At 43.8% G+C, this 72,089-nt stretch overlaps 3 protein-coding genes, 1 non-coding gene and 1 pseudogene across 6 annotated transcripts; all 5 read right to left on the bottom strand.

Moving 5' to 3' along the window:
• Positions 1-1,500: 1,500 nt before the first annotated feature.
• trnar-ucu lies at positions 1,501-1,574 on the bottom strand. Its single transcript has one exon. It is a non-coding gene; the product is annotated as a tRNA-Arg (tRNA).
• A 3,861-nt stretch (positions 1,575-5,435) lies between these two features.
• LOC120020148 (succinate dehydrogenase cytochrome b560 subunit, mitochondrial-like) lies at positions 5,436-7,837 on the bottom strand. 3 transcript variants are annotated; one of them, XM_038963621.1, is made up of 6 exons: positions 7,803-7,837; positions 6,816-6,875; positions 6,573-6,674; positions 6,045-6,106; positions 5,790-5,953; positions 5,436-5,682 (listed from the first exon to the last, which is right to left on the bottom strand). In XM_038963621.1, exons 1-6 carry the CDS (start codon positions 7,820-7,822, stop codon positions 5,575-5,577), a joined length of 516 nt encoding a protein of 171 aa, XP_038819549.1. In that variant the 5' UTR covers positions 7,823-7,837; the 3' UTR covers positions 5,436-5,574. The 3 variants fall into 3 exon arrangements, with proteins under 3 accessions (XP_038819549.1, XP_038819550.1, XP_038819551.1); XM_038963622.1 differs by lacking the exon at positions 7,803-7,837 and adding an exon at positions 7,606-7,680; XM_038963623.1 differs by lacking the exon at positions 7,803-7,837 and adding an exon at positions 7,385-7,406.
• Positions 7,838-10,523: 2,686 nt separating this feature from the next.
• LOC120020104 (sodium/potassium-transporting ATPase subunit alpha-2-like) lies at positions 10,524-28,234 on the bottom strand. The gene is made up of 24 exons (XM_038963550.1): positions 28,223-28,234; positions 26,881-26,958; positions 26,565-26,624; positions 24,887-25,090; positions 23,284-23,397; positions 22,176-22,310; positions 21,900-22,017; positions 21,461-21,729; positions 20,499-20,697; positions 20,019-20,128; positions 18,829-18,963; positions 18,535-18,614; positions 18,266-18,375; positions 17,863-18,038; positions 17,317-17,453; positions 17,048-17,198; positions 16,556-16,724; positions 16,299-16,453; positions 13,951-14,074; positions 13,080-13,225; positions 12,602-12,732; positions 12,234-12,335; positions 11,468-11,559; positions 10,524-10,552 (listed from the first exon to the last, which is right to left on the bottom strand). Exons 1-24 carry the CDS (start codon positions 28,232-28,234, stop codon positions 10,524-10,526), a joined length of 3,036 nt encoding a protein of 1,011 aa, XP_038819478.1.
• Positions 28,235-32,348: 4,114 nt separating this feature from the next.
• Positions 32,349-40,626, bottom strand: LOC120020105 (myelin protein P0-like). The gene is made up of 6 exons (XM_038963551.1): positions 40,581-40,626; positions 38,603-38,769; positions 37,652-37,865; positions 37,328-37,457; positions 36,697-36,764; positions 32,349-32,416 (listed from the first exon to the last, which is right to left on the bottom strand). Exons 1-6 carry the CDS (start codon positions 40,624-40,626, stop codon positions 32,349-32,351), a joined length of 693 nt encoding a protein of 230 aa, XP_038819479.1.
• An 8,554-nt stretch (positions 40,627-49,180) lies between these two features.
• Positions 49,181-72,089, bottom strand: part of LOC120020507 — a 27,020-nt pseudogene continuing 4,111 nt past the window's right edge.

Below are 72,089 nucleotides of genomic sequence, written 5' to 3' on the forward strand. Positions count from 1 at the left end.
GCTATTCATATAGATTGTATGCCCAGTCATCTCATAGTATTGTTCTTAGCCTCTTATAGACAAATTAGAATTGTTCTTTCTTAATTGATTTCTTATTATTATATGTTTAGTCATAATAGTCTATAGGTAGAAGTGGTAGTAGGCATAGTCCCCATAGATAACTGATGTAGGCCTAGACCTAACACTTAAGAATCAATGTTTTACTCTGCTTTCTGAACTGGAGTTGGGGCCTTTTTGGCTGACAGCGCGAGGCGTGGTCTGTCTGAGTGGAATCAACACGCGCCAGGCCCGCCAGGTGGGTGTTCAGTGGAGGGGGGCGGTTCAACTCGCGAGGGGATTAAGGATTAGTTTTGCACGCGGATTAGTTCGTGTGTGTGTGGGGAGGCATGGGGTTAAAACATGGTGGATGGCGGCACGAAAAGCCCAATCACTACCATAGGCAACAAACAGGAGGCAGGAGGAAATCAATGTCAAACTGGGCAGGGGATCACCAAACTGACAGCTGTAGTAGCAGCAGGATTGTTTTTACAAATATAATGTCTCTTAAAATTCAACACATAGAGACACATATGCCTACTCATTGGAGCATTTTATGCATCCGTATAATTCAAACGCGGTGTTTTAATTAGTTGTTGGGGGACGGAAATTATAGTGTCTCTAAAAAGGCCCTGACAGGGCATGTGAGTGCAGGACAGCTCCAGGTGCTGAAAACAGAAGCACGAGGCAAAGAGTTGTCATTGCGCGCATTCCTATACGAGCGCCAGTTGCATAATCAACATACAATATCAACATGTCATTTGATCTATTTGTGATGATGGTGTAGGCCTAGAATACTTAATTTTGTGTAATTGAAACAAATGCACACAGGCACGTGCAATGAGTTTATGTTATATGGCTTAGGCCTAATATATGATTAAAAGTAGTTACATAATGTGACACTCATTATTGCCTATAATTACAATTATTATAATTTCCCACATACTGGCAGTCAGAGAGGGTATAGACTATTCTATATTCTCATGAATGACTTATGGATAGATGTGTGAATGAATTCAGATCACATGAATGAAAGGATAAGTGTGGGGGGGGGAATAATGCAAAGACAGGTGGGTGTCTGAGTTAAGATGTCAAGCTAGAGCTGTAGTCTTTCAGGGGAAAGTGTCTGATGAGGTAAGTCAATCCGTACCAAGCAGCGCATGCATTGCGTGCACATTCCCGACTACTGCTAAAGGATATCGCGGCACTGCGATGAGAACTGATAATAAAATACATGGCTTAGAGAAACCAACGCGCATCTGTTCTGGAAATGGCATGCTTAGTTTTATAAAAAACGATATTATTTTGCCACAGAATTTCCATTAGTTTATCTCCACATTGAGAGACAACATACACATCAGTATGGACACAATGTTGTAGTGAAATAAAAGGTATGCTTTAGGCTAATTTATACATTTACTAGGTTTATGTTTTCTAAAAAGCCACCTGGCTCCTGATACAACTCATCTCTGCCGGGACTCGAACCCGGAGCCTCTGGATTAGAAGTCCAGCGCGCTATTCCATTGCGCCACAGAGACTGAGTCTCACCAAATGATGAAAAAAGGGTTTATATTTCCCCCTACCGTATACAGCATCCTCATCACGCAGCATCAGGACCACTTGGCTGCTGTTCACCGACAGACCGGTAGAGGTCGCGCTAACAGCATCACTATGCAGCGCCAAAATGGCGATATCAGTCTCTGTGCGTTTCATCCAAACATCTTTCATTTCATGCATAATTACGCTGAGTAATTATTTGAAAAAATACAATATTAAGTGCATTTGTTACAATTCATGTAACTTGTAAATATCAGATACAAGCATCCGATAAAATGATGCTCTCATCATGGAGATTTCCCCCCTATCTCTCTTGGTGAATAGAGTCTATTACTCTTTCCTTGTGTCACCTCTTTTTCTCTAGACCACGCGCTCTCTGAGATCTAAAGGGCGCAGCGTAGCTTAAATGCTGACCAAACCGTGTGCCATCACGCGCAAGTTGATTTTGTCAAACCACACCAGAAGCGATCAGGACGTGCAGGTTGAAATATCAAAACAAACTCTGAACCAATTATATTCATTTGGGACAGGTCAAAAAGCATTAAACATTTACGGCAATTTATCTAGCTAGCTTGCTGTTGCTAGCTAATTTGTCCTTGTTTAAATATTGGGTTGTTACTCGTCATCTCCTCCTTACTTATTTTTCTTCTTTGGACTTTATATGGCAGCTTTACAACTGACAGGAGTGTGGACCTCATCTTTCAATCACCCATGTGGGTATATGCTCCTAAAAACCAATGAGGAGATGGCACGTGGGCATATGGTCCTAGAAACAGGAGGCGGCAGGTAGCCTAGTGGTTAGAGCGTTGGGCCAGTAACTAAAAGGTTGCTAGATTGAATCCCTGAACTGACAAGGTAAAAATCTGTTGATCTGTCGTCATTGTAAATAAGAATTTGTTCTTAACTGCCTTGTCTAGATAAATAATACAATGATGGGAGGGGCTGTACTTGCAGCATGTTGAGCATCACAAATAGAACCAATTTGTATTTTAGCGCCTGGCCGTGCATAATTCTTAACTGGAATCAAGTTGGAAACACCAAGACTCTTCCCAGAGCTGGCCACCCGGCCAAACTGAGCAACCAGGGGAGAAGAACCTTGATCAGGGAGGTGACCAAGAACCCAATGGTCACTCTGACAGAGCTCCAGTATTCCTCTGTGGAGATGGGAGAACCTTCCAGAAGGACAACCATCTCTGCAGCACTCCACCAATTAGGCCTTTATGGTAGATTGGCCAGACGGAAGCCATTCCCCCCTGTAGGCTGTCTCATCATTGTTCGTAATCAAGCCTACTACTGTTGTGTCATCTACAAACTTGATGATTGAGTTGGAGGCATGCGTGGCCACGCAGTCATGGGTGAACAGGGAGTACATGAGGGGCCTGAGCACGCACCCTTGTGGGGCCCCTGAGTTGAGGATCAGCGTAGTGGTGTTGTTTCCTACCTTCACCACCTGAGGGTGGCCTGTCAGGAAGTCCAGGACCCAGCTGCACAGGGCGGAGTTAAGACCCAGGGCCCAGAGCTTGATGATGAGCTTGGAGGGTACTATGGGGTTGAAGGCTGAGCTGTAGTCAATGAACAGCATTCTTACATAGGTATTCCTCTTGTCCAGATGGGATAGAGCAGTGGGCAGTGCGATGGCGATAGCATCGTTTGTGGATCTATTGGGGCGGTATGCAAACTGAAGTGGGTCTAGGGTGTCAGGTAAGGTGGAGGTAATATGATGCTACATACGTCTCGTGTCTGAGCCATTGACTTGCGACTCCACTTTGTCTCTGTACTGACGTTTTGCCTGTTTGATCGCCTTACTGTGGGCTCAACTGCACTCTTTGTATTCAACCATATTCCCAGTCACCATGCCGTGGTTAAATGCGGTGGCTCGTTCTTTTAGTTTTGTGTGAATGCTGCCATCTATCCACGGTTTTTGGTTTGGGTAGGCACTATATAGGAAATAGGGTGCCATTTGAGAGACAGACACACACATTAATAAGCAGCATGTTGAGACCCACCATTATATCGCAGCCTAGCATTCTCAATAGACAGCAACTGAACAAAAGCAAACAGGATCAGGTGCAGAGAGAGAGTGAGAGCACAGCTCCTGTGTGGCTCAGTAAGAGGTGTAGCCTCAGGCACATTGTAGTTTGTTCAGAAATCACAACTAGTTTCAGGCGGAGTGTACCCGCATCCAATAACTTGCAGGTGCTCATGAAATAAAGACAGATACATTTATGCACACTGATGAATGCTCCCGTAGTTTAATACGTTTCAAACACCAAATCGCGGGATTATTCAGCAAAGTTGCAGTTATCCAAATCAGTGGCAACCCGTCATTCAAGGCAGGTGGGGCAGAGCAAAAATAAATATATATATTTTTTCAAAATTGGGGGGGTGGTTTGCCTGTTTTGCACAATACGTGTCACATATCAGTTTGCAAACAATGTAAAAAAAAATATATATCATTGAGTGAGGCAGCTCAAAAATGCAGGTGTTTCAGCTTAGTTCAGTGCTTTCTTGTGGTGGTGAGGCGAGCGAGCAGAAAATAGGAGCATTGCGCCGTGATTGGCTCAGTGTTCTGTGGCCTGCTGGAGGTCATTTTGCAGGGCGCTGGCAGTGCACCTCCTTGCACAAAGGCGGAGGTAGCGGTCCTGCTGCTGGGTTGTTGCCCTCCTACGGCCTCCTCCACGTCTCCTGATGTACTGGCCTGTCTCCTGGTAGCGCCTCCATGCTCTGGACACTACGCTGACAGACACAGCAAACCTTTTTGCCACAGCTCGCATTGATGTGCCATCCTGGATGAACTGCACTACCTGAGCCACTTGTGTGGGTTGTAGACTCCGTCTCATGCTACCACTAGAGTGAGAGCACCGCCAGCATTCAAAAGTGACCAAAACATCAGCCAGGAAGCATAGGAACTGAGAAGTGGTCTGTGGTCACCACCTGCAGAATCACTCCTTTTTTGGGGGTGTCTTGCTAATTGCCTATAATTTCCACCTTTTGTCTATTCCATTTGCACAACAGCATGTGCAATTTATTGTCAGTGTTGCTTCCTAAGTGGACAGTTTGATTTCACAGAAATGTGATTGACTTGGAGTTACATTGTGTTGTTTAAGTGTTCCCTTTATTTTTTTGAGCAGTGTATATATACACACACGTTTCAGAAAACCATAACTCAGTCAGCTTTCATATCAACCTTCTGCCCTGGCTACAAAATGCTATTAATGGTGAGGTGTGACGTGGACACATAAAACAAAGTAATGGGACTCTGTCTCTTTCACTAGGCTGAGGATGATCCACACGCGCTGTGGCGGAGATACAGATATGGACTCGGATCGAGACAAAACTTGGGGCTTGAATAGATAGAGATTTGAGTTGAAACACCACACGCATAAGCTCTGACTTGCAAGTGGCATTAATGCTGATTTGAAGCTCTGAGTGATGTAAATGTGGATCTATTGCAGATAAATGGAAGACGTAAATGGAGACAAATGTAGGACATTACCATGTGAAGAGGCAACCTGTTTACTATATATATATATATATATATTGCACTATTTTTGACCAGAGCCATATGGGCCCTTTTGTCAAAAGTAATGGACTTCATAGGGAGCCATTTGAGAAGGTGATATTATTGTTCAGTTAGATAACAAACAGGGTGATATTATGGTCCTATTTCCAATATTTCAGTTTCATTTTCCCCATCACACAACAGTATCCTTTTCTAGCCTTGTGAAACCGGACTGATCTCGCCATAGGTAAGTAAAACAGAATGTGAGCTAAGTGAAACAAAACGTTAGTCTGAGACCAGGCTATGCCTTTCCATGATAAAAACAGAAAAAAAAAAAAAATAGGTTAGACATATTTATTTATTCATTCAATTACTGTGTTGGGGACACAAAGACCAGAACATTAAATAAAAAAAACATCCCTTGTGTCCGCCTCCTCTCTCTCTTCCTGCACTCCTTTTCTCTGCTCTCGTCATGCTGCTCACATGTATGCAATGGCAGCAATGGAGGTCAGTATTGACAGCACAATGACCACGTAGCCCGAGCGATACACCTCAGGAATCTTAAATCCCTTACCGCTATCCCAGAACTAACAGAGAGAGAGAGAGAGGGAAAGAAAAGGAGAATATATTAAGGAAAAACAAGGACCGACAGACAGTGTTGACTTGTGTTGTGCCCTGTGGACACAGTACTTACCAGATGGCGGATTCCGTTCAAGGTGTGGTAGGACACAGGGAAGGCAATGCCAAACTTGGCAAGGCTGAGCAGAGCAGGACCAACGGACAGGGAGTGGATCAGGTCAAGGTAGTATGGATAGTTACCTGGCAACACCAGTGCCAATAGAGCAAATGCTGAGATACCTGAGAGAGAGAAAGAACAATAAATATATGTTGAGGTCTGTGATCATGTGGGCCTTTCCATACACTGTACAAGGTTGTTATATTACATTACCTCCACTGAGTCCCACTCCTGTGCCTCTGTGTGTGATGGACATCATCATAGGCAATGACCACCTGCAAGACACAGGGTACCATGACAACATGGCCATCACACATACAGTATATAAACACGGCATTTGTAGTCCACACTGGATATAAACCCTATCAAGTTCAAGTTGGGGGGGCCTGAGTTATTACCGGCCATGTCATCTGACGTTTAATCTAATACACTGTGGCCTAGCTGGTCCAGCAAAAGTGATAAAGGATCAGTACATACATAAAGGAGTAAATTATCTTGTGAGGAATGGTTGTTTTGTGCTTTAAAAAAGGTACTTATGCTCCCCTGATCCATAAACCATGTCACAATACACTGAATCAAAGCTGTGTCTCTGGTCTTTCCATGGGACGAATCGCTGATGGCCTGGAGACTCAAACGGACTGTACAAACACAATCAAGCCACTCAGCACCAAATTCAACAGGGACAGCTATTACTGAGGTGCAGTGTGAGCTCCTTCATTATCACACATGTAGTCAACTTACTTATAGATGGTCAGATGTGGCGACATGGGTCGGTTCAACTTGTTGTTTTTAGCCCAATACGTGTTCATTTCCTCATTTGCTGTGGTTCCCATTGGAACAGCACTTAAGAGACGGAGAGAAAAACTGAATTTAGAACACATAAAGGCTATAGGACATGTACACATACAACGTTGTTCTTTTTCAACATAGAAAAATAACAGAGACACACGTGTACACGGACACACACTTGACACATCTACTCACTGTCTGTATAGACTGCCAAACTGAGGGCGGAACAAGCAAGTGCCCTTTCGGGTAAAGGTCCTGAGAGAGATGAAGCAAAACACATTTAGTAATGTTAGTAATAACAAGGTTAAAGGACGAGATTCGTTTCATTGAGCAGCTTCCTTCTTAATTCATTACAGCTTGTTTGATATTGGTGAGAAGGTTGCGCAATGGCTCAATTAATAATGCACAAGCAATCATAAACGGTGTGGTCAAAGTTCAACATTTCAAGGGTGTTAATGTTCAAAGACCCTAGAAGAGCAGAGGTTACTGCGCCTTTCTATACGAGGAAGAAATACTAGTACGCTAGCTGGCTAAGTAGCTAGTAGTAAAAGGGTTGAACTTCTATTTGGGTCACACGTGATGAGAGGAGTCCCTAGCTAACCTCACATCCAAGGTTGGGACAAGCTAGTTAGTTACGATACTTCACAAGCAGGCTAACGTTAGCTATCTAGATTGGCCGTTACATCCATGGGATTTGGACGCATGGCTTCCATACGAATGTAGAGCTCATTGTAGCGTTCATTAGATATCAAAATAACATGTACATCTCAAACCTGTCGTCACAGGAGGAGTTAACTATTTAACTTGTATGCGTAGCAAGCAACAATGTTATGACGGGGTGACGCAAGCTTTCTAGCTAAGTTAAACAATATACTTGAACATCGAATTATTCTAAATGAGTATTACACGTCTAACCAACAAACGAACGGAACACCCAAATACAATGTATCGAAGTTAGATACGGTACAGTTAGCTAGCTACTGACCTTAGAAGCAACGCCATTTTTTATTTGACAGCTGAAACAGGATATGGCGTGTCTAGATGTTATGCCGCATTCGAAACAACTAGTAACTCGGAAATCTCTGACTGACAACTCGGGGAAAAAAACGTTTTGAACGGTCATGCAATTCGGAATTCCTACTCGGGAATTCAGGCCTCTTTCTAGAGCTACGACTTTCCTACCTGAAGATCACTGACGTCATGATTTGATCTTGTATTTTCCGAGTAACCAGTTGTTTTGAACGAGGCACCAGTTCCGAGTTCCCAGGGGTTTTGAATGCAACATTATTATATTTTTCCTGACGCTACGGGGCGGTCAGCCACAACGTCATAATCCCCGCCTATTTCTACAAGGTATCTTCTTAAAATGTGATTTGAAACCTAAACCTAACCACACTGCTAACCTTATGCCTAACCCTAATCTTAAATTAAGACCGAAAAGTATCCAAAAACAATTAATCGATTTTTACAATATAGCCAATTTTGACTTTGGTAACTAGTGGAAACCCATGCACTATTTTCACTCCACTTGGATACTTTTTATTTATCCCTTATTTTACCAGGTAAAATGACTGAGAACACGTTCTCATTTACATCAATGACCTGGGGAATAGTTAATAGTTACAGGGGAGAGGAGGTTGGGATGAATGAGACAATTGGAAGCTGGGTATGATTAGGTGGCCATAATGGTATGAGGGACAGATTGGGAATTTAGCTGGGATTAACACTCCTGCTCTTACAATAAGTGCCATGGGATCGTTAGTGACCACAGAGAGTCAGGACACCCATTTTAACGTCCCATCCAAAAGACAGCACTTTACACCGGGCAATGTCCCCAATCACTGGGGCATTGGGATTTTTTTTTACCAGAGGAAATAGTGCCTCCTATTGGCCTTCCACCACAACTTCCTGCAGCATCTGGTCTCCCATCCAGGACCAACCCTGCTAAGGGTTGGCAAATCAACAGTGGGATGCAGAGTGGTATGCTATGACTGGAAGTGACTTTTTTGTAGCAGGTTAGGAGAATTTACGCAGTGATTAGGAGAATTAATGTAGCAGGTTAGGAGACTGACGTTAAGGTTAGGAAAAGGGTTAGTGTTAGGGGAAATGCTCTCATAACCTGCTACGAAAATCACTTCCGGTCGTAGCTGAATCGAAGTGGTGTGAAAAGTGTGTCCCCGGGGCTGCCATTTTGTACTGCCATTTTGAGAAGGTAATGTTGAAGGGTAGGCCTAATGTAACAATTATTTACAGTAAAACGGTTTAAAAGCTAGAATCTATCATTTACACAATAACAAAGCTGTCAGCCCACCTGAGTTTTGGAGAAGAAAAGCTGAGGAATGGCCGTGTTGAAATGTAACCACTCTCAAATTCATAGACCGTTGCAAGGACTGACCATCCATGATATCAAAATGATCGTTTTAACCATGTTTTGAGGCTATACAGTGTGTTTACATTGTGCACAAACATTGGAGTAAAACAATCTTATATTTTGGGTTCTGATGGGGTACGACAGTTGAATTAAGCTCATGAGGCATTTCTAAATTATATACTTCAAGAATCAACGGCTATACATTTAAAGGCAGAGGCTACGAATACGGAGTTTTCGACCCCACCCCGCCTCTGGAGACGTATTTCTCAAATCAGATCCGAATAACTTCTGCACACACACCTACATTTCTCTCCCTCTTCTGGACCCTCAACCAATTTGATCGATATGATGATTTAGATCTCGTATTTCTGAACATCTGCGATTTGAACGAACGTTCCAAAAATATATATGAAGGCTACAACCTTCTCTATCTGTTGTAACATATATTGCCGTAGCACAAGCATTGCATTGGGGCAAACAATTAGCGTTTTGTGTGACGATGTAATCATTATAGTTATGCAGCCATATAGCCAGCAGTCGTGGCTCCCGTTTAGCCAATGATGATGAAAAAATAACATTAACTCGCTATTGACTGCCTGTTTGTGTCTTGCTTGTTTGATATGCGGTGTAGGCTCAGTGGCGACCCGTCATTCAGGGCAGGTGTTCTGAGCCCCACCTGTTCAGCAAAGAAAATACAAAAATTCAAGCCCCTTAGGTGCTGCCAACGTTACATTAGAAGTGCACGCGTGATGGGGTAATACAAAAGCAAACAACAACTGCAGATTCACTTTATTTCATATCGAGATTTTCAGAGCAATTTATTTTTCACAACAATGTTATGATAACCCAAATGGCGCCCTATTCCATACTGCACTACTTTTGACCAGGGCCCATATGACTCTGGTGAAAGAACTGTATTATGTAGAGAATAGGGTCCCATTAGGGATGGGTAGCCTTCAGCCCTGATTATTATTTTTTTTATTGGTGAAGAAAAAAATATTCAGGGTGCATTAGTATGGTACAGGCATGTTGGAACATTTTGTTAGGTTGCCATTTGGGTTTTGGAAAATCATTCTAGTACAATAATTGTCATCTGGAAAACTCAGAAATGTCAAATCACAATTACAAGTCTATTTGCAGCAGAATTCTCTATGATAACCAGAATTTTGTACTGATAAACTGATCCATGCAATAATACACCAATTGCCTGGCAGACAAACAAACACACAAACACACACTAGCAGGATTTACAGTGGTAATTTAGGCTTATTTTAAAAACCCATTGTTAATCACTTTCAAAGACAAAATTCAATTTGAAAGGTATTTTTGTTGTGCACACAAAAGCTATGTTCTTTCCTTAGCTAGACCTTGCATACACAAATATACTCACTCATTCAGAGGGGTTGGGTTAAATGCAGAAGACACATTTCAGTTGAATGCATTCAGTTGTACAACTGATTAGATATCCCCTTTCCCCTTTCATTAACACAGACTGACAGAAATTCAAACTCACAATAATACTTTTCTGAATGTTAATAATAAGTCTCCTGTTCCACCCAACCTATAAAACAGAAAGAAAAAGAACAGTCAGACACGGATTATGACTATATTAGACAACGTCATTATGTCCCATTATCTCTTCATCTGTGTTTCAATATGAACAGGCCTTTTTAACTCAGTGACTCACTGATCCCCAGCACATCAATCTGATTATTAACATGACTAATTAACATGAGCGATTAACTGTCACGATAAATGAACTTTTTTGAATATTTTTGAATATCTCAGTGACAGACAACCAGCATCTTCTGTGTCACATATTCTGTCACGCTAAGTATTTTTGAATCAGTGGTGGAAAAATTACCCAATTGTCATACTTGAGTAAAAGATACCTTAATAAAAAATTATTCAAGCTAAAGTGAAAATCACCCAGTAAAATACTACTTTAGTAAAAGTCTCAAGGTATTTGGTTTTAAGTATACTTAAGTATACAAATTAAAAGTAATTGGTCAAATGTACTTAAATATCAAAAGATAAGGTATAAATCATTTCAAATTCCTTATATTAAGCAAACCAGACGGCACCATTTTCTTTTTTTATGTATTTACGGATAGCCAAGGGCACACTCAGACATCATTTACAAATGAAGCATGTGTGTTTCGTGAGTCTGCCAGATCAGCGGCAGTAGGGATGACCAGGGAGGTTCTCTTGATAAGTGCATGAATTGGACTATTTTCCTGTCCTGCTAAGCTTTCAAAATGTAACGAGTACTTTGAGTGCCAGGGAAATTGTATGGAGTAAAAAGTAGTTTAATTTCAATAGGAATGTAGTGAAGTAAAAGTAAAAGTTGCCAGAAATATAAATAGTAAAGCAAAGTACAGATACCCCCAAAAATGTAGTACTTTAAAGTATTTTTTACTTAAGTACTTTACACCACTGCTTTTTTATCACCTCTGTGTCACTCTATGTCACCCACCTCCAGGACACCTCCTGATGATGAGTTTGCGGATCTCATCATAGATGAAGATGAGGACACTGTAGGGGAGGGCACAGAACCACCAGGAGACCCTGAAGGAGCGGGAAAGAGCGAGAGAGAGAGAGAGTCAGCGAAACAAGGGAAAGGTGGTTGGTGTAGTTCATTGTAAAATCCAGCCTGGTCTCATAGACTAGACGTAACATAGTAAATGCAAATCCAGGACAATTTTAGCATTTTAGAAACTTTGCAACTACTTACTACTTTTTAGATACTTTGCAATTACTTAGCATGTTAGCTAACCCTTCCCAAAACCCTAACCTTAACCCTTTAACCTAACTCCTAACCTTAAAATTAACCTTAAACCGTTACCATAACACCTAGCTAACGTTAACCACCTAGCTAACATTAGCCACAAGAAATTGGAATTGGTAACATATTGTACAAATTGCAATTCATAACATATTGTAAGAAGTCCAGGTTGAAAATTCATGCAGATTCACCCTCCGAATTATTGGGGTGATACGAGGATGTGATGAGGGTGTAACTAAAACATTTGTGGGACATGTTTTGGAGGTGTTGAGGCTGGGGATTATAGCGTGGAGACGTGTGTGGTACATTGTAAAAATCCATGTCTGTGAGAAAGTGTGATATGAGAAAGGTACGTGAGGGACATAGTAGTTTTGGGGTAGAATGAAAAACGGGGGTGTTGGGTATAGGATGTCATTGTTTTTAGGGTAGGTTGGAGAATATGTTGTCTAGTACTGACTTCAAGGGGTACATGCGGAGGGCGATGTCCATTCCTGGGCAGTAGGACAGGAAGGCAGCCAGAGCAGTCTCAGCAAACAGGCCAAAGATCAGGATACGATTCCTGTTAAGGAAATGGGGATGGGAGAGGTGAATACAGGAAAGAGTACGACAAGAAAAGGGGACCACTTTTGAAACAATTACCATATCCATAGGCCTACTACTTATACAAAGTAAAACATCCTCTCTTTCATTGGGTATGTCCCAAATGGCACCCTACTACCTATAGAGTACACTACTTTTGACCAGAGCCACTTGGGCCCCGGTCAAAAGTAGTGCATTATACGGGGGGGTTAGGTTGTCATTTGAGATGCGTCCTTTTCCACTTACTTCATGCCCTGCTGGAAGACAGAGTTCCTCCTGGTCTTGCAGATAACCAGATCAGCCCATTGCACCACCACGATGCTCGCGAAGAACGAGGTATGACAGGTGAACTCAATTATCTTTCGCTGCTCATAGGTCTGCGAACAGAAACACGTCTTACACGTCTTAAACCTGTCGTAGTCAAGAAAAAGACAAACTCCAGCGCACAGGTCATTTTGATGCTTCCAACAATTTAGATCCATTCAATTGTTGGAAGCATCCAAATTACCGGGGTGCTGGAGTTTTTCCTTTTTCCACCGTGACCACAAATCTTTCTCCATGCACCTGGTAGTACGTCAAGTTGTGCAAGTTTATTTTTTTATTTTTTTAACTGTTGTAGTAACGTGTGGTGGCTCTGCGTAAAATATAGCTACCGGCTGCATGAACCTTTAACCATTCGCTTCAATCTGTATGTGTTATGTGTGTTAAACCCTCTCATTCTCACCCACTGCTGCCCATAGCTGTCTTCCACCTCGTTGTTAGCACGGTCATCCCAGTTCAGACGGATGCCAAGGAGGGTCCCTGGCCAGAAACCATTCTCAGCCAGGATCACAAAGTAGGTGAAGAAACCTGCTATGGCCTGGATCATACCTGGAGAGAGAGAGAGACAAGTCCATCAGCACAATATACACTGAGTGTACAAAACATGGCATAGACTGACCAGGTGAATCCAGGTGAAAGCTATGATCCTTTATTGATGTTACTTGTTAAATCCACCTCAATCAGCGTAGATGAAGGGGAGAAGACAGATTAACGAAGGATTTTTAAGCCTTGAGACAATTGAGATTGTGTATGTGTGCCATTCAGAGGGTGAATGGGCAAGACAAAAGGTTTAAGTGCCTTTGAACAGGGTATGGTAGTATGTGCCAGGCGCACCGGTTTGAGTGTATCAGGAACTGCAACGCTGCTGGGATTTTCACACTCAACAGTTTCCTGTGTGTATCAAGAATGGTCCACCACCCAAAGGACATCCAGCCAACTTGACACAACTGTGGGAAGCATTGGAGTCAACATGGGCCAGCATCCCTGTGGAATGCTTTCGCCACCTTGTAGAGTCCATGCCCTGACGAATTGAGGCTGTTCTCAGGGCAAAAGGGGGAGCAACTCGATATTAGGAAGGTGTTCCTAATGTTTTGTACACTCAGTGTAACTTTCAATAACTGCAATGAATAACAGAGGGTAAAAAGGCAATCTGCATGTCTCAAATTGCACCCTATTCACTATCTAGTGCACTAATTTTGACCAGGGCCCATGATAGGGTGCCATTTGGGACACAGACCCACGGATGAGCTTGCAAGTGGAGGAGGTATTCTGACCTATCTGTCCGTAGGCCATGCTGATCAGTCTGTCGTTCACCAGCTTGTCCGTCTTTGGGCACCGGGGCTGACGCTTCATTATGTCACTCTCAGCCGTCTCGTAGGCCAATGAGATAGCAGGAACCTGGACCCAGACAGAGAAGGGAGAGGAGAGAGGGAGAGAAAGAGACGGGGAGAGAGAGAGAGAGAGAGAGAGAGAGAGGAGTGTGAGAGAATGTATGACAGACAGAACAATGTGATAAAGCTACACCTAGTAAACAAGCCCACATTGACACGATTTTAGCCCAATGAGGGCTAAAATATTTGCCCCGTGAGGCTGCCCATAATGGGCCGATGCACCTTTGCTATTTAATAAGACTTTATTTATTTATAATTTATTTGTGACACTTTCAATTCAGTGCATAAAGTGCATAATTTACAAGCCTTACAGGTATTTAGGAAATGTGATACATTGCATCAGAAAGACAAGAAAAACTATTACGTTTCTCATATGTGACATATTTAAGTATTTTTACACATGTCATCATTGGCATTGTACAAGATCACCAATATTTGGGCATCACACAACAGAACCCTTAAACTGGAGTGACACTCAGTAACGGTTGCACCACAATAACTATGTGCAAACCACGCCCCCCAAATATTTGAATGAGCACCGCCTCTAGCTGGACTTGGTGTGGGCTAGCCCGTGCGGGACTTGGTATGGGCTAGTCCGTGCTGGACTTGGTGTGGGCTAGCCCGTGCTGGACTTGGTGTGGGCTAGCCCGTGCGGGACTTGGTGTGGGCTAGCCCGTGCGGGACTTGGTGTGGGCTAGCCCGTGCTGGACTTGGTGTGGGTTAGCCCGTGCTGGACTTGGTGTGGGTTAGCCCGTGCTGGACTTGGTGTGGGTTAGCCCGTGCTGGACTTGGTGTGGGTTAGCCCGTGCTGGACTTGGTGTGGGCTAGCCCGTGCTGGACTTGGTAACAGTAACATAACCAAGAAATCAAAGTGTCAACAACTAAAAGGTAAACAATAGGCCTATAGCAAATGCAGCATATGGCATTCATTTTTTCACATGTAAATAGCACTTTTCAGTAGTGGTCAAAGCATGCCATTCCATGAGCGCAGCATTGATTTTTCAACTCGAATCAATGAGTCCAATCAGTCCTCTATGACAGAAAAATCCTAAACAACAGAGTAGGGCTGGCTAATAAGTCCTTAGTTTTGGGGTCATGCTCAGGTAAAACAATTTGTCTAATCTATACTTCCATATTTCCAAGTCCTTCCAAGTCCATTCTTAAAGATCAAGTTGTATAACATTTATTGGAATGACTGGAATTCTGATAGGCTTTGGTTTTTAATGTAAAGATATAATTTAATCGTATTATTATATGTAGTAGAGAGCGATGGGTTAGAAGAAGCCTACATAACCAACCCATAAAGTAAAATGTTACATCCATATATGGTCAGCTATGTAAACTTTAACATTGATTTATCCTGCAATAGATGTCGCTCAATTGGTAACATACATTTTTGTCTTCCTCTGATGCTTCTTATGGAGAAAGTAATCTAAAAGTAACTGAACGTAATCAGATTACGTTACTGAGTTAGGGTCATCTAAAAGTTACATTGCTGATTACAATTTTGGACATGTAACTAGTAACTGTAATGGATTACATTTAGAAAGTAACCTATCCAACCCTGCCAGTAAGGCAACAACAGGCCAATGTGAGTGAGTTAAGGTGGGAAATGGACTTAGCCCATTGTGAGACCAGAATCCACACAGCAGAGTGGATTCAAATCCAGTTTGCTTTAGTGGATTTAGCAGCTTTCATCCTGACGCAGGGCAGGGCAGGGATGAGTAACAGATTGTAAAATAGTGTATGATCAAGCTAAGAGAATGGCTGGTTGTGACTCTGAGTGTCAAGTAGTAGAGATATGATGAGTCAACATGGCCAGTCATAGAATCGAGAATTTGCTGAAAGAGTTGTAATGTTCTTCGGCAGTCAGTTTGTTTGATCTCTTCTGCTAAATAACATTACAACTATTTCAGTGAGTGTGGGTTTTACTTTCACAGTTTCTATGCCTTTTAAACCCTGCACCCAAAGACTTTTGATGATGAACTATTGAGGCCAGCATGTCAATTCTTACTTCTATGACTGGCCATGTTGACTCATCATATCTATACTCCTTGACACTCACAGTCACAACCAGCAGTACAACTAATCCTGGACTAAAAAGCCCTTTCAATTGAGATTCTACATTGCTTTTTAGTCCAGGACTAAGGATTCATCTGTGTCCGGGAAACCACCCCTAAGACTGTTTCAGTGCGGGTTTTCCTTTTCCAGTCAGCATGGCAGGTGCTCACCATGTCAGTTCCCAGGTCGATACAGAGGATGGTGACCGTGCCCAGGGGCAGGGGAATACTGGCAATGATGAAGAGGAGGAAGGGGCTGATCTCTGGAATGTTACTGGTCAGAGTGTAGGCAATGGACTTTTTCAAATTATCAAAGATCAGACGGCCTGTTTGGGATTGAAGAAGAACAGATCAATTGATTGACTCACAGAATTTCCATTTTTTTCCCACTTTCTTTTTTTTCTTCTCTCTTCCTCTTTCTTCCTTACCTTCCTCCACTCCTGTGACGATAGAGGCGAAGTTGTCGTCTAGGAGGATCATGTCAGCAGCCTGCTTGGAGACGTCAGACCCAGCGATCCCCATGGCAACCCCGATATCAGCCTTCTTCAGGGCAGGTGAGTCGTTCACTCCGTCCCCAGTAACCGCAACAATTGCCCCCTAGAAGAAGAGAACAAAGGATCATGAAATAAGAAACATTTTTGTTGAATAACAGCTGTGAATTGGAGATAAATGCAGCGTTTTCATGTTCTTTCACCTCTGTCAATTTTGGAGCCATTTTCCCATCAAAAACTTTTCTATAGAATAATAGCCCCCCAATATCAAACTCTGAACAGAAGAATAGATTCAGAATTCCTAACTCCAAACCATGCTTTAATTATAGAGTGACTCAAACACACACACACATAAATACACACACACAAATACACACGCTAGCGTTCACGCATGCACATATGCACACACGCGCACAGACGTCCTTTCACCGTTCTCTGGCAGCCCTCTACGATGATGAGTTTCTGCTGAGGTGAGGTGCGGGCGAACACTATCTCAGTGTGGTTCCTGAGCAGGTCATCCAAGTATTCTGCGCTCATGTCCTTCAGGTCCCCCCCGTGCACCACACAGGCCTTGGCATCCCTGGGAGCGAGATACAGGTACAAGCCGACAGTGAGAAACAACACAAATACACACACACACACACGCGACCGCTCACACACAGATGCACACACACAGGCACGCATGCGCACACACACACCTGGGGTTGACTTGGCTTAGTGGAATATTCAGTCTTTCAGCGATGTCCTCCACAGTCTCGTTGCCCTCGGAGATGATGCCCACACCTTTAGCGATGGCTTTAGCAGTGATTGGATGGTCGCCTGTCACCATGATAACCTAATAGCACATCATCACAACTATAAGCACACCATATGTCATCGTTACCTGTCACCACATACAACAATCTGCTCATTTATGACATTCTTGCCTGTGCTAACTTATACACTTTGCCATCTTTTTTGCTTTGTGTTTTTCTCATTTATCATGTCCATGTATGTGTTAACCTATCATTCTGATTGGGCCCAATGAGACAAGTTTGGATGTGTTGGCTGATTGGTTAATTGGTTGTAGGGTCGCAAAATTCCAGTAACTTTCCCAAAATTCCCAGGTTTTCCAGAAATCACGGTAAAAGGATTCCCAGATTTCCTGCTTATTCCGGGAATGTACCGGGATTCCTGGAAAACCTGGGAATTTTGGGAAAGTTACTGGAATTTTGCGACCTTTCTTGGTTGATGACCCCACTCACCTTGATCCCAGCAGAGCGGCACTTCCCCACAGCGTCGGGCACGGCAGCGCGGGGAGGGTCAATCATGGACATGAGGCCCACGAAACACAGTCCTTCCGTAGGGAAGTTCACATCTTCACAGTCGAAGGTGAACCCCCGAGGGAACTGGGCCGGAGACAGTGACAAGTGACAGAACCCTGAGGGAGAGAGAGACAACAGACTGATACTTTTTTTTAAGACATCAAGGTTCAAATCTGCTTTTTGTATTTCGTCGAGTTTCTATGACGGGAAAGATGTAGGGAACAGATCGGGAGATACAGATTGAGAGGGGACACATAAAGGAAGGGCACAGACAACGGCCAGGGTGGCATGTGTGGTCTGGGGATAGTTGAGTCTCAAATGGCACTCTATATACTGTACGTACCTAGAACTCTCTCTCCTAGCCCTCCCAGCTCCATGTAGGCACTCTGGAAAGCTTCGTTCCAGTTGGCATCCATTGGAACCTCCTGACCTTGGATCATGATGGTGCTACACCTAAGAGGTGTACAAACACATAGGATTTATTCACCTTTTGCGGTCAATCAGTGAGCTGTGTATTTAGAGGGCACGGCTACGTACCTTTGGCATAATGGCTTATGTGACTCTGTCGTATTTACCTATTGAGGGAGACACAGTTTTGATGTAAATAAATACCTGTCCAATATTCTCTCAGGTGCTCCCTTCATAACGAGTAGGTGGCCATTTCCATTGTCTTCATGTTCATGAATGGAAAGCTTTCAGAAGGTGGGTAGAAGATAAAAGTATATTACATGTTTTACTCTTTTGTCATTGCCGTTTTTAATGGTTCTGGTGGTTCAAAAGACTTCTGAATTATGGATGGGGCTGTAATTCTGTTTGTACAACAATGACTTTTTCTTGTTTATACAGTTGTGTCTATGCTGTATGTTTTGTGTTGTGAATGTCCACGTTGAAGGGGTAATTGTATACCTGGTACTTGTTGGTCGAGTTGAAGGGAATCTCGCCCACCTTGGGGTTTCTGTTTCTCATGGAGCGGACACACCCACAGGAGAGCTCGATACATTTCAACAGAGCAGACTCTGACGCGTCGCCAGCAGTGTCCCTCTACAAAACAACACAACATCAAGCAGTCAGCAGGAGACGGTCTATTCACATTGTCAGAATGGGTTGCTGCCTGAAAATTGGTTTAGTATGTGACTACCCACATGAAAAAATACTATAGCATACAATGGTATAAATACTATAGTGTTCACTGTCGTGTTTTTGCGGACTTTAATGTGGTATTTACTGTAGTATACTGTAGTATTTACAGTTAACTATAGTATAAATACTGTAGTAAAAGAAAACTGTAGTATATCCTATAGTAATTAATGTAGTGTTTTTGCAGATTGTAGTATACTGTATTATTTACTGTAGTGTTTTTGTGGGAATTACTTTAGCATTTACTATAATGTTTTTGTTTTATTATCTTTGACATAGAAGTTGGGGCTTCTCCTTCAGAACACCTACTGTAGAAATACACATTTTCCATAGCCTGTAAGTAGGTAGGGCTGGGGTCTGAACGGATAGTTCAGAGCTTCTGCTCTTTTCTGTAACGTGTAGGGAGCACAATATATGGTTATATTTGGCATGTAGATTTCTCACTTATGGGTGGCACAAATTGTGATATGGGGGAGGGCAATGGACATGGTTTATGCAAATTAAATACTGTAGTATTTACTATAGTTAAAAAAGTGTCGTTTTTACAGACTGTAGTGTTTTTGCGGACATTACTGCAGTATTTACTATAGTATTCTACAGTATACTACAACATTCTATATTAAGTACTACACATGATCGAGGGATACTACAGTATGCAGTATACTATTCTACAGTATACTATAGAACTATATAGTAAGTACTGTAGTATTAGATAGTAAACTATAATATTGTAATATTGTAATATTGCTATTGTAATATTTTGGTGGAATGGGTTTTGTGTTGTTAGATTCAATGTTGCCAGGTGTGTCTAAATTACACTTTGTCGTATGGATCATTGGGGCACTTTAAATCGGACGACGGACTCTTACTGTATCAACCATTCCATTCCAGTCATTATTATAAGCCATCCTCCCCTCATCAACCCCCACCAGTATGGGTGTATAGTGGCCATTCCCTACCTTGAGGATGGGGAAGCTTTCCTGCCCAGCTTTGAACTCAGCGCGGTTGCAAAGTCCAGCCACGTGAGACAGAGAGTGCCATGTAGCTGAGCTCTTGTCAAAGGTGGCACCTGAAGGAACATAGGAGATCCTTCAGACTTACAGAGGGATGATTCATTTTTTCCAGAATTCCCAGTTGGAAGATTCCCAGATTTACTGTATATTCCATCCTGATTCCGGGAATATTCCAACCGGAATTTCTGGATAACCTGGGAATATTGGGAAAATACCCGAATTTTGTAACCATAGACAATGTGACTGAGCTGAGTTTGTATCTTTTTTCAGTATATTGTATAGCACACAGTATAGTATCTATTCCTTTCTAGTATCTCTATTCTAAATTCTTACATCAAAGCTCATTTAACACAGCAGAGAAGCGAACTAATTCAACGGGTCTGGCTGAGTGTAGAAGGGACAGATGATGCCTGTGGGTGGTCTCACCAGACTGGTCCTCCGTAGTGTCGGCCTCATGGATCATGTTGTCAAACCACATGTGGGCCACGGTCATGCGGTTCTGGGTCAGGGTCCCTGTCTTGTCGGAACAGATGGTGGAGGTAGAACCCAGGGTCTCCACAGCTTCCAGATTCTTGACCAGGCAGTTCTTCTTGGCCATACGCTTGGCAGTGAGGGTGAGACACACCTGAGAGACAGAGGGAGGGAGGGAGAGTGGGACGGAGGGAGGGAGAGAGAAAGAAAGAGAGAGGGGCGGTTGAGGAGAGGAAATGGACATTACCGAGTCCTCTTGCCCCTATACATATCTACCCCTACCACTCCAGTATCCCTGCATATTGACCCTGGAACTGTTCCTGTATATCGCTCAATTACTTTCTCATGTTCTTATTTCTATTTCTCATTCATTTTTGTTCTACTTTACCTGATTATATAGGACTACTGGTATTGATTATTGCATTGTTGGGAAAGAGTTTTCAAGAGAGGCATTTCAGTGTAGTAGCACACGTGACAATACAACCTGAAACTTGAGCAAGGACAGAGTAATGGTCAAAGATGGACAGATGGATGGAAAATCCTACGACAGAGCAGACTCACATAGACTTTGGTGTAAATTATGAGATTTAGCAAGAGGTTTGTGTGGAGACTTAGAATTATAATTTGGCCCATATACACAATACCAGTCCGTGGCCTTGGGGTGTCTAGTGGTCTAAGCCGCTGCCTCTAGCACACATAAATGTACCACTGCCAGTACGGGATTGAATCCGGCCCACTGCTATTTCACTCACCAACTACAATAGTAGTCGGACTCACAGTGACGGTCCCTGCGACAGACTAGCGTCTTGTCCAGGGGGTGTACTTCAACATCAAGCACATCAACCTGCCTCACGCAAGATAGGCTACTGCCCCTAGGCTACGGGCCAATCGGACTGGGACATTCAAGGCTTACTCACAGTGACGGTGGCCAGCAGGCCCTCTGGGACATTGGCCACGATGATGCCGATGAGGAAGATGACAGCCTCCAGCCAGGTGTAGCCCAGGATGATGGCCAGGATGAAGAAGGACACCCCCAGGAACACAGCCACGCCCGTGATCAGCTGGATGAAGTGCTCGATCTCCATGTTGATGGGAGTCTGGCCCGTCTCCAGCCCCGAGGCCAGGGTGGCAATACGACCCATCACTGTATGGTCACCGGTACCTACTACTACACCATGGGCTGTGCCTGAGGGAGGGATGGAGGGAGGGAGGGAGGGGAGGACAAACAATTCATTAATTGAAGATGGATGAGTGGATGGAATGGGGTAGATAGAGGGAGGAGAAATAGGTCAGGTCTCCCTTGTAAAATCAAAATAAATGAATAAAAAGATAGGAAAAGGATTTGTCCCCACTGACCCTCCACACAGTTGGTGGAGAAGAAGGCGATGTTTCGCGTCTCCAGGGGGTTTTCATGGGTGAACTCTGTTGTGCGTGTCTGAGGCTCTGACTCCCCAGTCAGAGAAGAGTTATCCACCTTCACACACAGACAGAGGAAAGTTATCCAGTTGGACAGAAGTAAATACAGACAGACAGACATAGAAAGACAGAGAGAGAGAGATAAAGAGAGAGAGACAGCAACTAAGTAATCCACCTGGACAGATGTGACCCTTGGACTCCCTGGCCTCTCCTCACCTTGCAGCCAGCAGCGGAGACAACTCGGAGGTCGGCAGGGATCCGGTCTCCTCCTTTGATCTCCACCAGGTCTCCCCTCACCAATAGCTCTGCATTGATTGTCATTTTCTCTCCCTCCCTGATCACCAGGGCTTGCTGCCAGGGATGGATAAGGGAGAGGAGAGATGAAAGAGAGAGAGGCAAAGGGGAGCTTGAAAGGGGAGAATGAAACTTTTTTCAGATAAACGTTCATTGGCAAATCCAAAGTTGGCTCAAATTATTAGTTGTGTTATGTTGGATAAGCTTATTATGCCTCTCAAGTCAGTGTAAGCCCACTCGAGGCACTCAAAGGAAATTAAATTACTTGAAATCGAAGAATATCCAAGGGGATTTAAGCCTATTATAGCCTTCACGCACTGTTACGATGACCAAGCCATAGCTTGTGTCCCAAATGGCACCCTATTCCCTATGTAGTGCATTACTTTTACCAGGGCCCTGGCCTTGGTCAAAAGTGGTGCAGTTTCCTTCCGAGTGGCGCAACGGTCTAAGGGACTGCATCGCAGTGCTAGAGACGTTACTACAGATCCGGGTTCGATCCTGGGCTGTGCTGCAGCCGCCCGTGACTGGGAGACCCATGAGGCGGCGCACAATTGGCCCAGCATCATCCGGGTTAGGGGAGGGTTTGGCCGGCTGGGATGACCTTGTCCCATCGCGCTCTAGTGACTCCTTGTGGAGGCCTGGCACATGCACGCTGACTTTGGTCGCCAGCTGTACGGTGTTTCCTCCAATACATTGGTGCGGCTGGCTTCCAGGTTAAGCGGGCAGTGTGTCAAGAAGCAGTGCGGCTTGGCGGGGTCGTGTTTTGGAGGACGCATGGCTCTCGACCTTCGCCTCTCCCGAGTCCGTACGGGAGTTGCAGTGATGGGACAAGACTGTAACTACCAATTGGATATAATGAAATTGGAGAGAAAAAGGGGTAAAAAGTACAATAAAAAATAAAAGAGTAGTGCACTTTAAAGGGAATAGGACCCTGGTCAACTGTGCACTATAAAGGGAATAGGGCCATCTCATAGGGTGCCATTTGGGACGCCGACAAAGCAATATACTGTGCTGTCTCAGCTCAGCTCACCTGAGGAACCATGTTCTTGAAGGAGTCCATGATGCGGGAGCTCTTGGCCTCTTGGTAGTAAGAGAAACAGCCAGTGATGATGACCACAGCTGACAGAACCACTCCCAGGTACAACTGTTATGGGAGAGGGAGGGAGGAGAGAGGGAGTGAGATAGAGAGAGAGGGAGGTAGAGAAAGAGAGAGGAAGAGGGCTGTATAGAGATAGAGAGAGAGAGAGAGAGAGAGAGAACAAGATGACCAGATGAATGTTATTGGTGTTGCACTACAGTATATGGCATACAGTATATCAACATAATTGTGAGTGAAAGTGATGTTGATGCTTGTTTTATTTGTGGTTGTATGTAGTATGTTTGCAACCAGGTTGGCGATGATGATGATGATAGACAGTGTTAGCTAATAACTGGGCAACTCTATGCAACCATGTTTGCTGCCGACACAACTGTTAATGGATCATGCAATTCTGTAGGGCAGCTGAAAGAGGCTCTTAAAGCTGACATGACCAAAATGTCAAATGGAATAACCCACAATAAATAAGTGCTTAAAAACAAAGAAACCAAGACAATGCTAATATGTACAAAGGAGAGAAGTAACAAACGACCCTCCTTACAGCTGACATTTGGCGGGACACCCATTTGAAGAGGTTTCAGAGACTAGGCTGTTAGGTGTACCGCTAGACAGTCTCTCTTGGTCATCACCTCTGCAACAAAATCATTGGACCCTCCTGTATGCTCAGAAGGATTGCGAAATATATGCCATAGCTAATTCGAAAATAACTCTCACAAGCTCTCATCCATAGTCAAATTAACTACTGCTCTGTCGTCTGGGGTAATGCGAGTGTCGGTGACCTAAAGAGCCTGCAAACAGCGCAAAATAAGACAGCCAGAATGGTTCTGCAATGTGGTTAGGAGAGGCCCTCCATAGAATTGGATACTGCACTCAAATGGCTGACTGTCAAGGAAATGATAGAAAATAATATACTAACTAACCCTTTTTCATAGAATTCACCACTCTGTAAGACCAACCACTATATATGATAAACTGGATATAGTCATAGACAAACACTCTCGTAACACACGGAGCAGAACCAAGACCACGTATAGACCACCAAAACCCAATTTAGAGCTAGTGAAAATAGCTTTAAGTTTCAGGGCAGTAAAATCCTGGAACTCTTTGCCAGGAAGTTCTAAAAACTTGTCAAATTGTTATTTTAGAAGAATAATTCACAAAGCACATTAATGAACAACTAGAATGGGTCTAAGAGGTTATTATAATATGTGATGTTGTATTTAAATTCAAATGAATATGTGCACATGAGGTATGTGGGTGGGTGAGGGTTGGGGGCTTGGCAGGTGTAACTCGTAATATGCAAAGGTATGGGAATGTGGATCTGTGTTTTGTGTTTTTACTTTGTTTTTGTTCTTTTTCTACATTTCTTCATGTTTTTTGCATTTCTTAAAGACTCTTGGAAGACTAGCCCTTGGTGGGCGAAAAGAGATCCTAATAAAATAAAAAGAAATCAGCACAAACAGATCTGGGACCAGGTTGGTCAATGTGTAGTGAACATGACAGATGTTATACAGCCTAGCCTTGAGGCGGTTCTCACATTGTCATTGGCTGGCTCGTCTTCAGTGGCCACTTGGATACTGTAGGCCAGGAAGCAGAGGATGGCACCGATCCAGAGGAGCAAGGAGAAGCCCCCAAACAGCTGACGGCAGAACTTCACCCACTCTGGCGTGGTGGGAGGGGGGGTAAGCACGTTGGGCCCATCCCTGGCCAGCACCTCCAGAGCCTTGGCATTGGTCAAACCCTGGAAGACAATATTGGCAATATTACAGGCATTCCTGGCATACAAATAATGCATTGCAAGACACACAACACGTTATACAACATGTACCACAGTCACTTAGACAATCACTGTCCGTCAGCGAGCAGACAGACCATCACTACGGAGACTTTGTTTATTATTTATTTAACCTTCATTTAACTAGGCAAGTCAGACAGTCACACTCACAACAACAAAATCATGTTTTCCATTTCTACGGCCATTTTGGTTGTTGTGTGTAGTGGGGCAGCTAAAGCATGGGATTCTGCCTTTTGTGATAGAGGCACCACACTTCACACACATCTAGGGCATGTCTGAAGAAGGGTGGCAGGTAGCCTAGCGGTTAAGAGCGAATCCCCGAGCCGACTAGGTGAAAAATGTGTCGATGTGCCCTTGAGTAAGGCACTTAACCCTAATTGCTCTGGATAAGAGCGTCTGCTAAATGACTAAAATGACAAATGTGGGGCCTCCCGGGTGGCGCAGTGGTCTAGGGCACTGCATCGCAGTGCTAACTGCGCCACCAGAGTCTCTGGGTTCGCGCCCAGGCTCTGTCGCAGCCGGCCGTGACCGGGAGGTCCGTGGGGCGACGCACAATTGGGCTAGCGTCGTCCGGGTTAGGGTGGGTTTGGCCGGTAGGGATATCCTTGTCTCATCGCGCTCCAGCGACTCCTGTGGCGGGCCGGGCGCAGTGCGCGCTAACCAAGGGGGCCAGGTGCACGGTGTTTCCTCCGACACATTGGTGCGGCTGGCTTCCGGGTTGGAGGCGCGCTGTGTTAAAGAAGCAGTGCGGCTTGGTTGGGTTGTGCTTCGGAGGACGCATGGCTTTTGACCTTCGTCTCTCCCGAGCCCGTACGGGAGTTGTAGCGATGAGACAAGATAGTAATTACTAGCGATTGGATACCACGAAAATTGGGGGGAAAATGGGATAAAATTTAAAAAATAAAATTAAAAATAAATGACAAATGTAAGAGAAGTATTATAGTGCCAGTAAAGTACCATTGCAGATTTTGTCCATCAACCCCTGGTGGCCATTTCTAATATGGCGACTAAACAACATTTTAGTTCTGTGTGAGATAAAGTCAGTAGGATTAAAGATGAGATAGACAGACATCTCTCCATATGGGACCTATATTACTTCACTGATATTCACTGTAATACCACTGAACACCAGTAATAGAGATATCATGTGGGGTTCCCATGTGGGACAGGGATGAGAACCCTGTGGACTCAACTTGGACCACATGGACCAAAGTAACAGTTGGGGGGTTTATGTGTGTAGCACTGACAGGAAGCAGTAGTTATGTAGAGATTAGATCAGGGCTAGGAGATTAAAATGACTCGGCAGAGCAGAAGGGAAGGCAGCTGTGTGTGTGTGTGTGTGTGTGTGTGTGTGTGTGTGTGTGTGTGTGTGTGTGTGTGTGTGTGTGTGTGTGTGTGTGTGTGTGTGTGTGTGTGTTACCCGAGCCAAGTCGACTGTGTAGCGTCTTTCCAGATCGTCTAATGATATCTTGTGATCATCCTGTGAAAGAACAGAATAATCTGATTTACTCAAATAAACCACAACCAGAAGGTCATTATTCAATATGAAACACACTGCGCTGAGTTCTTTACACGTGACAGCCTGGCTGCGTCCCAAATGGCACCCTTGGTACCCAGGCTAATTTGGTGCACTATTATTGGCCAGAGCCCTATGGGACCTGGTCAAAAGTTGTACACTACATAGGTAATAGGGTGTCATTTGGGACACACAGCCCCAGACAGCCGGTTGCTCTTACCATGGACACCTCCTTCTTGAGCTCATCCAAGTCCCTCTCCCTCTTCTTCTTCTTTCCTCCTCCCTTTTCGGCACCACTCTGAGGAATGAGGAGATTATCACATCAAACATAAGCCCTTAACTCAAACCTCCCACATACAGAGGGAGAAGTATACATAGGCATTGCATATAGCATGCGGTAGAAATCCTATATAGAATGAGTTATAGGATCCCTATGGAAGTATATCCATGTTTATATTATATATTTGTGTTCATAAATAATTTAAAAAAAAAAACATTTCACTAATGTATCAGCTGTAACAGTAGGATATCGTTGCTTTGTGTGTTGGTTCATTTGTGTGTTGGTTACATTGTGAAAGTATGGCGATGGAAAGTCTGAGTTGACATTAGTGAGTGTGTTGTTCAGATTGGAACAGTCGCTGTTGAAGAATGCAGCTTCGTGGAAATCATCTGCTGCTGTCACTCTTTCCCAGCAGAACGTGTGAACGAGTGAAAGCGACAGAGAGAGAGAGCGAAAGAATGAGTGTGTGAGAGAGCGACACATTGAAAAAGCAATCAAAAAAAGAGTTTGAGAGTAGAGTGTTGGTGGAGTGCAGGAAATGTGCCTGACTTAGCAATTTCCCCGGTTTCCTCTACTGTATGATATAACAGATAATCACCAAAACCTGCTAAAAACAAAAGTCAGCTGGAATTGAAACAGGTTATACAGCTGAAATTCTGTAATGTGTGTGAATAGAGATCTTGATAATATATTGATGGTATTAGTTATCGAGGCCCTAATCCTACAATCCAATGTGGTCACAAAATGCCTCAACACAACGGCATGTAGAACCGGCGCCCGGCGTCACTGCAGACGCTATTAGAAAACCGGCTTAGATTTTCCATAATGTCTGTGGCTGTATGTGACATGTCTAGGGTTGTAAAATTCTGTTAACTTTCCCAAAATGCCCAGGTTTTCTAGATTTCCTGGATGAAAGATTCCTGTAATCATACAATAATAAGCAGGAAATCCGGAATCCTCCAACCAGACATTTTTGGGAAGTTACAGGCATTTTACAACACTAGACATGAGTGTTGGTGTTAGACAATAAATTGACACCAACTCAACCATACATATATTCATATGACGGACTGTGTATGTGTGTATAAAGCAGAGTTGGGGTCAATTCCTTTTCAATTCAGTCAATAAACTGAAACTCCAATTCCAATTTTCCTAAATTTTCCTAAAAAAAATTCAATTTCAGTTTACTTTCTGAATTGAAATTTAATTGACCCCGACCCTGGTATAAAGGACAGGAAAATAGCCCTCTATATGCATGAATAAATAAGTGAAGAGAACTTACCCCTTTCCCCATGCTTGCGGTGTTCCAAGTGTAAGTTGAAATGTGAAGGGCAGACCTTTCGTCCTGACAGACAGGGGACTGATCTCTAACACGTGGAAAAGAAACGGATGACTTTTTGGGTGGCTGGGACTGACACCCCCCCCCCCCCCCCTCACCTCCCCTCTTGTCTCCTGTAAGGGTAACCTGAACCTCCCCAGCACTAGCACCCCCACCCCCACCCCTGGATACACAGAGGGGGCTCTGTGGTGTTACCTGCACCTGCTGTCCCCTCTGTCAGGAACAACCCAGAAGAGCACTGTCATAGGCTAGCACCTCTATTGCCACTGAAAACAATAAGAAACAGTGACAACAAACAAACGACAATATTAACCTCACATGTACCATTAATCAAGAACCCGATCAAGAAGTAGATCATCCAACGACTTTTCAAAATACACTTGAATGGAACAGACATGGAGAACACTAGTCATTTTCATTTGAGTTTATTTTATTCTCCTTTTACAACCGAGATGTGTTTGATGCTTTAATTTTTTATTGACCTTCCCTTGACAACACATTTTAAATAACCATCAAATGTATATGATTAGTGCACTTTAATTATAAAGCATTAAAATAAACGTAAAAATGTAAGCTTGACATTTCTAAGAAAGGAATGTTATCTGACAACCAAAATAATGCATACAGTACACAATCCAGACAACAAAACATTGTGAAGACATTTTAAAGCAGTTTTGTTTCATGTCGGGAGTCCGTGTGGCTGTACTGAAAAAGAAACAAAAGAAACATTCAAACTGATCACATCTGATGATGGATAGTTGGTTTAAACAGCGATGGGGTGAACAGAACTATCTATTTTCCATTGGCTTAATGAACCATGGTGTGGTTTTAACACACTCCCTATGACCACAGGTAAAAGAACAAAACACATTCAACACTAAACCCTACGCTAACCACCTCGCATAACCTATCAAGCGTTCTGACCAGAAGCTCAGGGTGAGGACCTTGAAAGAAAGAGCTTTAGGGAGAGATGAACCATATCTTCAGCGATACATATGAACGTTTGGCTTGGCTTAACACACAAGATACGTCTCTCTCTCTCTCTCTCTCCAAAGTATCCTCATCCCAGCAACAACCTGTTATTTTTTTCCAATCGCATTACCGCCAGCAACATCTGAAGTTAACCTCCCTTATCCTCCTCCTCATCATCATCATCATCATCATCTCCCTCACCGTGCGAGTGCCTCCTGTAGCCCCATGCAGCTTGCACCTTAAAAGAACAAATATTTATTTTCCGCCCCTGGAAAATATGCACCAAAATAAAAACAGCCACACAGATCCCCCTCCATAAACAAGGGCATCAATGTGATAAAATGTCATAAGAAGATACTATCACATATCTGCCTCCCTCAAACGAAAACAAGCATTTTTTTGCACTTGTTGAGTAAAATGTCTCATTATTTGCTTTACTTTAGAATGACATGCATGTAACAGTGTTTTTATCATCTTTTGTTTGACATGACAGTCTGACTAGACACACAGACACACATAAAACACGCACCTTTGCGACCGGCAGAGAGCTATAACTAGATTAAAGTCTTCAATGAGAACTAATAACATGGATGATTCTGCCCAGTTTCCATCCCTGGCCAATAGGGGGCAGAAGAGAGCGACGTGGCATTCCAACCAGCAGAAAAGGTGGGTGAACGAACGTGCAGGGGTGTGGTGGCATTGGTGGGTGAGTGAGAGGGACGCTGGTGATCAGGGGGGTGGAGGAGAGAGGTGTCCATCACTGAGTTTGAAAAAGAGGGAGGAGGAGGAGGAGGAGAGGAAAGAAAAGAAAAAAAGAATTGCTGAGTTTGTTTGAGATGGGGTCTGGCTTTGTCTGATAGAGCTAGATAGAAGCGGCTTAAGTATAGAGTGGATTGGGTAGTCTGAGGGAACATAGCTTAGCGTCACTAAAGGACACAGAGAGAGAGAGAGAATTAGAGAAAGACAGTATGTGTGTGTGTGTGTGTGTGTGCGTGCGTGCGTGCGTGAGTGAGAGATAGAGAGATCCAGTTACCAGCAAGTGCTAAAATAGGGGGGAGAAATGTGCAGAAGGGATTAACGGGACCAAAATAACACGGAGGAGTAGAAAGGAGGAGTATCCCTTTGTTGTCAGAGCCTGAGAATGTCCACTGGCTGTCAACGTGACGTCATTTCAAGGACTCAGTCACAGAAGTCAAAGCAGCCGGCGTCCAAAATGGCACCCTATACAACATATAGTGCACTATGTTTAACCAGAGCCCTATGGGCCCTGGTCAAATGTAGAGCAATATATAGAAAATAGCTGGCCATTTGGGATGCACTCTCAGACACAAACAAACAGGGCTTTTTTTCTACTCTGCTTTAAATTGCAGCTGTTACAGTAAGCCTGTATCTACTACACCCTTATAGACAGGAATAACCTAGCCTCCAGCTTGCGGCGACAGAAAGGCAGCGCAGCACTACGACCTCCATTAGCTCAAATGTGAAGGGAGTGAATCACCCGGAGATATGAACTTCAATTTGAACCCATCTACACAAGGTAAGAGCTAGGAATCATATTTCTCTCCCTCGCTCTGACTCGTCCAGCACAGGGTGCACTCAAACTCTTCACACCACTCACACCTGATCCGATTGAGCACTGAGCAGCAGGAAGCATTAACAGAAGTTTCAGGAACTATTTGACCTCTCCCTGTAGTGATTTGTATCTCTATTCTCTATACAATAGCCTGGTGGGTCCATTTGTTACACTGCATGTCTATCCTGGGTCTGCTCGGCTTGATGCTAGCTGAATGGGTTATGAGTTGTATGTTCTTTCCTCGTCATACAAACACTGAACTCGGTAGGACTACTCTTGCTTCGCTTCGTGGGACTGATCTTTTATAGTCAGGACTTAATGAGATGGGAGAAGCGCATCAAAAGGTGGGGCAGGAGGGAAGGGGTGTGATCTAAAAGGGTGCGGCGCATGGAAGCTGAAGCAGTCAAGTGGGAGGAAGTCGAGTCTTTGAGAAATAAGATTCAGAAAATCTACGAGAGAAAAGAGAGATAGAAAAGATAGGATGAGAAAGAGTAAGCATTCAATGTTTTTTTTTCGAAACTTCTACAGTTTTAATGAAGAGGAGTCAGAATAAAAGTGCTCCCAGTGAAAGACGAGAGGGGAAAGAAGAGAGAACATCAGTCAGTGTGAGGGCAAGTCAAACTTTGACAGATCCTCTCCCCAGGTCCCATAGGGCTCAGGTCAAAGTAGTGCACTGAGTGGAGAATAGGGTGCCATTTGGGACACAGACAAAAAATAACAAATTGGGTGGTCCCTGTAGCCAGGACTCTCTGATGTGTGTCGGACAGGCGTAGTAGAGAAATACTGCCTTGCATCACATCTAAGATGTCAGAATGAAAGGCAAACTTGGGACTAGCTTTTAAGATTTTGTCATCAAACCAGCAGTCAGATGCCATTTGATTTGGTTCAAATGGCATGTTTCATGACCTGACAGTAGTAGTTGGAGTGTTTCACTTCCATTGATTGAGCTATCATATTTTTTTTATCACTATTGTGTCTATGTTCACCCCAGTGTGGCATTGAGATCCCGATGAATATACTTTGAGTTGTAAAGGCTTAGATCTTGTGGGAAAGAATATACTGTTGACGACAGACTTAGGCTGCCTCCGAAATAGCACCCTATTCCCTATTTAGTGCACTGCACTACTTTTGACCAGGGCCCATAGGGCTCTGGTCAAAAGTAGTGCACTATGTAGGGAATATGGAGCCATTTGGGACACCACCTTACAGTTCTTTAAGACTGCCTCCTTAAGGTCCTCCGCTGCCTCCCTCTCCAGTATGATTCTCATTCACTTATTTCAGGGTCAGTTTTTTGGAGAGCTTGGACAGGGACAGGAAACTGGATGATTTGGCTGAGGCGGACCCACCCCTCTTCCCCTCCCCCTCTTTTTCCCACTTGGAGAGCTCCAGCTCGATGGTCATCAGCACCCTCCCAGGCCCTTCCCCCTTGGGTGAGTCCCCTCCCCCTGTTCCTGCTCTCTCTGCCTGTCTCAATGCTTTGGGCTGGGCTGTGTGTTGGGGCTCTAGCTCTCTGCTCCCCGTATCCTATTTCTTATCCTTGCGCGACTCCTGCTTCTTCTTTTCTGAGGCGGCGGCCTTCAGCTTGGACGGGTCTCCGATGGAGAGAGTTGGGCCCTGTGGAGAGGAGGAGGGAACAGGGGAGGAGAGGAGTCACTTCAGGAGGAAAGGAGGAGTGTGAGAAAGGAGAGAGGGGAAGAGGGAGGGGGAGAGAAGTGGTGTTAGCACGGGGGGAGATGGGTGAGGTCGATGGGCATGTTAAAAATGAGGAAACAGATGGATTAGGATTGAAGGAGGGAGGGAGGTATTGACATTAGAGCAGAGAGAGAGAGAGAGAGAGAGGTACATTTAGGAGAAAAAGAGAAAGAGATTCATATTTAGGAGGTAAGGGGGAGGCAAGTGACGGGGGGTGGTCTCCAGGGCTGCAAGGGGTGACAAAACAGGCATCGATGAGTTAGGGACAGAGTGACAGGACTGCTACAGTCAGATCTAACATCTGACACAGGACTGCCACACATCTATTTCCAACATAGCAGGTGTCTTAATAAAATGCAGCTTTGAGTCAACTTTAACCAATCAACACGCAGACATGCACCTGTTCACACATGCATTGCCACCAGTTCACTCAAAAACATCGATCTACCAACTGGACCATGACAATGACAACAAATAACATATTTCTGCAAACCCTCATCTTACTGGAGCCAAGGACATGGGAGCAAGGGAGTAGACTGAGAAGGTAAGGGCTCGGTACAGAGGCCACCTGCAAGAGGAAAGTAGCCTCTGAGTTAGTGAAAAGGAAATGTCAGAGCGATCTAATGTAATTACTTTACTGAAAAGCAATCGCTTACATGAAGAGACACTGGGCTGCTGTGGAAAGGGTAAAAGGTCAAGTGCATGGCTATCGCTACAGTGCCTATAGACAGATACTGCGTCCAAAATGGCACCCTATTCCCTATATAGTGCCCTACTTAGTCAAAAGTAGTGCACTTCATAGCGAACAAGGTGCCATTTGGGACGCAGGCAGAGAAGGTGGTTAGGAGCTGAGCTAAGTCCCTTACTAAATAGAGATATAGACAGGTAGAGGTAGAGATTGATCCGAGGACGGGTCAGTTAAACAGAATACGGATCCAAAAACGAACTGGCTGTTCACCTGTGGAGAGAGAGACAGAACAAGAAAACACAGAAAGAAAGGAAGAAAGGAAGAAAGACAGGGGCTTCTCACGGCCATCCGGAGGGAGTAGAGGAAGGATAGACAGACAGGAGAAGGAGGGAGGACGAGAAAGAGGATGAGACTGAAAGGAAAGGGGGAGGAGAGGGACCAGATAAAGAGAATGTGAATGAGCTACTGAGTGAGTGAGAGGGAGGAATGGAGAGAATGGGTGCGGACGGTGTGTTCGCTGGGATCAATATCGAGTGCACTGTATTATCATTCCAGTACAGCCTGTTGTGTGCTGTATGCTGCTCCAGGCTCCAGGGTAGTCAGCTACTAATACTCTCTCTCCCACTCTGCCTCCCTCCCCTAATGGAGTAATGGTGAACGAAGATGCCACATGATGGTGGGTTTCGTTCTAAATGGCACCCTATTCCCTATGTAGTTCACTACTTTTGACCAGAGCCTTAATGGGGAATAGGGCGCCACTTGGGATGCAGCCAATGGGATTCTCGCAGCTTTGTTGTGCAAGCCCAGCAAATAGAAATAACCCAGATACAGTGGCTGATACAGATTGGGTGGAGTCAGCGTAGAGCTAAATAAGGCCAGTTCGATCAAACGGCATGTTTTACAAGTGCAAGTAAACCCTATAGAGGAACACCCGGTTTATTTCCCAAATGGCACCCTGTTCCCTATATAGTGCACTACTTTTGACCATGGCCCATAAGGCTCTGGTCATAAGTAGTGCACTATGTAGGGAATAGGGTGCAATTTGGGAAGTAGATAAGGCCTGTTGGATTAAACAGCACATTTGACAAATATATGAAAACCCTGTAAACGTGTTTACATACATAGTTTAAAAGAGAGGAGCCATAGTGAGGAGCAGACTGTTTTGCACATTTTATTTTTTTGTCCCCGCACCATGAAATGAATTGCTCATGGTGAAACTGTGTATATAACAATACTGTCAGAATTTCAGCAATTGTCCTTTTGACTGTGAGATATATTATTAATTTATGCACCCAACCTCCAGGCATTTTGTGCAACTGACTGCAACTCAAGTGCAACCTGACAATCCGTCATGTGACAATGTCTGCATCCCAACTAGCACCCTATATAGTGCACTACTTTTGACGAGGACCCTTGCCATTTGGGACGCAACCCATTGCACTTCTTTTGACCAGGACCCATAGGGCTCTGGTAAAAAAAAAAAGGTAGTAGTGCACTGTATAGGGAATAGGATTCCATTTTGGACGCAATCAGCGAGAGCTGTGGGGAGATGAGAATGACAGTGCACTCTAATGCTGAGGTAGACAGAAGTAAACCCTGAATATAACCCCTGACCTCTGATACTGCACAGACCCCAGCCAGCTGCATGCCTGATTGATTCCTAAACAATACTGTGAGGAAACTAACTACACGCCAAACTGTCCCTTGTGGTGTTGAAGAATTGCCTAAACTTTCCCAAAATGTTCAGATTTTCCAGAAATCCTGGTTCTGGAAAACCTGGGAAAGTTGATTTTAGGATTTAGCAACCCTAGACGCTTGACTACTTCCATGAAGACATCTTAGTGAGTTGATCAATACCCTAGGATGTCATTTAGCAGCGTACATCATCATTCGATTTGACATGGAATCTCTCTCTCACAGTATAGAAAATCATTTGATTTAATTCGACCTGGGAGGAACCAGCGGTAATACCAAAAAGCCAGGTCGCATCCCAAATGCCACCCTATTCCATATAGTGCACTACTCTGGTCAAAAGTAATGCACTATATGCACTGCTACCTGGGGCGGCAGGTAGCGTGGTGGTTAGAGCGTTGGACTAGTAACCGAAAGGTTGCAAAATCCCCGAGCTGACAAGGTAAAAATCTGTAGTTCTGCCCCTGAACAAGGCAGTTAACCATCATTGAAAATAAGAATTTGTTCTTAACTGACTTGCCTAGTTAAATACAGGTAAAAAAAAAAAAATATATATATATATATATACACATAGGGAATAGGGTGCCATTTGGGAGGCACATTAGAGCTATCCACCCCCTAGCCTTGCACTTATCCCCAGTGTGACTCAGTGTAATTTGGGATAACTGTGAGCCGATAATAGGGCCAGTGATTTTCATTTGATTCAGAATCAGCAGGTCTCCCTCTTTCTCTACTTTCTCTCCCACTGAGAGCAACTCAGTTCCATTCACAGGGAATCGAATTACTGTACTACACGAACTTGCCTCAGCCATTTCACAATGGTGGCTGGTGTTATGGGAAGTTCACCCATTTTTACATGTGGCCTTTTCACTGTCTTGTAGTTGATTACCTAAACTGTTTAATATTTTGTTTTGTTACAGAGAAAACTAGTAGACACATTTTGCTGAGATCATTTGCTAATGACTACAATGCAGTGTGAAAATGTGTCCAAAGCATGTTACATCAGAATCCCGTTCTGAATGATGTCTCTGCACAAAATCCCCCCACCCCCCAAAATCATTGTCCCATAAAACCATATTTGCATATTTTCGTTGTTGTAAACAGCCTCATTAAAACATGGCAAATTAGATTATTTTTTTTCAAAAAAATTGTGCAGACATCATTCAGAATGTGATTCTGATGTAATATGAGTTGGTGTGGAGTGTTTTAGAATGTTTTATAATATGCTTAAGACATATTTGCATATTGCATTATAAGTCAATGTAGCAAGTGGTGACAGCTACATTTTTCAACCAATTTTCTCTGTAATTAAACAAAATATAAAAAACACGATATGGGGGGGGGATCAACTACAACCACAAAAAGAGTGAAAAGAAGGCCACGTAAAAATGGGTGAACTTCTCCCGACTATTTACCCATTGTATTGTGTTTGTTGGCCCTTGAGGAGGTAGTAAAACGAACGGAGGAAGGATATAAGAGTGGGGGATGGGCGGTCATTTAGCTCTTAAGCTTTTGGGCGACTGACTGGATTTAAAGCGTTCCAACACTCGATGACTGTTTCGTTTAATAGCAGGAGAGGATTATTACATGTGTTTGCTTTGGTGGTGCAATAACGCCTGCTCTGTGGCGCTCTTACTAACAATACCGTGCTGAAGTGTGGTTCTGTGGCTGTGTTTAGCCAAGTTGTTATGGTATGAGCTGTCATATATGTGTTGTACTCTTACATGACTTGTGCTGTACGGTACTTGTGTGCTGTAGCTGTGAGCTGCTGTTGTTGTCGTTGTGTAGTTGTGAGTGAGCCGACGACGAGAGGACTTGCCTGTCTCTGCTGTGATCCCTCTTTACCCTTCCCTTTCTTTCCATGTTTGCTGGAGGAAACAAAAGAGAACAACGTCAGGTGGATGTCACACCTCTCCCCCCAGTGGTCAAAGTAATATACTGTTGCTGTTACAGTTTAGTCCTGCTTTGTAGCTATCACAAAGAACAGAATCAGCACTGACTCTCCGTGGAAGGTTAGGAGACAAGATCATAGATACAGAACTAGAATGGAACTAAATGACCATGGAAATTATACATTGCAATACCAGGTTAGCCATAGTGAGTGTACGCATGAGAATTGCCAGGGTCAGAGGTTCCAAGTCTGTTCAATTCGTCATATTTACATGATCATAGCCTGACTGTAGAACTTGATTAGCGGTCAACTTAGTGCCACCTGTGGTCTGTGTGGTGTAGCGGTATTGCCACAACATTTTTCGACACAACTTTCCCCCCCACTGTCATCCTCTCTCTCTATCTGTTTCAATACAATCTGAAAAATACCTTTACGAACAAAAAGAACTGAGTGCCACCTAGTGCCAGCTAAACCATACAGGTGTCCAAGCCGGGGATGGGCTCTGGCTTTGGCCCTAGACCGAGGCACAGGGGCACTGACCTGACACTGAGGTTGAAGACTCTGCGGGCCACCAGGAACCTCATCAGATAGTAGATGACAACGATCAGCAACAACAGACCCAGCACCGCACCGATGATGGACCCCGTGATCACGCCCGCCTGGATGGGAACTGAGTGAGAAAAGAGAAGGCCAAACAAGAACTGTCTACTTGGCATTCTAGGGATTCTATATGTAATTATATAGCCTGGTCCCTGATCAGTTCGTGCATTCATGCCACTCCTTGTCATGGCAAACATGCAAGGAGTGCAGGCATGACAACGAGTGGCAAGATCGATACCCAGGCGAGTAATTCTATGCTCTCACCCTTCTCAAAGACCAGCAGTCTGACACTGGAGGCGCGTCCCACTATGTCAGGTGGGTTCTTGGCATCGCAGGTGAAGGTGCCGTTGTCTCCGTAGTCTAGGTTTTTGAGCAGGATGGATCCGTCCCGGCGACCAGGGTTCCCCACAAACTCCAGCCTGTCTCTGAAGGGTCCCTTGTTGTCTAAGTAGGGAGCTCCACCGGTGTAGTGGAAGATCTGGAGTCCGGAAGACCGTAAAAGGGATTCAGTTTCTTGTCTGCTTTTACATCTAGGCTAGCCTGGATGCCAGTCTGTTTCTGCTCTCTTACCAACTCCTCATGGAACTGTCATGGCTACATTTTTGTTGGCAGAAACAGATCTGAGACCAGACTACATCTAGGCTAAAGATGACATGAATTGTTAGATACGGTACAGATGGAATGTGCTAAAAGAAGAAGCTAGTAAGCTAAGTCCAGCATTTAGATCTAAACAACTGTGCTGAAGAGAAAGGGACAGGAGGGAGTAGGAAGGGGGTGACATCGTTTCAGAGGGAGAGAGGCAAGAGGTGGGTGAAGGCAGAGGAGGAGAGAAGGAGAGTGAGATAATGAAAGTAGGAGAGGGGGATATGGGGGGGTGAGATTGGGCGCCAAGGAGGGCAAGGCACAGCGAGAAGAGAGAGCTAATAAGATGGAGATAAGGTGCGAGGGACTGAAATTAAAGAGCTGGCACCGGGTGAGATGAGGGGAATGAGAAGGAGATGGGAAAGAGGTGATAGGTCGTGTCCCAAATGGCACCCTATTCCCTATGTAGTGCACTACTTTTGACCAGGACCCAAAGGGTGCAATATATTTAAGGAATAGGCTCATAGGGCTCTGGTTAAAATCAATGCACTATCTAAGGAATAGGGTGCCATTTGGGACGCATCCATAGAGGAGGCTAGAGGAGGATAATGATAGAGGAGAGGATATATGTACAGAGATGGCGTCCCTGGCACCGTCGGCCCGGTAGCTCCAGGAGAAGGTGACGTCATCAGAGGTCCAGCGCCAGGAGAAGAAGGAGCAGGAAAGACGGATGTCGGAGCCCACCAGGGCGTGCCGCTCCCAGCCCGTGTAGATGACGATGGCCTCAGACTGCTGGGGCACTATAGGGGTTAAGACACAGGGTTAAATAGGAAAGATCAGCACCCACGTGGTCCATAATTACCTTTGTCACACTTCCTGGGTTGAACCATTACCATTTGTTACCTCCAAGATACCATTGCCTATATGTACGTTTCCATTGTAAATGTTTATGTTGGTTTCAATAAAAAATATATAAACGCGAAGGATCATCACTGCGTGCTTCAAAACTGTTCTGGAGATATAAAGGACATACATACTATGAAAACAGACAATAGGATAGAGTGGACTGGGGCAGACATGGTTAAATAAGAAAAATATGCATTACACACTTACAAAATGTGCCCCTGGGACGTACGGCAGAGAAAAGGGTTTTTATTTTTAGGTGCAAGGGTTTGTTCCAGACTATGGTTCCAGTAGACCATTGTGGAGTATTCATAGCATTAAACAAACACAACCTTTAAAACTATTCTTCTGTCGATGTGCCATTTAATATACTATAAAAAGACAGTCAAGAGGAAAACAAGTTCAAGTTCATTTCAATGTCTTTCAGCTGCCAAGCCTTTTTAAGTCTCTCATTCAATCCTTTTTACATACACACACACACACAACCACTATTTATCCAAGGTTCAATGAGGTATGAACATGTGTAATGATAGCATGCAGCAAGGATTGGCGTTGAAATGAACTGAAAAGTACAACATAACTACCCACAGAATATAAATAGCTTATTTATCTACGTTGTGTTCTTGAAAAATGAATGTCAATTCTATATTTGCCATAAAATCAAAATATCACTTCCATTGTGAATGCAATTAGTACCGCAGTACAACAACCACCACCAATTATGTAATGGCATCTACAAACATTGCTATCATCAATTACTTTTGGGTATTGGGGATTCCGTTTGATTCAAGATTTTGACCCAAGATACTGACTCACACACAAATCACATTCAGAAATGTAAAGATGCACATTTCATATTTTCACATGCAGCTCGGAACTCGAGCGTCCTTCAATAAATCATGTCAGCCAGCACAGGAGTTGCCAATCGAATAAGACTTGACGTTTTTAATGACATTTTGACAAAGCTGCGAGGAAGATCTCTCCTCAAGTGTAGAAACGCTGTCAATACACAGTCTCAGAGTGAGTCCCAAAATGTATGCCCTCATCTTAACTTTGTGAGCCTTACGGAATTAACTCTGTATAAGAGAAACACGGGATGAAGAACAAAATGTCGCTGTAGTTATAACAATAATAGTCACAACAATATAACATCCGCACGACGGCGTACTACAAGACTAATTGACTGCACAGGTTTTCCTTTACTTCCTTTCCCTTTAATTCATTCATTAAGAAATGCAGCAATAACGCAGAACCCAGAGTCAACCAGATTCAGTGACCCACGGGATTAGTTTAATGTACAGCTGGGAATGAAATACCAAGCATGTATAAAAGGATTTTAATAAGAACATAAAAAGAAAGCATACGAGATCATTCATCATAAATGCTATTAATTCAAATTGTGTCACCGATACTACGTGAACTTCAACCTTCAACTCAAGATGATGATAAAAACAAGACAACACTTTTCACGTGCAACTTTAAAGCAGATCAGAAGGATTAAACATAGAATTAACATATTAGAAGTATATATTTTTTTACCCATAAATCCCCCCCAAAATATTTGCGATAACAAGTTACATTACAGTGGACTTATTACTGTGTAGTTATTCCTATAGTTACAGTGTAGCAAGTATTGTAATTAACCATTGTACTTAGGGTTAGGACTAAGGTTAGGGATATATTAGGAAAAATTATATTAACTTTTTACCTATTCCCAGGAGTACGACCGACGCTAGCGCCAAAATGGTCAGCATGGTTCCTGACACTTTGGGTTCTCCAAGTGATGTTGCAGACCTCACTGGATGCTGCAGAAGAGTCCCGCTATGAAGTGATGGAGAGATAGGACAGAAGGGTGCAGGGTTCCAGGACAGAGGGCATCACAACAGGACAACAGTGTCCCAGGTTTTATAACCAACCACACCCCTCGCTCCCCACTGATCGGCCCCATTCCTCCCTCTCTCCACCTCTTTCTTTCTCTCCAATCTCATTGAAACAAATCAAACAATCAACCCCATTGAAGACCAAAATAAAACATTTTTTACATTCAAGAGTGTTATTAAGATGCAGTGAAAAGCAACGTACTGTAGAAAGATACTGATCAAATTCACTGAAGTGGCAGTCAAAGCTCGAGTCAAATGTACACAAATCTACACTACTATATGACACCATCATGTACATTCCTGAGCATCGTTACTTTATTGTCTTACTACCACTGCTTTTGCTGATAGCTGCATAATTGTGGGACGTTTTTTACTTGCAATGACTGACATGTGGTTGTCTTACCTTAGTCACCTTAGTTGAATGCATGGACTGTAAGTCGCTCTGGATAACAGCGTTTGCTGAATGACCAAAATGTAAATGACTTGTGTGAGAGCATAGGATGTATGCACATTATACAGACTGTATTTCTAAGGGCTGATGGTGATGTGTAAGATGTGATGTGTGAGTACATACAATGTGTGTAAATATGACATGGATGGGAAAAATGTGTGTGTGTGGGGACGTCTTGTCCTCTCCTCCCGCCATCCCCGTTTCTCCTTTCCCTGCACTTTCACTGGGATGGAGAGAGGGATGGAAAACAAAGCCCCAAGTCTTCCCTCTCTCCCTTTCTCTCTCCTCCCTCTCTACGGATTCCTGCCTGTTTGCTGACGTCTAGCAGTCAAACAATGGAGGGCGAGAGGGAGAGGGGCACAGGGGGTGCCTGGCGTGTCTCTGTCTGTCAATGGCGCTTTCTTCCTCTTCAACCTCCTCCCTCTCTCTCTCTCTCTCTCCATCCAGACAAAGCTCTGTATTCTCCTCCCGCCTCCCTCTGCCGAGCGCCTACTCCACTTAATCCTGTAAAACCGACAGAGAGAGAGAGAGTAGGGAGAGACCAGCTATATATATATATATATACACACACTACCGTTAAAAAGTTTGGGGTCACTTAGAAATTTCCTTGTTGTAGAAAGAAAAGCTAATTTGTACGCCTATGTAGATATTCCATTAAAAATCAGCCGTTTCCGGCTACAATAGTCATTTACACCATTAACAATGTTTACACTGTATTTTTGATCAATTCTATGTTATTTTAATGGACAAAAATGTTGCTTTTCTTTCAAAAACAAGGACATTTCTAAGTGACTCTAAACTTTTGAACGGTAGCATATACATATATATATACATACAGATAGATTGATATGAGGACACTAAGACACAGACATGAGCGCAAATGGCAATACAGGGAGCGGGAGAGACAGAGAAAGAGAGAGAGGGTGAGACAGAACACCAGAGAAGGGGGCTCTATGTACGAGACCAAGCCTTCCACTCCAGGAGGACCCACAATCCATCAACCTGTCATATGACATAAATATGCATTTGTTTATCTATGGTGGGTCGATTGAATCCACGCTGAGATTATTGCTTAATGTTACATTCCTTTTATCCGCTGGGCCTCTAGCTCTACTCTCTATATCAGAACATTTGGTCTTCCCATCAGACCAGGGTTGCGTCTCAAATGGAACACTATTCCCTATATAGTGCTCAACGCTATTCCATATATAGTGCTCAACTTTGCTTTTGACCAGGGCTCTGGTCAAAAGCAATGCCCTATATATGGAATAGGGTTCCATTTGGGACGCAGATCATGTACAAGATTGGCAGCATGCAGTCTAAACTCAGTTACATATTACAAGGCTACTCATTGTAGGCTAAGCTTAAAAACCCGAACACCATACTGACGGATCAATTAACTACAACAGACCATCTGCCAACCTGTAGTGGCAGACACTATCTCTGTGTATCTCCTAAATGATTAAGGCTGCCATAAGGCAAAGGAAACAGGATATATTTTATAAACCTGGCAGGCAGGTGGAGGGAGCGCATGGCACACTTCCAAAGTCTTCAGCAGTGGCAGGACGGAGATTGCCTTGGCACACAACTGCTGTATTAAGAGAGAAAGAGAGAGAGAAGAAAGAGAAATAAAGGCCCCTCTGCTGGCAGTTATAAAACCACCTGCAGTAAAGAGAGAGAGACCATCAACCTCTAAATAACACAGGAGAGAGAAGAGGTTAGGGCTAACTCTTAGCCTGCATCCCAAATGGCACCCTATTGTTTATTTGACCAGGGCCCTAGGGTGCCATTTGGGACGCATATTTAGGCCTTAGCCCAGATGGAAGAGAAGAGTGGATTACAGGAGCAGCACCCTCCTGGGTTCTACTGCCGTGTGAATAAAATCAGCTCAATAGGCTCGCCATCTACAGTGTCTGTGTGTAACAGAAGGTTCATAACCAGGCATGTTGGCAAATGAGCACCAGTGGAATGTCTTGGACTGGCCGGGTTGGAGTGATCTGGGGAGCGTCTTGAGGGGGCTGGTGGGTGGCGGTGGGCGGGACGCCGAGGGTGACTCCCAAATGGCATCCTATTACCAATACAGCGTACTACTTTTGACCAGGGCCCTGGTCAAACGTAGTGCACTAGATAGGGAATAGGGTTCCACTTGGTACGCAGACAACATTCTCTGGCCATGAGGACAGAGGGGGAAACAGAGGCCAGAGGACACAGTACTCATCAGGTCATGAAGCTAATGGCCAGGGAGTGATCCAATGGAGCGCAGCAGAGCAGACAATCCCTTAGGGAGAAGAGAGGAGCAGCAGTGTGGGCCTAAGCCAACCAGCATTTGGGAAAACGACCACCGGTGTGGACCAATCACAACACAAGAGCCATAAACACCCTGGGCCCATATTAACAAAACTTCTCAGAGTAGGAGTGCTGATCTAGGATCAGTTTAGACATTTAGATCATAATGACTACGATTAAATGGACAGGGGGGACCTGCTTGTAGATCCTTTCTCCTACTCTGATACGCTTTGTGAAGAGGCCCAGATTCTGCTCCCAAACTGCAGCTAAAGGGTGAGGGTAACCAACCAAACCTGCCATGACGAACAAACAGTAGGCAATTCCAGAATGTTCTCCAGACCAGAGACTGCAGGTCTCCCCATTATTTGAATAGGTGTAGAATATGAATAGAAATAGGATGTGGCTTAATAGGGTCTTGGTATAATTACAGAAAAAGTGCCAGTGAAGACTGTGTAAAAAACATGTCAGGTGCTATGTGCATCCCAAATGGCACTCTATTTGCTATATAGTGCACTTGCCGGGTTGGAGGGATCTGGCGAGTGTTTTGAGAGCCGTAGGGCTCTGGTCAAAAGTAGTGAACTATGTAGGGAATAGGGTGCCATTTGCTACTCAACCAGGGTGATAAAGCTGGCATGACATCATCAAAACCATTATCCAAAGGTTACTGGCCAACGCTCGGTGGTCCTGTGGCTGAAGAAAAACACAATTGATATTCCGTGGGTTCAGCTGAAGACAATGGACGGTCCTGTCCCTCCCTCTCTCCCTCGTGTCCTTGCATGGCCGAGATGTCACAGAGAGCACCAAACAAGGGATGGAGGGGTAGACAGGGATGAAAAGAGAAGGCGCGATGGAGGAGAACAAACACATTATTCACGGTTGAGAAAGGGGGTATTGTGTGCAAGACAGATAGCTGGGTGGGAGAAAGGGGAGAGGAGACAAAAGGACAGAGAGAGGTGAAAACCGTTATTTGCCAAGCACCAAACAAAATCTAAACAGTTTTGGGGCAATCCATAACAGTGTTCAGGAGGTTCTGCATTTCAGCCAATATCTCAGCATTGCTACCCGGCCTTACCGCTATTTCTTTCTCTGAACCACGGGGAATACAAGCTACGGAAACAACATTTCCATTTAATTCGATGCCTGTGAGCAGAACTGAGCAGTGATGCGATTTGATGTGTCAGTTTCTTTTCCTTTACGTCAGGGATGTAGGTATGTAGCTACTCCATCATGTGTATCAACAGACCATAATAAACAGCGGTGAGAGGCAGGATGATTCCCAAATGGCACCATATAGTGCATTACTTTTGAGCTTTGTTGGTCATAAGGAGAGCACTATAACGAGGATAGGATGTCATTTGGGACACAACCTGAGTTTGGTTCAGCAGCTCCCAGGTGGGGGGACTCAGTGGAGCAGGTTAGTTAATCTGAACCAACATCAGGCAGATGCTATAAGTGGAAACCAGGCCTGCGTTCCAAATGGCGACCTATTCCCTACATAGTGGAAGATTTTTGACCAGGGCTCTGGTCATTATAAAAAGGGAATAGGGTGCCATTTGAGACATCCACCCAGGCCTCTGTAGAGATTGAGGCCACAGAACCACAGCAGAGCGGTACTCTGCCCTGCAGGCACATGATCTGAGCCAGCTGCCCCTCCGTAAACACTAAACACCAGCTCCCACTCCTCGCCTCGGTCTACAACACCACAACACAACACACTGCTGCTGCTGCACTGAAACAACACATGGGCAGAGAAGTCTGCAGCTCATATTCTACTCATATTCTCCTGCGCAAACGTTCAGCTACTTCCTAGTTTCAGGTATGATTTTTAATTATCAGAAGCAACGCCAACAGGGGCCAGAGACTAATATTAAAATATAATATAAATAGCTTATATAAATAGCTAATGTTCCACCGTGCAAACATTAACTGCTTCTTCCTTGCTTCAGGTATTAATTAAATGTGAAAGAGAATAAGCATAAAATTGAAATCTGCCATTTATTCGTGATTGAGCTAGCTAGGAAAGGAAGCCACATGTTGAGACATGCAGAGAAAGAGGAGGAGAGAGGGAGAGAAAGAAAGAGAGAGAAAAAGGGAAAGTTGTGGAGATGAGTAGAGGCAGAGAGAGAAAACACAATGACATAAACAGATGGGAAAGGGCAAGAAAATCTACATTTCCATGCCCAGGCTGGCACAATGCAGCCCTTCTCCTCCCCCTCCTCCCTTGCAGAAGCAGACACTGAAGCTCAAGCACAGGTCACATCACAGCCCACTCACTTCCACATGCACGCCGCAACATTCATTCTGGGTGTGTGGCCCAAATGGCACCCTATTCCCTGCACAGTGCACTACGTATGACCAGATGTGCGCTGGTCAAAAGTAGTGCACTATATAGGGAACTGGGTGGCATTTCAGACACATACAAACACAACAACCACCGTGTATGGCATCTCACTAGCTTCCCAGAACTCTACAATCCGCTTTACTTCCTATAATGACCAGGTGTCCTCGACTCTCTTCTCTGGCCTGCGTCTTCTTGTAGTGGATTGATTCTTGATTCCGTCTACTGACTTGTGGAGTTTCGTCTAATGCAGGCTGGGAAATGCATCTGTTTTGTACTGCTCCTTGAGCTGTCAACCCGTTTGCATTTTATAATGTACCAGGCGCTCCCCTTGCTTTGTCCTTGTTCTTCTCCACATACACAGTACATTTAGAAATGTCACACTGATATTCTGCATAATAACAATGTCTTAAAGAAATCGCATGCCTCTTGTTGCAGTGTTTTGCAATGTTTCTACAGGGAAACTTGTTTTGTGTGGGAGTGTTAATTTGACTCTGGTGAACTGTTGAGATGTCACAGTGTACTGTTACACACTGTTGGTGTATTGTACTGTAATATTTGACGTAAGAGAGAAATTGTCAATATTTGTAAGCTAGAGTCGAGATATTTTTGTACGGCTTATTGGGTAGACTAGAATTAACTTCAGTTCCAAGGACACAATCAATGTGAGCAGCAGTGGTGGAAAAGTACCCACTTGTCATACTTGAGTAAAAGTAAAGATACCTTAATAGAAAATGACTCAAGTAAAAGTGAGTCACCCAGTGAAATACTACTTGAGTAAGTCTAAAAGGGTTTGGTTTTAAATATACTTAAGTATCAAAAGTAAATGTAATTGGCAAAATATACTTAAGTATTCAAAGTAAAAGTAAAAATATTTCAAATGACTTATGTTCAGCAAACCAGATGGCACCATTTTCTTGTTTTTGTTTACAGATAGCCAGGGGCACACTCCCAACAACATTTGTGTTTAGTGAGTCCGCCAGATCAGAGGCAATAGGGATGACCAGGGATGTTCTCTTGATACAGTAAGTGCATGAATTTGACAATCTTCCTGTCCTGATACCCATTCAAAATGTAAACGAGTACTTTTGGTTGTCACGGAAACTGTATGGAGTAAAAAGTACATTCTTTTCTTTAGGAATGTCGTGAAGCGAAAGTAGTCAAAAATATTAATAGTAAAGTAAAGATCCCCCCCAAAAAAATTAAGTAGTGTACTTTAAAGTAGTTTTACTTAAGGACTTTACACCACTGGTGAGCAGCAATGTTAAGAGTTGACCTTGCCTTCAATAGTGTAATGGGGAAAAACAGAAGGGCATTTATCCTTACATTCTGACATCCACACGTTGGTAGAGGGCAACCTAAATGGCCCCCCTATTCACTATATTAGTGCACTATCTTTGACCATAGCCATATCGTCCCTGGTCAAAAGTAGTGCACTATGACATAAATAGGCTGCCATTTGGGATGCGCACCATACTGGACTGAACCTGTAAGAACGAGAGGTACTTCGGGGGAAGTCAGAGCTGTGTTTAATCCTCGACAGTATTCAAATCTCTGCGTACTGCTAGGATTATGCAAGTGTTATTCAACTCTTCTCAACTCCTCATCATTATTGCACCAGGTGGCTCATAGGACACCAACAAAGGGATCTCCATTTCACTCACTGCATGAATGATAAACCTTAAGACAAAGGATAACGGCTCACACATGCTTAGAACAAGTTGTAAAGCATACCTGCAAGTTTGAGGTAGTGTTACTGAGATATATATGCATTACACGTGACTCTCAAAGATGTCTTCAATGTCTTGGTGTTCTTTATACTGTATTGGGCGGTTTCCTGAACACAGATGAAATTTAGAACTGGATTAAAAAGCATAAAAGTGGTTTTTAGTCCAGGACTAGGCTTAATATGTGTCCGGGAAACCAACACTATCAATTGATAAAATGAAGCTTAGGACAGGATAAAATCAACACCCAATATGTTTGATATTATAAAATTAGCAAAGCCTTTATTCACATTTGTCATTCCTGTGATTTATTTGTGTCATTGAAAACTGTGAAACACATCCTTTATTTATGCTGTTAAGTATACGTTTACAGAAATAGGCCTTAGGCTCAACACCAACACACACAAAATGTTGATTATCATGACATTGGCAGAGTCTAAACCAGCACCTGGATCTAGACACTGCTGCGCAGAACAAAGAAATCAGTGAGGGGGGGAGGAGATGAATGAGCCAATTGGAAGCTGAGGATAAGGTGGCCATGATGGTACGAGGGCCAATTTATATCAAATTACAGGAGGATAAACAGAATACCAAAATTGGTAGAATAAAATGTACTGTGTGTATATATGTGGGAGAAGCTGAAACACAGAGCATAGATCTAGAATGATGTATTTATATGAAAGAAATCTGGCACCCTATTCCCTATTTAATGCACTACTTTTGCCTGGGAATAGGGTGCAATATGGATGCACCCTCTGTCTCTGAAGGTAGGTTCCTTCTACAGAATAGGGTGTCTACCAACTCTGCCCAGAGTGGGTGAAAAAGCGCTTTGGTGATGAGATTTCACTTCCTTGTGTTATAAAATACATTTTACCAAGACAAATATGATTATAAATGTTCTGAATCATTAGTGGGGTCTTTCTCTAACATTTAATTAACAGTATATCCAAAAAGGCAGAATTTGTAACCTAATACATCTGATAATAATCACAAAGCTCTGTTGAAAGATGCATGCCGCAACTTGAGGATTTTACATTTTGTGGTTCTCATCTTCAAAGTTGTTTCCGCGGGTCGCAAAAAGATCAATTAGCATGGCACGAGCTGAATTTAAATGTAAAAGGCTTTGGAAAAAAGCTTGCGGTATACTCAGTGCTCTGTTGACATTTCACAGATACTTGTTTTTGTGAGAAATCTTCAAAAAGAACAGGAATTTCACATGAATATGAAAAGGGTACACCAAAATATGAAAGTACTACATGTCAAGTCTCAAAATCGATATACATCTTACCTCCACATTGTTTTAAGTCCTGCGGATTCGAGAAGAAAGATGGCGAGTTCAACGGGAAAATGAGCCTGTCAAAGAGCCTTTATTCCCTCACAGCATCCAGCCTAGCTGATGCGATGCTGTGCAATTGTCCTTATTTTTAGAAAAAAATATTTGGCCTCCATTGATTTAGTCCCCCTAATTTTGGCCATCCTACAAGGGTAAAAACTCCAATAACTTTTGAATTGATGATAGGGGCATGTGGTTTGGACCATTGAGTTGACCCATTTGTCAAAATAAGCGTTTTTGATTGGACACCCTGCATAGAAATACATTTGGGACGCAACCAGAGAAATTCGGAACTACGAGATATACACTGTCAAAGCAGTGTCTTCAACTACCTGTCTTCCTGAAGTTGCGTCATCTGGCATTTTATCATCTCGGATCGTCAGGAAGCGTGTGGAACCGAAGAGAGACGCCCTTCTCTGGGTCACACTGGGAGAGAGGAGAAAATACATGAATCGCCAGTAACAGCATTTGGCTAGTTCCAAATAGATGGTTTGTGGATTGTCAACACTTCAAACAACTATCCACTAACCCTAGCCCTTACCCTAACCTGAGCAAGCGGTTGAAGCTCTTCTCTGGGTCACACTGGGAGAAGGCCAGAGAGGGCCAAAGAAAAGCTATGAATCATCTTTTCACCTAAACTTCTGACTTTTGCTGCCGCTAAAAACATTAAAACGGAAGACTATTGTGGGTTTTCCTTTCACAGTTAATATGCCTTTTAAACCCTGCACCAAAAGACTGGAGGTTGAAGAACTATTGATTTGAGGATGGCAACTCTTTATTTAACCTAACATAGTACCATGATATCACAGCTTTGTTGAGTACTAATGCAAAGCACAGATTAGGACCCATATCCACAAAGAGCTTTGGAGTAGAAGTGGTGAATAAGTCCTGAGATTTTGCCTAAATATTTGACTTAGGCCTATACGAGTGTGTTTTTAAGCTATGGGTAACATGGTCGCTTCATGGTAGGTCTCTTAAATAATATCGTTTTTAAGGAGAAGCAAAAATTGGCATGATCCTCATGAGAAATTTGGGACTGAAAATGTGAAAATGTTCCGGAGAAATTTCGCAACATCCTGAGACCTAAACATTTTAGATTTGCAGAGGGGATTATTGAGTTAAAGATTCTGTTGTGGTTGCTTTACTGGTCGGCCCTCAAAGATGAAATTGCATTGAATCAAATTATTAACTTCCAAATTACTTTAAACTGGCTTGAAATCCAAATAGTATTAGTACTGATGAGCCAGTGTACAAGGACGAGTTCTACTAACCAATCCCATGCCAGCCTTGTAGATCGGCGACAGCGATAGGTCGGCACACTTCACTTCCCACACTTGCACGGCATCAAGCCACACATCGGGCTCTGTTGATCGGTCCACACGATGATAGGGGTGGGGCTTGTGCTCCTGGAAAAGACAATGCCTTCATAGTTAATTGGGTCTAAAGACTTTTGACAGATTCGCTTCAAGAAACTCCGCGCTTCGCATCAAACGAGCATAGAACACGAACGTCTCTGTACTGTACCTTTAAGAATTTGTAATGCTGCTCCAAATCTTCATCCTTGAAACCTGTCCCAATCTGAAAAGACAAAATAACCGGAAAAATATATTCCCCTGTTGTAAGTCAGATGAGACATTTAGCAGAGCAGAATAACAAAGAATTGTGAAAGAATTCCCTGTGCAAAAAGCCTTTATCCTATTTGGACTGAGGCGCTGTGTCACCTTTCAGAGACAAACCAACCGAGACAGAGAAAGACAAAAAGTCACCTCCTAGGCAAGGAGGTACACACACAGACATACGCAGACACACAAAGACACCCCTGACAGACCTTGCAGACTGAGTGGAACTCTTCATTGTCCTCATCGTAGCGGGCGAGCAGGAATCCTTCGTAGGTCCCTGTTCTCTTGCCCTTCCCCAGATACGCTCCAATCACACACAGATCCACTGTCCCCCATCCAGATAGTCCTTCAGCTAGACAGAGAGACAGGGATGAATGGTAGGTTTTCATGTGAGTAGTTATTATGATAGAGAGTAAGTGTGTGTGTGTGTGTGTGTGTGTGTGTGTATACCAATGGTTCCCAACTCCATGTGGGGTCGCCTGATATGAAAATGGGGTCGCGGGAGAATTTCCAAACCCCCCACCCCAACAAAATACAAAAAATATATAATATCATCTTTGTATCTCAAAATCATTGTAATGTGGTTCATCTTAAAAATCTAAATGAAAATGATTAAAATCTAAAAAATCTAATTCAACCAGAGCGCCCTTGATCCTGGGAAAAGGCCACACTTGACCGTTGCACTTGAATCATTCCCACAGTGAATGACTAGGCCCGCTACGCCATGAAACCACACACTATGGCAGAGACTTCAAAATTACCGTCCGCAATAGATACGGTGAAAACAATGTGTGGGGAGGCAGAGTCACAGAAACTCACATCAATACCTTCGCCAGACAACACTGTTAAACAAATCGTTCATGCCATTGCTCGCAATGAAGAAGAAACTGACTGAATAACCCAAACTCCAAACGGACGTTAGTTGTGAGAGCCGAGATGCCTACGAATTGCCTTGTTTACAATACATGTCGGGGGATGCTATTCACGAGGACACAATGTTCGGTCTCACCATTCCCGAGCATGAAACGGCACAGGGGATGCTCAGCGTGCCGCGTGGCTAACAGATTCCATATGGGATCAAATGGCTGGCTTCTGCACAGATGTGGCTCCATCGATCACGGGACGGAGGTCAGGTTACTGCTCTCTAGTTATGAATGCGTCTGCCTCTGCCATATGGACGCGTTGTATGATAACCTGAGAGCAACTGGCGGCAAAAGAGCTGAGCACAGAACTCGGAGATATACTGCAGCAAGTAACTTCGATTGTAAACTAAATCAAACCACACGCCGGTTCGCATTAAAACCAGAGATGAGGTGCGCACTGTAGACCACGCCCGCTGACTTTGAGAAGCGCTAACGCGACACGCATCAAGCACACCCATCAAGCACACCCATCAAGCACACCCATCAAGCACACCCATCAAGCACACCCATCAAGCAAACCCATCAAGCACACCCATCAAGCACACCCATCTCATTAGTTGTGGTGAGATAAGATTGAAAAAATCTGACTCATTTGCAAATGATTCGTAGCCCCACATCAGAAGTATGTGATGGGGAGTTGAGAAGACAAATCGAAAAATACTGTTAGAATGTTTTCCAATTGACTACCATAGCCCCAAATAAAAGTTAACGTTGGCTGTTAATCACATACATTTTTTCCCCCACGTGGTTGGGATCCGAGAATTTTCAGATATCAAAATGGGGTCGTGGAAAAGGCCAAAAAGTTCAGGAACCCCTGGTGCGTACGTGTGCGTGCATGTGTATATGCATGTGTGGTTTGTGTACGTGTGCGTGCATGTGTGCACCTTGAGTCAGTTGTGAGAGCGCTTGGCCGATTTCATAAGTGGCATCTTTCTCCAGAGTCTTCTACCATTAGTCCCCCGCAGGAGTCTGAGGATTCAACCAAAAATCACACCACAGGAGGACATACAACTAAGAATGCATCCCGAATGGCAACCCCCTTCCCTATATAGCGCAATATTTATGACCAGGGCCCATAGGGAATAGGGTGTCATTTGGGACACAGCCTAAGACATTCATTATTAAACAACTTCAGGAGAGAAAGGAGATCACAGAAGACAGGATTGACCTCCCACAAACACACGGTTGGCTCCCGTCTCTCTCCCTCCCTCCCTCCCACACACACACAGACAGTCACACACACACACACAGCAAATAGACCGGTCCAACACTGACACACACACCTCAAACAGACTGCTCCAGGAACTCAGCGATGGTGTCTGTGTTGTCTGAGTCAATAGGGCGGGCGAACACAAACTCTCCCTCCTTCTCCTCGAAGCTCTCCTTCAGAAGGGCCCTGCGATGGGACAGGGGCCGCTTTACCAGAGACTGAGACACACACACACACACCACTGAAATTGCAAACATTACAATCAATGTCTAATGATTCAATGTCTAATATATTACGCTAGCATCCTGTCCAGGGGGTGTACCTCAGTGTTAATTTTGTCAATGAAAAGTGGCGAAAATATTAGTCAAACAACCTATGTGTTTATTGTCACAGCCGTGTATATCCCCCCTCAAGCCAATACCATGACGGCCCTCATGGAACTTCACTGGACTTCATGAAAAGTGGAAACCATATATCCTGAGGCTGCATTTATTATAGCTGGGGATTTTAACAAAGCAAATTTGAAAACAAGGCTACCTAAATTCTATCAGCATATTGACTGTAGCACCTGCCCTGGAAAAACACTGGATCACTACTTCTCTAACTTTGGCCCTCCCCCGCCCTCCTTTTGGCAAATCTGACCATGACTCCATTTTGCTCCTCTCTTCCTATAGGCAGACACTCAAACAGGAAGTACCCGTGCTAAGGACTATTCAGCGTTGGTCTGACCAATCGGAATCCATGCTTCAAGATTGTTTTGATCACGCAGACTGGGATACGTTCCGGGTAGCCTCAGAGAATAATATCGACATATACGCTGATTCGATGAGTGACTTTATAAGGAAGTGTATAAGAGATGTTGTACTCACTGTGACTATTAAAACCTACCCTAACCAGAAACCGTGGATAGATGGCAGCATTCGCACAAAACTGAACGCGAGAACCACCGCATTTAACCATGGAAAGGTGACTGGGAATATGGCCGAATACAAACAGTGTAGTTATTCCATAGGGAAGGGAATCAAACAAGCAAAATGTCAGTATAGAGACAAAGTGGAGTCGCAATTCAACAGTTCAGACACGAGACGTATGTGGCAGGGTCTACAGACAATCACAGACTACAAAAAGAAACAAAAAACAGCCACGTCACAGACACCAACGTCTTGCTTCCAGACAAACTAAACACCTTCTTTGCCCACTTTGAGGATAATACAGTGCCACCAACGCAGCCCACTACCAGGGACTGTGGGCTCTCCTTCTCCGTGGCCGACGTGAGTAAGACATTTAAACGTGTTAACCATCGCAAGGCTGCCGGCCCAGACAGCATCCCTAGCCGCGTACTCAGAGCATGCGCAGACCAGCTGGCTGGTGTGTTTACGGACATATTCAATCTCTCCCTAGCACAGTCTGCTGTCCCCACATGCTTCAAGATGGCCACCATTGTTCTGTATCCAAGAACACAAAAGTAACTGAACTAAATGACTATCGCCCCGTAGAACTCACTTCTGTCATCATGAAGTGCTTTGAGAGACTAGTCAAGGATCATATCACCTCTACCTCACAGGTCACCCTAGACCCACTTCAATTTGCTTAATGCCCCAATAGGTCCACAGACGATGCAATCGCCATCACACTGCCCTATCCCATCTGGACAACAGGAATACCGATGTAAGAATGCTGTTCATTGACTATAGCTCAGCATTCAACACCATAGTACCTTCCAAGCTCATCATTAAGCTTGAGGCCCTGGGTCTCAACCCCGCTCTGTGCAATTGGGTCCTGGACTTCATGATGGGCCATCCCCAGGTGGTGAAGGTAGGAAACATCTCCACCCCACTGATCCTCAACACTGGGGCCCCACAAGGGTGCGTGCTCAGCCCCCTCCTGTACTCCCTGTTCACCCATGACTGCATGTCCATGCACGCCTCCAACTCAATCATCAAGTTTGCAGACGACACAACAGTGATTACCAACAACGACCAGACAGCCTACAAGAAGGAGGTGAGGTCACTCCGAGTTTGGTGTCAGGAAAACAACCTCTCACTCAATGTCAACAAAAGGAGATGATCGTGGACTTCAGGAAACATCAGAGGGAGCACCCCCGTATCCACATCAACGCGACAGCAGTGGAGAAGTTGGAAAGTTAAGTTCCTCTGCGTACACATCATGGACAAACTGAAATGGTCCACCCACACAGACAGTGTGGTGAAGGCACAACAGTGCCTCTTCAACCTCAGGAGGCTGAAGAAATTTGGCTTTTCACCTAAAACCCACAAACTTTTACAGATGCACAATTGAGAGCATCCTGTCGGGCTGTATCACCGCCTGGTACGGCAACTGCACCACCCACAACCGCAAGGCTCTGCAGAGGGTGGTGCGGTCTGCATCACCAGGGGCAAACTACCTGCCCTCCAGGACACCTACAGCACCCGATGTCACAGGAAGGCCAAAAAGATCATCAAAGACAACAACTACCCGAGCCACTGCCTGTTCACCCCGCCACCATCCAGAAGGCGAGGTCAGTACAGGTGCATCAAAGCTGTGACTGAGAGACTGAAAAACAGCTTGTATCTCGAGACATCACTAACTCAGAGAGGCTGCTACCTACGTACAGACTTGAAATCATTGGACACTTTAATAAATGGATCACTAGTCACTTTAATAATGCCACTTTAATAATGTTTACATATCTTGCATTACTCATCTCATATCTTTATACTGTATTTTATACCATCTATTGCATCTTGCCTATGCCGCTCTGTCATTGCTCATCCATATATTTATATATTCTTATTCCTTTACTTAGATGTATGTGTATTAGGTAGTTGTTGTGGAATTGTTAGATTACTTGTTAGATATTGCTGCACTTTCTGAACTAGAAGCACAAGCATTTCGCTACACTCGCAATAACATCTGCTAAGCATGTGCATGTAAACAATACAATATGATTTGAGTCAGTGGCAATTGACAAGACGACTGTATAAATCCAGGGGAAAAAATAACTCAATGAAAAGGATTTCTCATTTTGGTTTACAAAAACAAGACTAGATTAAATTATCTGTGTGACTAAAATCTGACTAGTAAATGGACTGGACAAGAGTTTTTGGAGAGATTGAGAGCTTTTTAGTGTCATTTGTTTGGTCCAATCAAAAGCATGCATGACATTAGTAGAATTGTAAGGCTTAACTTTGATCACAATACATCTACAATATGTCAAGAGGCAGGGCTCTAGACTGCGGCCATTTAGTCACTTTTTGCGACCCTTTGACTTGGCTGCGTGAGTTACATTTTTTATTGGTCGCATCAGTGGAAGCTGAAAATTCATTACATGGTCACCTCACTCAAAAGTTTAAGAATGTCCTATTTTTGGGCTGCTAAAACCATGATTTGGTCAAACAGTAAAGTGCATTATCCTCATGAGTCCAGTAATGAAATTGTCTGCCCAGCCTCTGGGCATGTTTCGATGGGGCCTGCTGCTGTGATGAGTGAGCCACTTGATGTGCGCTACGGGAGAGAAGAAAGCTTCCAATGTTATAACATTTAAAAATCCAATTTGGGAAATACACATCTTTGGAAGCAACTACTGTTGTTCTCAGCTTTCTGTGGGTCTAATTTCTATTTGTCATCTCTTAATATTGAGCTCAAAAGCAGCTATTTTCCAACCAAGACGTTTGATTATTCTTTAAGATGCGAAGCGCGCAATTGCGAGCACATAGGGTCGCAAGCTACAACGTTTAGGACATTACATTTACTGTCCAGAGCGACTTACAGTAGTGAATGCACACATTCTCATACTGATCCCCCGTGGGAATCGAACCCACAACCCTGGTGTTGCAAGTGCCATGCTCTACCAAGTGAGCCACACAGGACACTAGCAGTGGGTATTATACTTAGGGTTAGCAATCTAGCTAATGTGTTTTGAGTTGACTTCCTGTGGTGAATTAACCCCAAAATAAATGAGCCTATGATATTAGTGCACATAACGATTAAGGCAAATCACTCTCTATTGAGCAACAAAATTCAGAAAAATTCTGGAGCCCTATTTTAATAGTAAAATAAAAACAATACTCTATTGTCAAACCCACAATTAATGAGTCACTGGATTAGGTAGCACATCAACATACGTTGAATCATGCATTCCTGCTTGGACATGTTAGATGAAACAACTTATTTCTCGAAAAGACTACCATCTCAGTCGTCTATCACAGTCTAAAGCACTGTGATATGACTTCATAAGGCAATTACGTGTTTTTCTATTGTGCGACGCTGTGGGAAAAAATTGGTGCGAATCATGGGCTGGTGCCACCAACTGAAAAAGTTATGGGAAATGTTAGTCTGGAGCCCTGACAAGGGATGTGATTTTTTTAAATCTGCTGCAGATTAATGCTTCTTCTGGCAATTTGGCTGTTGGGAAGAGAATCACGCGATAGGATGTTATGCAGAAAAATGTAGGACAAGACCACGCATGATTGTGCACATGGAAGTCAGTTAATAAGGCCATTTTTTTTGTCATTTAATGTGCTTGACTAAGACTTAATGATATTTCAGTCAAAATGAATAAGACTAGGCTAAAACTTGAACAACAAGCTGCCTCATGCTACAGAAAAAGGATAGGCCGTTCTGACTGGAACAAGGCTTACTTAATAAATGTCTAACAGACTCCAGAACTCCCATCAAATCAAAGTTAATTTGTCACGCGCGCCGAACACAACAGGCGTGTAGACCTTACAGTGAAATGCTTACTTAATCATCATCCCGACTCACCTCTCCGTTGAGATACAGCAGGTCAAAGGCGTACACACACACACACACTTGGATCTTGATATCAGCTGCATCCACGTCCCGTAAAAAAAAATAAAACAAGTAATTTAACAGCAACCTAACTTAACAGGACCATACACATACCTACCTACACACTAAAAAAATAGCTTTCAAAACCTAGATATTTTGGCCCCTTCACTCAGCATATTGTTGCAGTCAGGGGGCTTGTGTACCTCAACGGCCACCTCAAGAGGTAACTCCCGGCAGGTTTAACCTAACAGCTTGAGGACGAGGGATCAAACAAAGCAGTCCACCTGATGAGGATAGAGAGCATGGAGAGCATGGAGAGCATGGAGAGCATGGAGAGCATAGAGAGCATGGAGAGCATAGAGAGCATAGAGAGCATGGTAGGGAAATGATCCACCAGCACTGCAGACAACTTGTGAACACAGCTGCCTGGGCTAATCAGCCATCCAGCTGTTGTGAACATAATTACAGAAACCAAAACCATGGATACTGAGAATGTTCCCCCCTTATTTCTCTTTCCTCTCGCCTTTCTCTTCCGTGTGGTGAGCACCTGGAATGGCTGGATCTGTTTTATTTTCTCTGTTCCAAGCCACAGCCTGTTCCAAGCCACAGAGTCAAGCACACAGGACACCACAGACTCCTTTACCTGAGGGAGGGAGGGGAGGGAGGGAGGTAGGGAGGGGTGTGAGAGAGAAATGGGGGAGGGGAAGGCAGAGAGGGAGGGAGAGAGAAAGAAAGAGGGGAGCGAAAGAGAGAAATAGAGGAGAGAAAGAGAGGTATTATTCATGAAGTGGGCTTATGACCATGAAGGGGCTAAGATGCTGGCTGAGAGTGTATCCCAAAAGGCATCCTATTCCCTATATAGTGCACTACTTTTGACCAGAGCCTTATAAATCGGGAATAGGGTGCCATTTGGGATGCATACGGAGTGTGCTAGTGTTGAGAGGGTTACTATTACCGTGGGAATACGAGACATGATATCGGGATATTTGGTCGTATTGTCTTCCTGGTTGCGACTGAAAATACGCACTTCCCCATTCTCCAGAATATGGATCTGCACAAATACAATAATCAATAGTTATCATTCAACCAATAACAGCGAGTGAGTTTCCTATCGTATCTGGAGAGTAGAGAGACAGGCAGTGTCCAAGGCTTTTTCTCAATTGATTCTTCCTCGCATCCTCTCTCCTCGCCCCCTTCTCAAAACCCACTGGAGAAGAAGGCCAGAGGGGAGGGGCCTTGGCTCTTCTACTCCAATATGGTTGAGAAGAATTTGAGGAGATAGAATGCTAGGAATCACAGAAAGACGAATTGACAGAGCCCAACTGTACGACCGAAGCTCCAGATGCCAGCATCTTAGAGTTCCATCTGCTGGCCATTTCAGGAGTCACACTGCAGTTTAAAGGCACAACGAATAGGAGGTGTCACTCTGCTCTCTGGGTGAATCTCAAGTGAATTTACATTGTATTTTTCTGACTCCTGGCCTCGCTCTTCTCGGCCTCCTCCTCAAGACGCCTCGGAGAAGAAGGTTCTAGCGGAGGAAGACAGATCTTCTGCTCCAATGTGCTTCGAGAAGGTGAGGAGAGAGGTTATGAGAAACTGAGGAAGGATAAATAGAGAATGAGAAGTTACACGGCTCTCTCCAATGCTTCCACTGGGAGGGGCTAACACAGCCCAACAGCCTGAGACAACAGCATCATGTCTGTTTTCTAACAGGGGCACACAGTTGACACACACACACACACACACACACACACACACATACTGTGGGCACGTGAGAATACAGACACCTGTGCTCGTTCTCCATCATTCTTGTACTCGCAGGTGAAGGCGGCTTCGTCGAATCTCTTCATCACCTCTCCTACACCTTTGGTGGGGTGAGCCGGCATGGGCCTCAGTGGCACACCTGAGGTGGGGGAGAGGAGGGTGTCATAAATCAGCACACACACACACACACACATACACAGTACTGTACCTGGAGTGAGTTTGCAGTGGTTGGGCAGTTCATCTATGCCCTCCATCAGTACTGGGATGATGACATCATAGTTGGGCATCTCACTGGAGTGGACAAGCAAGAAAACATCACCAGTAAGAGTCAGTCAATAGAGTGAATCAGTATGTCCCAAAATGGTACACTATAGGGCCCTGGCCTAAAGTAGTGCACTATTGTGCACTGGTTCTCAACCGGGGGCACTAGTACTCCAGGCAGAGCAAAATGCACTTGGTTTGTACAGTAACCAAAAAAAAGAGAACCACTGATATACATAGGCAAAGGGGTGTTCATTTGGGACACAAATCAGGGTGTAGGTAAGGTGGTACTTAGGGAATGTGCTGTGAGTGAGTATATACAGTGGGGTTAGAGGTGTACAGTACCAGTAGGTGTGTTTAAGGACAGGGCTCTTCTCCTCTATCCAGGCTTTCTGTTCTCCTGCAGTCATTCCTTTCCCTGCATCATTCACCGCTGGAGGGAAGTCTAGAATTGCACATGAACCATTGTCTCAGTCACAATAAAGGAAGACATTGTTTTCATATGTATAGGTTATATTGTAATAATGTTGGGGAAACGTTGAGGGGTAATGTTGTGGTCGTATTGTGAAAATGTGACGAAAACACTGTGATAATGTTGTGAAATCATGATCATTTTTTGAAGTAACATTGTGAAAAGGTGATAACAGCTGGAGGAAATGTCGTGTAAACATTGTGATGATGTTGTGGGGGTGGTGGTCACGCTGTGTGAACGTTGAAAAAAGCGTTAGCTGGCTCACATTGTCCTGGAGGAGTCAGGGCACGCAGCCTGACTCGGGGCAGCCAGTACACTCTGCTCAGCCAAGCCTATCCTCAGCTTCCCTGCCAGAGACCTGTCAACCAACCAACCAACCAACCAATACAGACATGACAATCTGAAATCAGACTGTTTTTAACATACACTGATGTTGTGCTGCTTTGACAGTGGTATTTTTTTTTTAAAAGTTAGGTACCATCTTAATCTGTTACTGTGACGACCAGCTGCTTGTGAATGGACAGACAGGTGTAATACAAGGTTCGGATTGACTTAGTGAAGGAAGAAAACATGCTCCACTCTAAATCCTCATCTAAACCAAGAAAATAAAGGTGCTTGGAACCAAAAATGTATGACATGAACATTTTAACAAAAGGCCAGTGCTCAAAGAGGGCAGACCGACAGGTGTTAAGTACATCCCAAAAACGCACCTTATTCCCTTTGTAGTATACTGCTTCTGGCCAATAGGGCTCTGGTCAAAGGTAGTGAGCCATTTGGGAGATGCTCAGGTTGACCAGTAGTAAAGTGAAGGCAGATTATCTGACAATGTATCTGGCCTCAGAGAAGCGGCAGGCTACATATAGAGACCTTTGATGATGTCAATCTTCTTATTCGTGGCCTGCAGAGAGAGCGAGAGAGAGGACCAAGAGATTCAGAGGGAGCGTGGGAAAGGAGAGGATACGAAAGGAAAGAGGATACAGAGAAAAGGAGTAAAGAACTACCACAGGACTAGGGCTTATGTCCCAAATGTCACCCGCCTTCAGAAAGTATTCATACCTCTTGACTTATTCCACATTTTGTTGTGTTACAGCCTAAATTCAAAATGGATTAAATATATTTGTTTTGCTTACCCAGCTACACACAATACCCGAAAATGAAAAAGTTAAAACATGTTTTTTGAAATTTTGCAAATGTATTGAAAATGAAATCGAGAAATCTCTCATTTACATAAGTCTTCACACCTGAGTCAATACTTTGCAAAAGCACCTTTTGCGGCGACTACATCTTTGAGTCATCTTGGGTAAGCCTGTATCAGTTTTGCACATCTGGATTTGTGGATTTTCTCCCATTCTTCCTTGCAGATTTTCTTAAACTCTGTGTCATGTAGCGCATGATTTATAGACAATGAAACAAATTGGTAAGAGAAAGACTATTGTATCTTTCAAGGTATAACCAAGAAGCCTGAAAACAAGAGTTGGTTAGAGTTGCGCATTCCGTTTGCCAACAATACTTTGACAAAAGGTGCCAAAGTCAAGTGTTAGTTGCGCATGCCAGTTACTAAAATAATGTAACTTGTTACCAATGTTCTACCGTGTATAAAGCTGCCCATTTAAAACGTACATGCTCTAGCGAAGTAAATATATTATTCGAATAACGATCTAAGTGTTGGTAGAGAATAATCATCAAATATAACCTACCTGATGTGTTTGTTTGAAGCTCTGTGCCGGTGTGCATTACGCATGACACAAACTATTCTGCGTCTTCGATGAACATTTCATTGGTTGATGGGATTAACCTAAGTGATGAATTATCCCGAGGGTGAATTACGTCATGAATGTGAATTGTGTGACTTAAAGAAGAAGTCAGGGCACAAGTTATTGAAGTGTGTGTTTATGCAAAAAATGTTGTTTATGATGTTATATGTCCATGGCAAATTGCTGTATGCATCTATGGTAGAAATGTGTTCTGGGGATATCCTGATAGAACATTCCTAGCGGAAGGGAGTTATTGGAAAGAGGACTTAGGTGCTCAGTTGACCTTTGCCTGGGGGAGAGCAGGCCGGGCAGGTAACAGGTTGGCAAGAGTAGAGCCATACCTTAAATTTGTTATAGACATGGAGTTGTTGCTGGAAATGTTTTATACCTTGAATATCTTTGATTTATTTAAGTCTTTTTAAAGTCTTTTTATTGTTTATTATTTTCTGCACAAAGTGTATTGGCCAATTCGTCCTGCACCTCTTGATATTGTAAATAAAAACCTCTAAGAGAGGTGAGCACCAGAACATCCTGTCTGTCTCTGTTCGATCCGCCGCTTCGGGCTTCTTCACACTCTTAAGTTAGATGGGGAGCGGCTTACAGCAATCTTCAAGTCTTTCCACAGATTTTCAATGGGATTTAAGTCTTGCTTTGGCTGGGCCACCCAAAGTCTTTCACATTCTTGTTCTGAAGCAATTCTAGCATTGCTTTGGCTGTATTTTTGGGGGTCTTTGTCCTGTTGGAACAATAAATCTTTACCCCAGTCTAAGGTCGTTTGCACTGAAGCAGGTTCTCATCAAGGATTTGCCTGTATTTGGCTCCATTCATTTTCCCCTCTAACCTTACCATTCTCCCAGTTCCTGCCGGTGAAAAGCATCCCCATAGCATGATGCTGCCACCACCATGCTTCACGGTAAGGATGGTGTTAGATGTGCTGTGCCTGGTTTTCTCCAGACAGAGCTTTGCACTCAGGCAAAATGGTTCAAATAGTCTTTCACATGCCTTCTTACAAACTCTGGGTGTGCCAGCATGTGCCATTTTCTCAAGAGTGGCTTCCGTCTGGCAGGTTCTCCCATCGCAGCCACGTAGTTCTGTCAGAGTGGTCATTGGGTTCTTGGTCATCTCCCCTATTTTTTTCAATTTCCCAATGATGGAGACCACTGTGCTCTTGGAAACTTTTAACCCTATAATAAATTGTTTTATATCCTTCCCCAGATATATGCCTCATCACAATCCTATCTCGGAGATCTACGGACAGTTTCTTGGACTGCATGGTATAGTTTCTGCCCTGACATGCACGGTCAACTGTGGGACCTTATATAGACAGGTGTGTGTCTTTTCAAATTCATGTCCAAACAACTGAATTGGACACAGGATGACTCCAATCAAGTTGTAGCGACATCAAGGATGATCAAAGGAAATTGGATGCACCTCAGCTCAATTTGGAGTGTCATCGCAAAGGGGTGTGAATACTTATAGAAATTATATTTCTATATTTCACTTTCAATACATTTGCAAACATTTATAAAAACATTTTCCCTTTGTCATTATGGGGTATTGTGTGTTGACGGGTGAGCAAAAAATATGAATCACTTTCGAATTCAGGCTGTGACAACATTTTGAATAAAGGGTATGACTACTTTCTGAAGGCACTGTATATAGTGCACTGCTTCTGACCAGGGCCCAAGTCAAAAGTAGTGAACTATATAGGGATGCCATTTGAGATGCACCCTAGATATTAGTATCTAACTGAAGAAAAGCGTAAAGGAATCCATGCCTTTTCATCAAATTCTAGACTGATTACAAATCAACTCATCATTCCATTCCCTGGACAACAGAAGACTGTGGTTTTTAATCAGTAAATGTATCAAAAAACATTGAGGATGTTAATGTAAACATCAGACAGACAAAACTCAGAGTTCCCACTCATGTTCCCGATGTCTTTCAGTTTGTTGAACACGCCCCCTGCCGTCAGATTGGCTGGCTGGAACATTCTCTGGTTGCTACGGGAACTCTCCGCCACCAACCCCAAGTCGCCCTTCTCTGCAGCCTCTGCCTTGATTTTGTCCAACTGTCGCTCTGGCAACAAGAAAAATAAAAACAGTAAGATGTGATAGAATTCTAAGCCCGAAAGCAAAGTAAGAGAATTAATAACAAAGGTGTGTTTGAGTACGTGTGTCATACCAGTTACTTGGGCAAACGTTTGTGTGTGTGCGCACACGCAAGTGTATGTCCCTTACCAATTGCTTGGGCAACAGCTTTCATCAGTACAGTTTCTCCCACTCCCAGCTCCAGTCCCAGGTAAGCAGGACCCAACTGATTGAGACACAGGTAAACACAGCTCAGCAGGTCCTGTGAGGAAGAACAGAAAGAGAGAAAACTCAACTCAGCACACACATCGGACTCATCTACACTCTGGCTGCGTCCCAAATGACTCCCTATAGGGCACTACTTTTGACCAGAGCTTATAAGCACCCTCTTCCTTATATAATGCACAGCTTTTGACCAGTGCTCTGGTCAAAAGAACTGCACTATGTGGGAAATAGGATGCCATTTGGGACACAGACCATCTGACTCATCTCAATAGGTTAGGTTGCATCCTGCAACCTGGCCAATAGCTAATGTAGTTGCTGCCAGCTCCACATGCACAAACATTAGGGAAAAAGCTAAGAAAACTATTTCACCTGGAGAGAGGATGATCACAGAGCGTAGAAGATTTGATAATGTTTCAATGTTCCTCAGTCTGGCAAAAAAAAGAATGCAATTAGTATGTAAGACGAAGTATAAGGAAAAATTACACAAGAATAAACAAAGTCACAACTTCGGAGGCATATTAAAATCTCTTACCTGCCAGTCTTCCTCAATCTTCTCAAAGGTACATGCAACAGCTGAATAAGGGACCCTGTGAAAGAGAAAATGAGAGTCAAAACACCTCCATTGAGAGACATTATGTAAATCAAAGTATTGTGCAGGTTGTTCAATATTTAGTATTCATAAATGCACACTGTAGCAAAACAATTTGGAACAGAAAACTAAAACAAGCATTTGTTGGACAAGTTCAGGTAGTCCCTCTCCGATTCGTCCCCTTTGCTTTGGTTTAGTACCTAGTGAACACGACCAAGGTTGAGGTATATAACAGAGGGGTGTGAAATTGTGACAAGGGGGTTGGACGTACCTCTGTCCCCACCCCCAGCAGGCGTGGTCCACCGGGTGGTAGTTGGGTCTGGACGGGTCGTACTGGGCCTGGTCCGTCTTCTCTCTGGTGGGAGAAACCACTGACATTAATACAGTATACAATGCACTATTCAACTCAATGAAGAAAACATTTCAGGTAAAAAGTAGTGCACTTTATAGGGAATAGGTTGCCATTAGGGAAGCACCCTGAGAAATGAACATGCATATAGGGCTGGGTGATATGGCCAAAATATCATATCACGGTATTTGAAAAAGAAATGCCGGTATTCATGAGTAGTGTGTGACCCTTGGGTGACAACACATACAAGTGATTTCAAATGGGTCTTTCTCCATTGACTGTTTTAAACTGTTCAATTCAACCCCCCCCAAAAAAATTGATACATTTCTGCATTTCCTGTACTCATTTGAGTTAATATCCACACTCACGTAGGCTGGACAATACGGACAAACAATCTAGGCCTTAGGGCCTCCCGAGTGGCACAGTGGTCTAAGGCATTGCATCGCAGTGCCACTAGAGATACTGGGTTCGAGTCCAGGCTCTGTAGCAGTCAGCCACGACCGGGAGACCCATGGGGCAGCGCAAAATTGGCCCAGCGTCGTCCGGGTTAGGGGAGGGCTTGGCCGGCAGGGATGTCCTCGTCCCATCACGCACTAGCAACTCCTGTGGCGGGCCGGGCGCAGTCCACGCTGACAAGGTCGCCAGGTGCACGTTGTTTCCTCCGACACATTGGTGCGGCTGGCTTCCGGGTTAAGTGGGCTTGGTTGGGTTGTTCCAGAGGACGCACGGCTCTCGACCTTCGCATCTCCCGAGTCCGTACGGGAGTTGCAGTGATGAGACAAGACTAACTACCAAATGGATACCACGAAATTGGGGGGGGGGGGGACTATCTAGGCCTTATTTTTGACCAAATGTTGCAATTGCGATTTGGACTTGCAATTTAGAGCAAAACATTTGGGTGAACAGTTGGAATCATGGAAATATAATTAGCGTAATCATTCTATAGTTACAATATAATAGGGGGCAATTTGAATAGTGTTTGACATGACAATGAATAAAAATGCCAGGGAAGAGTTATTGTGACAGGGTAGGAACCAAAGTGTTGACAAGTGTTTCCTAGGGGACCCTGTAATCTTTGTCAAAATGTAACGTTCGCTCTTAGCTACTTCATGTAGCCAACATATTCTTGCTTTGCTTATTCCTCTGATTTAGAAGATACTGTTGCACAAATAACATGCTGATTTAAGTCTACACAATCACTGCTATTATCAGGCTGTATAATGTAAACTCACTCACTTTTGTAAATCGCCTTGGTCCGTACAATTGACCTTATTTTAGCGCCCCAAAATGTAATACTTCCAGATCAACTGTAATGTCAATACCATTGTAAAGCACAATTTCTCCCCTTTCCAAAAGAATCAATTACATGACCCCCACGCTGCCTGTTTCTGCATAATTCAACAAGGCAATGAGCTCCGTCGGGCCTTTAAAAAAATGGTGGGTGGGGAAGCGAAACTAATGCGTGATAGTGAGAAGGAGAGATGTGTGGGAAAATTGCTTTTTTTCACTCGATCTGTCCAACTTATCACCTTATTGCCTCTAAAATGTAAATAAAACACTATAAAGAGTTTATATAATGTGTCATTACATACCTATTTGAAGGTTTGTGTCGAATTTGAATCGGGTTTTTAGGGCGGTGCTAAAGTGATCTTAGAAGTAAACAGCGGCTTTGAGAATGATGTTCGCATGCAATGATGACGCAAAAAATGACTAGGTATCCCCCTTACCCTCGTCACTGTCCATTTCTTGTTTTTAAATGATGAGAGAAGTGCTACACCTGGTGGAGAGAGATTGTAAGACAGAAATAGTTGCTTTATGCGTGCTGTACGTTACGACATGGCACGTCACAATGTAACGGGGGTCTGTTTTTTCAACTTTTCTCCAATACTATAGAGCCATTACCATGTCGATCAACGTTTGAATAGAAACGTAGTTCACCCCCCCGATTTTGAAGTCAACACAGTCGCTACAGTCCCATTAGTTTTCTTTGTAGCCTCGTATGAATGTTGCGGTTGCGCACATTTGTACGGAATGGGGTGAGTTTACGTTAGCTAATTACCTTTGCTCTGACTCAGTACATTTATTAGCTAGCTAGCGATTAGCGTTAGTGGCTAACAATTAGCAGCTAACAAGATTTAGGCCCAACTTGCTAAGAAAAGACAAACTAGCCGTTTGCAGATGTAAGAAACAAACTAATAGTGTAATTATACAACTCCATTGGTTTTATACTAAGAAGCAAAATGAAAACAGCATCATTGTCATCAACATTGCTGCATACGCTGCATTGACCATGCAGACTGAACGCAAGTGTCGCATGGTCTAGGAACAACACGTGCGCTCCTTGAGTGACAGGGGGCGGGGCTAGGTCTGTATGGAAAGCGGCATGCTGAGAGAGATGTCTGAAGTAGCGAAGTAAACTATAAAAATGGATGTTACACACGGCGTATCACCTTTAACAAAACAAACATTCAAATACCGTAAAGTAAAAACCCTAACCGGTCCGTGCATTAATACCGGTATATCGTAAAATACAAACACGCTATACCGCCCATGCATACAAAAAATACCAGAGATGTTACGATTCACTGCTACAGATCGGTATCCGGTCCAAATGTTTAAAATAGCATTGCATCTGTCCGTCCGAGCCCAAACTAGGGATGAGCACAGTTATCCAGAAAAATACTCACCAGAAATACTTGTTGTAACAGAATCAGTTCAATAATGGTGAAAATAAAGACTTTTTTTGGTCTTTTTGTTGTTGTAATTTTACACTTTTTTTCTCCCCAATCTCATGATATCAAATTGGTAGTTACGATCTTGTCTCATCGCTACAACTCCCCAATGGGCTCCAGAGAGGCGAAGGTCGAGACGTGTCCTCCGAAACATGACCTGCCATGCCGTGCAGCTTCTTAACCCCCGACAGTCGATGTCCAACGCCCCCGGGGAAATCTAATTAGCATAATTTAAAAAAAATCCCCTTCAAAATGTGTCCGTTTAATCTAGAAATATCTGGTATTTTGCATGGGATGCGTCTCAATCCACCACATCCGCCAATAGTGGCCTTCCACATCTGCAGTGGAAGGTGGCCGAGCTACAGCAGTGTTTGTCAGACCATGAGACAACCCGATAGTCGGTCTTCTCATGAAAACGCCTGTACGGTTTGGCCTACACACTAATATGACCCCTCAATGGAATGGTGTTTTGCTCTACCGTAAACCCTAACCGGTCCGTGCATTAATACCGGTATATCGTAAAATACAAACACGCTATACAGTAACATTTATTTTTTATTTTTTATTAAAGATACTGAGTGTACAAAACATTAGGAACACTTGCTCTTTCCATGACAGACTGACTAGGTGAATCCAGGTGAAAGCTATGATCCCTTACTGACGTCCCCTGTTAAATCATCCACTTCAAATCAGTGTAGATGAAGGGGATGAGAGTTCAAATTCTTTTTAAGCCTTGAGACATTGATTGTGTGCCATTCGGTGGGTGAATGTGCCTTTGAACGGGGTATGGTAGTAGCTGCCAGGAGCACCAGTTTGAGTGTCAAAAACAGCAAAGCTGCTGGGATTGTCTGATTTCTGATTGTCTTTACGCACCATCACTAATGAGCTGAGCTTCTCAGTAATTTTTTCTTCACCTCACACAGTAAGTCAACAAAGTATTATTTGTTCATCCATTGTGAATGACAGCAATAGTTCCTCACAGTACTTGAAAGAATCTTTATAACACTCTCCTGGCCTCGATAATCACCAAGCCTCGGTGTGAAAGAGCAAAATATTATGATCTAATGATCCTATATATCCAGTGGAAACATAAAATACCTGAACACTTTTCCCTTGCGCAAAAACAGCTGTCGTGCAGGAAACTGCTGGCCTGGAATAGGCTAGTTGATACAATGTCACAGCTTTGGGTGGCACCCAGTTGATTGATTTGACACAATGTTGCACTTCACTAGCTCAAATCAAGACCGATAGAAAAGGGAGGCGGAGTAGAGGGCGGAGTAGAGATGAACGCGATTGAAAGAACCTGCATTTTCGTCAAGACATTTTCTACCGTTTTAAATTTGTCGACTTTAGGGTCATGTATTTTACTTGGCTGACGATGGTGGTTATAGGCATGGACGGTAAACACCGTATATCCGGGTATTTGGAAATAGCCACGGGATGATTTGTCAATACCGTTGAAACCATTTCTTTAAAGTTTTAATACATTTTAATACGTAGCTACTTTAAGTAAATACCCGCAGTCAACTTGTGCAATACTGTAGGAGATAAAGCAGATGGAATTAATTTCACCGGTCACATTATGAAGCTTACCGTAGTTCACCAGAACAGTTGAGCCAATCATGTGTTTGTAAATGGCACAAGGGGAGAAAGCGGGAGCAGGTGAGTGCAGCTGTGTATTGACAGGGGTCGCGTTTTATACTAAAAGTCAACCTCTTGCTTCAATAGAGTGATCAGGGACGTGCAACTATAGTTTTCCTAGACAGAAAATACATTTGTGCAACACATTCGGCAGAAAATAGCTTCAATACGAAGCATATTACATTTGTTTTTACAAAAAAAATAGTTATACGTTATTTTTCTCCTGTGTTCAAAACGCAGAATTCTGCTTTAATGTGACCCCTAAATTTAACTTGCTAGTTAATCTAATTAAGCGACTGAATTAATAAGGTGACAGGGCATCATATTGTGTTAGCTTTATGCATCGGCTCCTAACCAACTGTGCTATTTAGTTTTGTTTTTGCGTTGTTCGTAACTTATTTTGTACATAATGTTGCTGCTACCGTCTCTTATGACCGAAAGGAGCTTCTGGACATCAGAACTGGGATTGCCACCTCAAACTGGACAAAGAGTTCTTCTTCAATGAGTCGGACAGGAGGGATATAGACACCCGACCAGGCCCAGATCCCCGTGATTCACTGGAAAAGGAAACTGAGATTTTGCGGAGAGAGATCAGGGTGCCTTGTGAGGATCAAGCGACGAGTGGCTAATCTGCCCTTGCCTTCCGTCCAGCTAGCTAACGTTCAATCGCTGGAAAATAAATGGGACGAACTGAAGGCACGTTTATCCTACCAACGGGACATTAATAACTGTAATACCTTATGTTTCACCGAGTCGTGTCTAAACGACAACATTAATAACATACAGCTGGCAGGTTATACACTATCGGCAGAATAGAACAGCAGCCTCTGCTAAAACAGAGCTGGTGCATGGTATCTAAGGAAGTCTCAAGGTTTTGCTCGCCTGAGGTAGATTACCTCATGATAAGCTGTAGACAACACTATCTACCTAGAGAGTTTATCTGTACTTTTCGTAGCTGTCTACATACCACCACAGACCGACGCTGGCACTAAAACCGCACTCAATGAGCTGTATGTCGCCATAAGCAAACATCCAGAGGTGGCGCTCATTGTGGCCGGGGACTTTAATACAGGGAAACTTAAATCAGTTTTACCTAATTTCTATCAGCATGTTAAATGTGCAACCAGATGGGGAAAAATTCTAGACCACTTTTACTCCACACAGAGACACGTACAAAGCTCTCCCTCGCTCTCCATTTGGCAAATCTGACCATAATTATATCCTCTTGATACCTGTTTACAAGCAAAAATTAAAAGCAGGAAGCGCCAGATACTCGGTCTATAAAAAAGTGGTCAGATGAAGCAGATGCTAAACTACAAGACTGTTTTGCTAGCACAGACTGGAATATGTTCAGGGATTCTTCAGATGGCATGGAGGAGTACACCACATCAGTCACTGGCTTTATCAATAAGTGCATCGAGGATGTCGTTCCCACAGTGACTGTATGTACATACCCCAACCAGAAGCCATGGATTACAGGCAACATTCACACTGGGCTAAAGGGTAGAGCTACGCTTTCAAGGAGCGGGACTCTAACCCGGAAACTTATTAGAAATCCTGCTATGCCCTCCGACGAACCATCAAACAGGCAAAGTGTCAATACAGGACTAAGATCGAATCGTACTACACCGGCTCCGACGCTTGTCGGATGTGGCAGGGCCTGCAAACTATTACAGACTACAAAAGAAAGCACAGCCGAGAGCTGTACAGTGACACGAGCCTACCAGACGAGCTAAATAACTACTATGCTCGCTTCGAGGAAAGTAACACTGAAACATACATGAGAGCATCAGCTGTTCCGGATGACTGTGTGATCACGCTCTCCTTGGCCTATGTGAGTAAGACCTTTAAACAGGTCAACATTCAAGGCCGCAGGGCCAGACGGATTACCAGGACGTGCACCCTGAGCATATGCTGACCCAACTGGCAAGTGTCTTCACTGGCATTTTCAACCTACCCCTGACTGAGTCTGTAATACCAACATTTTTCAAGCAGACCACCATAGTCCCTGTGCCCATGAACACTAAGGTAACCTGTCTAAACGACTACCGACCCGTAGCACTCACGTCTGTAGCCATGCAATGCTTTGAAGGCTGGTCATGGCTTACATCAACACTATTATCCCAGAAACCCTAGACCCACTCCAATTTGCATACCGCACCAACAGATCCACAGATGCAATCTCTATTGCACTCCACACTGCCCTTTCACACCTGGACAAAAGGAACACCTATGTGAGAATGCTATTCATTGACTACAGCTCAGCGTTCAACACCAGAGTGCCCTAAAAGCTCATCACTAAGTTAAGGACCCTGGGACTAAACACCTCCCTCTGCAACTGGGTAGGTAACAACACAACCGCCACGCTGATCCTCAACACAGGGGCCCCCTCGGGTGCGTGCTTAGTCCCCTCCTGTATTCCCTGTTCACTCATGACTGCACGGCCAGGCACGACTCCAACACCATCATTAAGTTAGCCGATGACACAACAGTGGTAGGCCTCATCACCGACAATGATGAGACAGCTTATAGGGAGGTGGTCAGAGACCTGACCATGTGGTGCAAGGACAACAAACTCTCCCTCAACATGATCAAGACAAAGGAGATGATTGTGGACTACAAGAAAAGAGGGACCGAGCCCACCCCCATTCTCATCGACAGGGCTGTAGTGGAGCAGGTTGAGAGCTTCAAGTTCCTTGACGTCCACATCACCAACAAACTAATATGGTCCAAGCACACCAAGACAGTCGTGAAGAGGGCACGACAAAACCTATTCCCCCCC

Source organism: Salvelinus namaycush, chromosome 25 (genome assembly GCF_016432855.1).
Source record: "Salvelinus namaycush isolate Seneca chromosome 25, SaNama_1.0, whole genome shotgun sequence".
NCBI classification, from domain to species: domain Eukaryota; kingdom Metazoa; phylum Chordata; class Actinopteri; order Salmoniformes; family Salmonidae; genus Salvelinus; species Salvelinus namaycush.

What these genes read in the sequence shown, in the direction of transcription:
- LOC120020104 (XM_038963550.1), bottom strand. An exon ending in ACGAGCCAGCCAATGACAAT is followed by an intron (nt 23,398 to 24,886) that starts GTGAGAACCGCC and finishes CTCCCATAACAG; the next exon opens with TTGTACCTGGGAGTGGTTCT. An exon ending in GCCTGCTGGCCACCGTCACT is followed by an intron (nt 20,698 to 21,460) that starts GTGAGTAAGCCT and finishes TCTGTCTCTCAG; the next exon opens with GTGTGTCTCACCCTCACTGC.
- LOC120020148 (XM_038963621.1), bottom strand. Translation starts at nt 7,822, where the DNA reads ATGACGTCAGTGATCTTCAG. An exon ending in ATGACGTCAGTGATCTTCAG is followed by an intron (nt 6,876 to 7,802) that starts GTAGGAAAGTCG and finishes CATCTCTCTCAG; the next exon opens with GACCTTTACCCGAAAGGGCA. An exon ending in AGGAGTGGGACTCAGTGGAG is followed by an intron (nt 5,954 to 6,044) that starts GTAATGTAATAT and finishes TCTCTCTCTCAG; the next exon opens with GTATCTCAGCATTTGCTCTA.
- LOC120020105 (XM_038963551.1), bottom strand. Translation starts at nt 40,626, where the DNA reads ATGCTGACCATTTTGGCGCTAGCGTCGGTCGTACTCCTGGGAATAG. An exon ending in ACTGCTGGTCTTTGAGAAGG is followed by an intron (nt 37,458 to 37,651) that starts GTGAGAGCATAG and finishes TTTCTCACTCAG; the next exon opens with TTCCCATCCAGGCGGGCGTG. An exon ending in GTCTTCAACCTCAGTGTCAG is followed by an intron (nt 36,765 to 37,327) that starts GTCAGTGCCCCT and finishes TGTTTCCTCCAG; the next exon opens with CAAACATGGAAAGAAAGGGA.